The 71,559-nt window shown below is 45.9% G+C and overlaps 2 protein-coding genes across 3 annotated transcripts; one reads left to right on the top strand and one right to left on the bottom strand.

The window, feature by feature from the left end:
- Window positions 1-1,873: 1,873 nt before the first annotated feature.
- AKT1S1 (AKT1 substrate 1) lies at window positions 1,874-8,128 on the bottom strand. The gene is made up of 5 exons (XM_077259769.1): window positions 8,047-8,128; window positions 5,632-6,126; window positions 3,182-3,262; window positions 2,404-2,546; window positions 1,874-2,320 (listed from the first exon to the last, which is right to left on the bottom strand). The coding sequence occupies exons 2-5, from the start codon at window positions 6,107-6,109 to the stop codon at window positions 2,186-2,188; spliced, it is 837 nt and encodes a 278-aa protein (XP_077115884.1). The 5' UTR covers window positions 6,110-6,126; window positions 8,047-8,128; the 3' UTR covers window positions 1,874-2,185.
- A 4,399-nt stretch (window positions 8,129-12,527) lies between these two features.
- Window positions 12,528-67,925, top strand: TBC1D17 (TBC1 domain family member 17). Of its 2 annotated transcripts, none has more exons than XM_077259767.1 (17): window positions 12,528-12,707; window positions 15,855-15,953; window positions 26,753-26,827; window positions 26,935-27,055; window positions 28,226-28,430; window positions 32,011-32,122; window positions 32,921-33,082; window positions 33,265-33,396; window positions 33,595-33,698; window positions 42,803-42,897; window positions 43,759-43,875; window positions 44,519-44,619; window positions 49,230-49,329; window positions 56,705-56,802; window positions 58,713-58,826; window positions 65,643-65,729; window positions 67,152-67,925. In XM_077259767.1, the coding sequence occupies exons 1-17, from the start codon at window positions 12,687-12,689 to the stop codon at window positions 67,362-67,364; spliced, it is 1,956 nt and encodes a 651-aa protein (XP_077115882.1). In that variant the 5' UTR covers window positions 12,528-12,686; the 3' UTR covers window positions 67,365-67,925. The 2 variants fall into 2 exon arrangements, with proteins under 2 accessions (XP_077115882.1, XP_077115883.1); XM_077259768.1 differs by lacking the exon at window positions 12,528-12,707 and adding an exon at window positions 12,746-12,801.
- Window positions 67,926-71,559: the final 3,634 nt, after the last annotated feature.

Below are 71,559 nucleotides of genomic sequence, written 5' to 3'. Positions count from 1 at the left end.
TGAAGACTCGGTTAGGAACAGAGCATGCTCAGATAACACCTTATCCCAGCACTAGTTACAGGTGTGACACTGGAAAGTGAAAACTATATCTGACTTTGAGACCCTCATAGTTAAGTTACAGACCTGATCATGCAGACTTCCAGATACAGGAAATACGGATTTCCATCCTGGACGCATATGCATGGACCATAAATGGTTGATCAGTGCATGTCATTACTACTCCAGGTCCCCTACTTCTGGGGTTGCATCACTTTCTGCATTAATTTTTAGTTTTACTAAAAAGAAAACAGACTAGAATGAATGGGAAGGTGCCAGCAGTTAGATGGTGTCCTAGCAGGTCCATTGTTTGGTCATCATGCTCCTACATTGAGAACTTGGGGTGATGAGGTTCAAGCAGAAAGATTAGTCCAAAGTCTTGAAAAGTTACAGATGGACCTTAAAATATCTCCAAAAAGCCATTAACAAGCATAAGAGTCAATCACAAAACCAGAGATTGTGGAAACCTAAGTTATGGGTGCCTCAGCAGATAGGCGACACTGCAAAGCCCACCAAAAAGTGACCGGGGGGGTGGGGGAGGGTCATGGACCTGGGGGAGGGTCTTTTTCAAAACTGAAAAAGGGCTTGTTCACACGATCCTTTTTTTCCTGCGGATTTTTCAGGTCCTGATTTGTGAATCCCGCAGTGCAAAACCGCGGTGGATTTCCCTGCGGTTTTTTGTGCCGTTTCTTCTGCGGATTCCACTGCGGTTTTCCAACTGCACTTTCCTATTGGTGCAGGTGGAAAACAGTTGCGGAATCTGCAGAAAGAAGTGACATGCTTTTTTTCCGCTGGTCACATCAGAAGACTCCCAATGCAAAAGAACAAGATTGGGTTAAATTTCTCATGTTTATTAGCATATATAATTATATCTTCCCAGCCCCATGTTTTGTATTGAAAGGTCTAATGAGCGTGTGCATCGGTGACTGCAAAATGAGGGTCTGAGCCTGTCCCGTCAGCAGAGGCAGGATTAGTGGCAGGTAATGAACCTGCAGAAAACAGGAGTCTAAAGCCCCCTTTTTGTGTACATGGTAAAATTTATTGGGTAAATCACATCCATAGGTATAGTAATGGCAAATGCCTCCAATTAGACATTAGTTGTTCTGATTCACCATGTCTTTCCTCATGTGCAGGACCTTAGGAATCCATGGTTGCAACCACTAATAGTCACTGAGTGGTGGTAAGCATGGATACCCAAGCTACTGAACATGAGGAAAGACAGTCTAGTTCTTCTGATTGCCAAGTTTCCATTACACATACTACATATTGGGATAGGATCTTTGATCTGGCAATACCTTTTAAAGCTCTGTACACACAACTCCCAATGCTTTAGAACAGCATTGGGTTCCAATCAACTGCAGGGATATGGTCATTTAACACCAACCCCTTTTCCCAGCTAATAAACAAATCCTCCAACCCCAGTGTTTTGTATTGAAGAGTTCTAATGAGCATGTGCAGAAGTGAGGATCTGCAATAGCCTAGTGTGATTGATTGAGCCTGTGTTATCAGCAGAGGCTGATCAATGCCAGGTAATGAGCCTGCTGAAAACAAGTCTAAAAATAAGCCAGCCACCTTCACATGGTAGAACTTGATTAATCTCATTGAAAAGTTGCAGGAGCTGCCAGCCATGCGGGTTGGCACAGCCCACTGGACCCAGTATTATCCTTTCACAAGGCAGAAAAAAAAAAAAAAAAAAAAAAAAAAAGGGGAACACCCAATATCCCCAAAACTTAAGCGACGCAGCACCATGTTATGGAACAAAGCCTAACCAAGTCCGTTAATCCTGCACCAGTGTGCCCTGGATGAGCAGATTCTACACAAACACCAGTACAACTCGTCTTGTGCACTCTTTATTTGGAGGTATTAAAAAAAAAAAGAAAATTGGAGGCTAAAAATTTGTTTTTTGGTTTCATTGAGTGGCTGAATGCACAGTGAAATCATTGGGAGAAACGCTGGGTATAAAAAACAAAAATACGGGAAATTTAAAATTCATTTGCCCCCCACATTAGGCAGCGAACCAGTCAGTCTGCTAACGGGTGGGTGTTGGGGGAAGGGAGGGGACGCTGCAAACCATGGAGCTTCATCTGCTGATTTGTATCCTGACAGTAAAGTCCTTAGTGTTCAGACCAGGGGGTCAGATGAGGACCCCCTAATACTTTCTGTACTTGATCTGGAAGTCACCGGTGTTCAGGCGAGGACGAGGGAGGTCGCCGAACGGTTGGCTGTTGTCATGAGCCAGGGCCCTCATGCTGGCCGCAATCCGGTCCAGGTCCGGAGAAGGAGGCTGCAGAGAGAAGAGGAAGGGTTAATGGTACGCCTCACCATCATAAGGCCAGACCCTAATGGCTGAGATCGCCCCCTCCTCACCCTGGCAGCTTCTTCCTCCGCTGGTCTATTGGTCTGTCTCTTCTCCTTGAAGCCCCACACGGGCACGGTGACCGGCAGAGACTTGGCGTACTGCTGGACGTTGCGCTGCGGAGGCCCCGGAGCATCTTCCGTCAAGCTGCCATCTGGAAGGAGAGATTGTTAGCGTTCCTCAAGGATCCATCAATAGTTGAAATTATTGTTATTATTTTTTTTTTTTAATTACTCATTGCCCAAGTTACAGGCAACTTCTGCAGTTAAGAGGTCGGAGGCGCATGACCATGAAGCAGATTGGAGCTGTCAATCATCCAGGAGTGCAGTCCTTAATAAACTAAGTGCACTCCTAGAAGGATTGGACTGCCCCTTTAACAGGGTGCCTGTGTGTTCACATCTTAAGAGTCTAAAAATTATCCAGCTCACCCTTTCCAAAATGAATCCAGTCAATGGGGAGGAGGGGAAATTATATACTGCATGGTGTTTGAGGTAGGAGATGTCCAGGAAGGGTAAAAGGATCCAGAATTTAAAAAAAAAATTATTTTTTTCAATTTAATTCATAAAAAAACAAAAAATGGATTAAATGCAAATCTATATATATTTTTTAAATATATGTTGGATCCATTTACCCTTCCTGGACACAAGTCTGCATTTTACAGCCTGATCAAAGATCTTATGATCTGACCGGCTTCCATAGCATCTTGGTCGGGAAATCTTGTGGCTTGCAGCAGTCATGTGAATAAGCCTTCAAGGAGGCAATGAACAGCCGATCTACAGCTGCACTCACCATCCGTACTCTCTTCCTGATCCGATTCGAAGAAAGGTTCACAGTCTTGGCTATTTGAGTCTTCGTCCATTAGAAAAAGTCCTAAAAAAAAATAAAAAAAATTATATTCTGTAGTGTGATTACACCACAAGCAGTGCAGTGGCGCCACCTGGAGGACAAGGATAAGTATTACTGCCAGGGCAGAGGTTTCCTGTTCAAGCTGGAGGATAATCCAGACATAGCTGGGTTAAGACTGTGCAAACCTGCAGCAGGTACACAAGATACTGTCATGTACCAAAGGCCTAGATGGCGATTATAGGCCGTCATCTGCACCCCCAATTAATGCACATTGGATTCATTAATTTGCCATCTCTCCAATTAGGCAAGAATTGGGAACTTGGTGCAGATAGAGCATGGAAAGGTGATTCCCGCACAGCTGGTAAAATAAATAAAAAGTGGAAAAGTAACAATGCAAATCACTGGTGCGAGACATCCTGGAACCTTAGTGAGATCTGACCTGTAGATCAGGTTCAACACCCAAGAAAGCAAAATATTAAAAATGTTATATAGGGCGTTTACAGAGTGTTGTCTAGGCACAGTAGGACCCATCAATCACAGACTATTGGGAATCTGACATTCAGCCCCCCACTCAGCTTTATATTGCTCTGGTAGGGGTTTAGACCCCCACTGACCCAGGGTGCTGGGGGTCCTTAATACCATATGCCTGGAAAACCCCCTTTAAATTTCTGTTATGGCAGCCCTATAGTACTGAGCCCTCATTTCCTTTACTGTAACACTTTGTAAGCTCCCTACCATAAGAAACACCCCTTTAAATAGCTTTTATCACAACTTCAGAAAATGTGACCCCCTCCTAATACAAGATCAGCTGAAATACTTTTCCATTGTACACCCCATGTCCTCGGCAGCACATCGCCCTGTGTAAATCGTGATGTGATGCCGAGTACAATGGCAGGCTTTTGGGCACTGAATGATTGCTCCGCATGCATCTGAAGCCTGTGTTTAAATGGCCATTACATCACGGATATTTACTGACTGGTGTCCATTCACCCTTTAGAGTTGACAAATGTAAGTGCACCCCCATTAGTGGCTGTAAATGGTCTGTTTTTGACCAATGTTTTTTTCTCTGCACATTTAAAAATAAAAAAACCCACCATAAAGTCCAACAAGACAAACTGATTGTTTGTTTCTGTTGCTCCCAGCGATCAGCTGGTCATTTCCATAGGAAGTGACAGAACTGAGGCCGTGTGTTTAGCAGCAGTCGGTCAGTAAGCTGTACACCTCCAGATGGAGATCTGACAAGAATCTATGGTGGGCAGTGAACTCGCTGGAGCTAAACCTCCCCGTCTGTAGGGTCACTGCCTTACACATCACAAAGAGACCAAACTACAAACAGCCTTTCCGGCAAGAGCAGCAATCTGAAATCACAACTACCGACCCCAGAGTTGTCAGACTGCCATGCAAAAACAACAAACGACAACTGCCTTTGCATTTCTATATTATTTTGAAGGGCCATTATACATAGTTGTATCATCACCTAATGTGACTTTATTTTGGCACTGGCAGACCTTGAGATGTGTTTGGGGAGGTTCTGCTCCCATTCCTGGGTCAGGGTGTCCTTGTCTATGGAGATAAGGCCGAGCTGCTACTTCAGGACCCCCCACCATTGCCTGTACTTGTAGGGTTGTGTTTTTGCAGCCAGGAACTGCATGGCAAGCAACTTGAACCTAAAAAACCAAAATTTAACATGTTCCCTGGCTGTGATCACTGAAGAGGAACCTCAACGGGTGATGTGCCATATCTCCATCCACGACAGCTGGCTGGTTAGGACGGTCCCCAGCGGTTGCTCCTGATTGACAGTCCTCCCCTCCTACATGCAGACATGTCAGGGGGGCAGAGAAGTGACTGGGGTCTTGCTTCTGAAGACCAGTCATGATGCATGTTTTGGTTTTCAAGAATCAGCTGCCAGGATTTAGGCATCGCATCCTCCCATGACTTCCATGCCCCCCAGGAGGGCCGGGTGCCATCATTACACACCTTGTAGTCCAATATTGTACAATTAGGCTTTCCAGTGACCCCCTGCAGCCAAACTGGCCATCGTTCCCGTTACACCTCCTGGAAATGCCCACCCAAGTCAAATAAGTGCAACATAACCAGCGCCCCCCTATAAGACCATAGGGAACAATAGCCATTACCAGGGGGATGTTGAGTCCAGTGGTCAGATTTCCAGGAGGAATAAGGACGGACAAGGCAGAGTTCTAAGAAACGCACCAGGATTGTCATTCATTGTGAAGGATTTACAAGATCGGAGAGCTATCCTGCAGCAGGAGCCCATCAGACATGTCAATGAGCGGTTACAATTCTTTTAGGCGTGAGGTTACATTACCTGACTAGATTGCAGCCATATAAAAAAAATATATATCTCCAATGTGGCCGAGCAGCGCACCCCTCACCTGTCGTATCACTAGGAGCATTGTCAGTGGCCCTATTCAAGGGGCCCTCCTTGTAATCATCCTCATAGTCTTCATCAGGGGAGGCGAGGTTTGGGAGCTGCTCGGGCCCCTGAGTTTGTGGCCCCTGCTTAGACCTGTCATTGTCCTCCAGGGCAGAGAAGCCTTCCTTGCCGTATATAGAGGGGTAGCTCTTGGAGTACGAGTTCCTGCCCCCAGTGGACTCTTTGGTAGTCTTGTTGAGGGGCATGGGGCTGGTGTAGGCAGTGGTTTTGTGCACCACGGTAATGTCCTCGATGTATCGCTGGGTGGCCTCCAGGAGCAGCCCGCTGCCATGCACCGTGTACCCGTAGCTGGTGAAGATCTTCGGCTTGTACGCCGTCATCAGCACAATGTCGTTCCCAGTCTGGCGACGATACTTGTCTGCAGCATTGATCAGGGCTTCCCAGGCCTCCTTGTGGTTGTCAACCATGTCACTCATGATGAGATGTTGTCAGTCTGCAGAGAATGGAAAAAAAAAAAAAAAATGTTATTGCTTAAAAGGGTATGCAAGACACCCCCCCCCCCCCCCAATCGATAGGAGTGCGGACCCCACTGTAGCCTCAGCTGGAGAGTTTAGGATGAGTCACAAAAGTTGGGCAAAAACTTTACTGCAACTTTTCTGCAGTCTACGATGAGGGGGGTAAACTTCCTAAATATATGATGAGGGATGATCAGTCCAGAAATTGTGATTTTAACACCACCGGACCCTCATGGAGAAGACCACCCAAAGTCAGATACCAGCCAGTATGCTGCCACCGACTGATCCTGCAGGGTGGGATATAGGACTACCGGTTCTAGGTCATAAATCTAAGCCTAAAGGTGGGGGATGAACTTGCCGATTGTTGGGGGCCCCAGTGTTCGGACCATTGGAAGTCATGGAGCGCAGTACTCTGCCCTTCTCCAGCAGTCCCATAGGCAATGAATGGAGCAGATGTATAATATCTGCACCATCAAGACTATTCTAAGTGGTACTAAGACCCCCCAGCAATCCCCATTTTGTGTATAACGAGCCCATCTTTAGAAAAAAAACCTTTAAATGCCAGAAAGGAGTATTAGGCGGTGGGTGACCAAGACCCTTGTTCAATGACTAGTATCTCAATTTATGGAAAATCCCTTTAAGAGGCAAAGCTATACAAAAAAAAAAACCTAGTCTTTAATAAGGAAGTCATGAAAGGCCAACATCCTTGTAGTAGCAGTCACAGGACACTTCTGACCGGTTCCTAGAAGTAGTGTAACACTTACAGCAGATTGGTTTAGTAAAGTGATGTGATAGCAGTGAGTACACCGGCCTCATCAGGTCTACAGTTTGTATTGTGAAGTTTGGCGACAGCTTTACAGAGACATGTGGCACTGCCAGAGGTAGCACCATTGCGCAGCCTCACATCAGCCCACAGTAAAGCTAGTAGGGGCTTCAGAGAACCCCCCCTCAGTCACAAAATCATTGCCTTAGATACGATTGTATTACTGTTTGGGAATTTACACCCTTGGAAAACAAGAACTTTTGCAATTGGGGAAAAGTTTACCCTCTATATAGGCTATGGCTGAAGGAGTCATGTGAGAATCCATCAGTGAGTGCATTCTGTAGTCCTCAGCCTTAAGGGGGTTATAATGGGATAGGAGATATTGGGGCTTCATTATCTCATGCAGAATGAGGAATTTGTATCCCTTTCACTAAACAGTATGACAGCTTTAAAGGGAATGAATGGAGCATGAGCACTGGCTTGAATAAAAGTTTTTTTTTTGTTTTTTTTTTTTATAAAGGGGGTTGTCCATTAATTTACAGGATGGGGTCTAACTACTTAAAAAAAAACCCTCCAGAGACGGTGCAACATGTCTAATAAAAATAAATAAATGGTCCTGACCCAACACACATTTATATAAAGTATTTGCCAGAAAGTGGACAACCCCTTTCAGCAATAAACTTCTACAAGTGACCAGAGCATTTTAACCTTCTGCTACAGAGCCAGCACTGCTCACAGCTGAGGGTTTGCTGCAGTCTGGCCTCCCACATGCATAATAGAAGCTGACAGTTTCTGCAAGACCGAGGTAAACCCTCAGATCAGAGTCTAGAAGCTATTGCTCCCTGGTATCAGCCACTGCAGGCTGTCTGTAGTAGCAGTGCACCCAGGGTGGTCCTTACATGCAGGGCTGGGGGTGATAGGGGGCAGCTCCCTCCAGAAGATATTGACTTCAGGTTGGGGGCCCCATAAAAGGTCAGTTAAAACTCCTACTTGCAGGAAGAGGTAGAGAAAGCTTGAAGAACTACAAATCCCAGCATGCCTGGCATGAGAAGTGCATGCCGGGAGGAGGGGGAATGCCCAGCAGTCGGCCTCAGTGCAGGACGGAGACAACGAGCAGACAGAACACACTTGTTACCTGCAGCCTGATCCAAGCCCGAAGCCCTCAAGGGTCGCACAACCACAAGCGTCACCGCCGACCTATCCCCCACAGCCCGCCCACCGCTCTTTATAGCCCGTAACCCCGCCCCTTCGCCCTATCCACGCCCACCGTCCCGTACGTGCCAGCGACAAAAATGGCGCCGGTCCTCCTCACCTTTCTTAATTAGTCTAAATACAATCCGTATCCCCGACAAATCACTCTTTTGTCGCAGATAATTTAATTTCCGGCCGTGTGGGATAAAAATAACTGGAAGAAAACAGTATAATGAGAGAGTAATTTTGCCCTTACTTAAGATGGCGGCGGCCAGCGTGCGTCCCCTCAGTGCGGGAGGCGGCTGACACTGGCCACGCCCCCTCAGTTTGTTTATTTCATAGCGCAGATTGTTAACAGCGGGGTAGATGGTCCCACGGGACGCGCGGCGTGGAGGGCAGCTCGTGCTATAGGGGGGCGGTGTGGAATAACGCGGGCAAAACGGCCCCCGATGGTTTACTGAGCAACAAGTCACATAAAGAGAAATCCCCTTTAAGTGGTGTTCCCTTTGTCACCTCATGGAGGTGTCTATATAATGTGCTCCCCCTCAGACTTGTAATAAATATGGGTACACTCTCCGCTCTTCCCCTAAAAGCCCCCAACTAGACACCGAGGGGCTTTTGTGGAGTTTTTGGAGCGGAAACTCTCCAAATCCTCCTCACCCTAAGGCCTTGTTCACACTTGAGGGTTTTATTTTTCCGTCATGCGTTTTTCCAAGCAGAAATCTTTATCTTTTGTTGAAGTTTTTCTTTTCCTGAAGAATTTGATGCTCACCCCCCTCCTCTCTTCCCAAAAAAGGGGCTTTCCTAAAGGAAACCTGTCGCCATGAAACTGCGGGTCCACATTGGGCTTCGTTCCCACAATATTTGGGGACTTTTTTCACACGTCACATTTCTGAAGCCTCAGTCACACGTTGCTTATTTTTCCCCTTGTGGATTTGCAGCAGTTTCCGATCGATTCTTTCATCGCTTTTGCAAACGAATGAGAAAAAAACTCAACTCTGAAAAATCCCTTTTTTTTTTTTTACTTTGCAAAAACGGTGCAGAAATATCTTAATTTTTTTCACTGCATTTTTTTGTGTTTTATCACTTTTTTTTGTCTTTTTTGGTATAAAGTTTTTCATAGAATATTTTTTATTTATTTTTATAAAGTTTTTGATACTTCCTGGTATTTGGCTTTGACACAACTTTATTGATGCAGTCATGTGCTCATTACATGCATTTTTTTCCCCTGCAGATTTTCCAAGTCTATGGGGAAAAATCTGCATAGAAAAATCGGCGTCTCCGCAAGAGAAATTGACATGTTGCAGATATAAAACTTGCACCATATGTTAAAAAAAATAAAAAATTCTAATTTTTTTTTTTTTTTTTTTTTTTTTTTAAACACAGTGGGCGTGAGATTTTTTAAAAATCCCATCCACTTTGCTGGAACTGTAAGACGCTGATTTTTTTGACTAAGTGAAAAAAATCAGCATCAAAAACTAATGGTGGGAACTTAGTTTAAAAAAATGCTAAAAAAACCCCTCTTATGAACAGCAAAGAGGAATTGACCTTGAAATGAATAGGAACAGTGTTTTTGGGAGGATTTTGGTGAGGATCTGCTTAAAAAATAAACACAAAGTTTTTTTGAGTAGAAACTGGATGGAAACTCTCCAAATCCTCCTCCAAATCTCAAAAACTTTCTCAGGCTACTTTCCACAATGAGTTTTTGGTGAGTTTTTTTTATGCTACTTATTTTGGAAAAAAATCAAGTACCCTACTTAAGGAATACAGAGAATCTGCAACATCAAAAACTCATTGTGGGAACGGAGCCTCAGTTTCCACTCCAAAAACTCAAATAAGACTCAGTGTGAACACGTCCTTGGGCATCATCGAAACTGTGTGTTTTTCTTGTATGTGGTTAAAAATCACCAATTTTCATCGGTGGGTCAGTTTTGACCATCAGCGATTTTTCTGGTACGCTACATAAAAAAAAAATGAAAATTGTTTTTTTTTTATTCAAGCAGATCCATTCCAAAAACGCCCATCAAAAAAACACTTGAAAAACTCTTCATTTTTATTCCAATGTTTATCGACTTTGAAGTTAATTTTGAGTGTTTTTCACTATTTTGTCCTTGTATAAGAGCGCTCACCTGATCAGCCCGGCTGAATAACATTGGTCCGAGGGAGGGCAAGTTTTTTCACAGATGTCAAAAAAATCCAACTTTTTGCGATTTACTGCATTTTTCCAACTTTGGGAACAATTTTGTTCTTTCTTTTCCTCTTTCTTTTATTTTTCTCTATTTCTTTATTTCACTTTCCTTCTTTTTTCTTTCTTAAGTTCTTTTTTCCCTCTTTTTTTCTTACTTTTCCTTTCTTTCCATTCCTTTTGCTTCCTTCCATCCTTCCCTCTCCTTTCTTCTTTTCTTTCCCTTCCTTCCCTCCCTCCCTTCTCTTCTTTACCTTCCTTAGTTCCTTTCCATTTGTTTCTTTTCCTCTCCTTTCGTCTCTCCTTTCCCTGCCTTATTCCTTTATTCTCTCCTTTCCTACCTTCCTTCTCTCCTTTCCTTCCTTCCTTTTACTTTCCTTCCTTAGTTCCTTTTCCTTCCTTCTTTCCTTTCTTTCCCCCTCCTTTTCCTTCCTTCCTTCTCTCAATTTCTTCCTTTATTCTCTTCTTTCCTCATTCCTTTCCTTCCTTCTCTCCTCTGCTTCCTTCCTGTTCTCCTTTCCTTTTCCTTTTTACCTTCTTTTCTTAGTTACTTTCCCTCGCTTCTTTCCTCTCCTTCTCTCCTTTCCCTCTCTTTTCCTTCTTTCTCCTTACCTTCCTTCCATCTTTGATTGTTTGCCCCCTTTTCTTTCCTCTCCTTTCCCTCCCCTTTCCTTCTTTCCCTCCTTTCCTTCCTTCTCTTATTTCCTTCCTTCTCTCCTTTCTTTCATTCCATCCTTTTCTTCTTTCTCTCCTTTCATTCCTTATGTGCTTTCCTTCCTTCTTTCCTTTCTTCTCTCTTTTCCTTTCATCCTTCCTTCTATCCTTTCTTTCCTTCCTTTTCTCCTTTCTTCCATCCTTCCTTTTTTCTGTCCATTCATTCTGTCTCTCCTATACTTCCATCATTTCTTCTCTCCTTTCTTTTCTTCCTTCTCTTTTTTCCATCCTTCCTTTCCGTCTTTCTCTCCATCCTTCCTTCTTAATCTCCTTTCATTCATTCTCTCCTTTCCTTCCATCCTTCTTTCCTTCCTTCTCTTCTTTCCTTCCATCCTCACTTCCCTCCTTTCTCCCCTTCCTTTTTTCCTTCTCTCTTTTCTTTCCTTCCTTCTGTCCTTTCCTTCCATCTCTTTTCCTTCCTTCTCTTTTCTTTCCTTATATCCTTTTCTTCCATCCTTCCTTCTCTCATTTTCTTTCTTTATTCTCTTCTTTCCTCATTCCTTTCCTTCCTTCTATCCTCTGCTTCCTTCCTGTTCTCCTTTCCTTTTCACCTTGTTTCCTTAGTTACTTTCCCTCGCTTCTTTCCTCTCATTTCCCTCTCTTCTCCTTCTTTCTCCTTACCTTCCTTCTCTCTTTTCCTTTCATCCTTACTTCTATCCTTTCTTTCCTTCCTTTTCTCCTTTATTCCATCCTTCCTTTTTTCTGTCCATTCATTCTGTCTCTCCTATACTTCCATCATTTCTTCTCTCCTTTCTTTTCTTCCTTCTCTTTTCTTTTTTTCCATCCTTCCTTTCCGTCTTTCTCTCCATCCTTCCTTCTTAATCTCCTTTCATTCATTCTCTCCTTTCCTTCCATCCTTCTTTCCTTCCTTCTTTTTTCCTTCCATCCACACTTCCCTCCTTTCTCCCCTTCCTTTTTTCCTTCTCTTTTCTTTCCTTCCTTCTGTCCTTTCCTTCCATCTCTCCTTTCCTTCCTTCTCTTTCCTTATATCCTTTTCTTTCATACTTCCTTCTCTCTTTTCTTTCCTTATATCCTTTTCTTCCATCCTTCCTTCTCTCCTTTCCTCCACCCTTCCTTCTCTAATTTATTTTCTTCCATCCTTGATTTCTTTCCTTCTTTCTTTCCTTTCTTTCCTTCCCTCCATTCATTACTCTTTTCCCGTTTGCCTCGCCCAGCCTCTTTATGTGATGTGATCTGTGCTCATAAATAAGCTGAGAAAAACAAGAAAGCTAAAAACACATATAGAAAAGGTCCAAATTCTCCCATCAGCAGGCGCTCACTGACAGGTTCTCAGCCGCCTCCCTCTGCAGCCGCCTCCCTCTGCAGCCGCCTCCCTCTGCAGCCGCCTCCCTCTGCAGCCGCCTCCCTCTGCAGCCGCCTCCCTCTGCAGCCGCCTCCCTCTGCAGCCGCCTCTAGCAGCACAGGACTATGGACACGTGTACTATAAACCAATAGCAGCAATGATTCTGTGTCCCGTGTGGTCCGGACGGCTGCCTACAATCTCCCGGGATCTGTTCTCCCGCTTTGTTCCATGTGACGTGTGATGTGAGTTTTTTCCATGAAGGACTGCAGAGGAGCGTCTGGGGGCGGGGCTATCTCTATGGCAACCGCCTAGAACGTGGGCGGTGACCCAGTCAGCGAGGCGGAAGTGACGTGTGAACGCGGAAGTCGTGGAGCAGCTGATCATGGAGGCTGATGCTTACAGGGTGAGTTCTGGGACTCGGCGCCGAGTGTGTGGCCCCGGCCCGGCAGGAGTCAGGCGGCCCCGGCAGCCGCGCACCTCAGGACTCGGGTGTGGTGGTGCGTGGTCACCAGCAGAGGGCGCTGCGGGGTGGCGGGGACTGTGCTGCTGGCGGTGGTCAGGTGACCTCCTGTCTCGTGACCTCCTGGAGACTCAGTAGCTCTAGCTGCACAGTGTCGGTGCCGGGTCACATTGTGTCTGCGGTCATCAGTCACTGCCTGCCGCTCTCAGGACAGGATGACACTTGTAGTTCTTCTCAGGAGATCTGTGGGAAAAGCAGATTCTCAACTTTTTTCCTTCTTTCAGTTGCTCCTGATTTCAGATCCTCTGATTGTCGCCAAATAGGAGCGCTGCTTCCATTCACAGCCTGCGTCTCCCTCCTCCCCCTTACAGGTCTATGTGGCCTTTGTTTTTCCCTCTTGTCCCAGTCTCTGCCCCTCTTTCCCGTCCACCACCGGTCCCCCCGGTCCCTGGCCCCTCTTTCCCGTCCACCACCGCCCCCCCGGTCCCTGGCCCCTCTTTCTCGTCCCCCTGGTCTCGCCCCTCTTTCCCGTCCACCACCGGTCCCCCTGGTCCCTGGCCCCTCTTTCCCGTCCACCACCGGTCCCTGGCCCCTCTTTCCTGTCCTCCACCGGTCTCGCCCCTCTTTCCCATCCCCCCCTTCCCAGTCCCTGACCCCTCTTTCCCGTCCACCACCGGTCCCCCTGGTCTCGCCCCTCTTTCCCGTCCACCACCAGTCCCCCTGGTCCCTGGCCCCTCTTTCCCATCCACCACCGGTCCCCCTGGTCTCGCCCCTCTTTCCCGTCCACCACCGGTCCCTGGCCCCTCTTTCCTGTCCACCACCGGTCTCGCCCCTCTTTCCCATCCCCCCCTTCCCAGTCCCTGACCCCTCTTTCCCGTCCACCACCGGTCCCCCTGGTCTCGCCTCTCTTTCCCATCCCCCCCTGCCCAGTCCCTGGCCTCTCTTTCCCGTCCACGACCGGTCCCCCCCGGTCTCGCCCCTCTTTCCCATCCCCCCCTTCCCAGTCCCTGACCCCTCTTTCCCATCCCCCCCTTCCCAGTCCCTGACCCCTCTTTCCCGTCCACCACCGGTCCCCCTGGTCTTGCCCCTCTTTCCCGTCCACCACCGGTCCCTGGCCCCTCTTTCCTGTCCACCACCGGTCTCGCCCCTCTTTCCCATCCCCCCCTTCCCAGTCCCTGACCCCTCTTTCCCGTCCACCACCGGTCCCCCTGGTCTCGCCCCTCTTTCCCGTCCACCACCGGTCCCCCCGGTCCCTGGCCCCTCTTTCCCGTCCACCACCGGTCCCCCTGGTCCCTGGCCCCTCTTTCCCGTCCACCACCGGTCCCTGGCCCCTCTTTCCTGTCCACCACCGGTCTCGCCCCTCTTTCCCATCCCCCCCTTCCCAGTCCCTGACCCCTCTTTCCCGTCCACCACCGGTCCCCCTGGTCTCGCCTCTCTTTCCCATCCCCCCCTGCCCAGTCCCTGGCCTCTCTTTCCCGTCCACGACCGGTCCCCCCCGGTCTCGCCCCTCTTTCCCACCCCCCCCCTTCCCAGTCCCTGACCCCTCTTTCCCGTCCACCACCGGTCCCCCCCGGTCTCGCCCCTCTTTCCCATCCCCCCCTTCCCAGTCCCTGACCCCTCTTTCCCGTCCACCACCGGTCCCCCTGGTCTCGCCCCTCTTTCCCATCCCCCCTTCCCAGTCCTTGGCCTCTCTTTCCCGTCCACCACCGGTCCCCCCGGTCGCTGGCCCCTCTTTCCCATCCACTCCCGGTCTCTGGCCCCTCTTACCCATCCACCACCGGTCCTGGTCGCTGTCCCCTCTTCATCCCTCCCCCCAGGTCTCTGTCCCCTCTTTCTCTGATCCTCCCCAAGATTTTGTAAATGGAGGGAAGCGCGACATACATTGGGAAATGGAGAACATTACATGATAATTTAACATGAGAAACACCCTTAAAAACTCCCTGTTCCATTTTCAGAGCAGGCGCTGCCGGCTGTGTGATGTCTGCGTCATGCTCTGTGTTTTAGGTTTTTTTTTGCGTTTTCATTTCTTCTTTCTTCTTCCAAGTAAGGACTCACATTTTGTGGGATCAATAGTTCTTTTCTCTGACACCATTCACTTGGGGAGGGGGGGGCAAAAAGGCAATTCTGCCTTTTGTTTTTAAAGTTTAATTTTAACGGTGTTTATGTTGCAGTAAAGATGACCTGGAAACCCGATTCTCTACTATTATAGTGATGTAAATATATAGTTATTATTTTTTACGTGGTTCAAAATTTCAGATTTCTTTTTCAGTACTATGGAAAAAAAAAAAAAAAAAAAAAAAAAAAAATATATATATATATATATATATATATATATATATATATATATATATACTTTTTTAGCACATAAATGTAATAAAAAAATGCAAATGTAATTTTTTTTTATTAGTAATAAAAAAATTACTTTTTTGAATCTTCAGTGCTAAAAAAAAGTAGAAATGTAAAAAAAAATTCTATTTCATTTTCAATAGTAAAAAATGTAAAAAATAATTTTTTTTTACATTTTTATTTTTGTGTTCTATGTGGAAAAATGTAGAAAACGAATATATTTTTTTTCTTTTATTACACTTGTAAAAATGTAAATAAAAAAAAGAAAATATATAATTTTTTCTTTTTTTTAGTAGTAAAAATGCAGTAATTTTTTTTTAGTGCTGAATTTTTTTTACTTCAGTTTTTTTAGATAAATATATATTTTTTGTACTTTAATTTTTTAGTATATGTGTACTAAAAAATCTAAATGTAAAATAGGGGAAAAAAATATATATTACAGTACAGCTTTCCTTATTTTTCAGTACTAGAAAAAGTACTTTATTTTTTTATTTTTTTGTAATTAAATTTATTTATTTATTTTTTTAATATACGGAACTTTTTTTTGCTTTTCATTTTCATTGATGCCGTTATAGGCAGGCGCTGGCTGTAAAATACAGCATAAACCTGGCCTGTGTGGAGCCGGCTCCAGCGTGTACTTGATCTGGGTTGGCAGGGCTGCAGTGTAAAGCATAGGGAAATGATAAAACTGCATTCTTTATCCTTTAGTGTGTGTCACGGTTCTCAGAATCTTTCCTTTTCCAGATCGTGTTGGAAAAGCATGGCGTCTTCTTACATACCAGCGCTAAACGGCAGAACGACCAGGATTCTATGATCCCGGGGGTCGTCCGTCTCATCGAGCAGGTAAATAATGGAAGCCGTCAGGGTATTGGAGTTACAGGCCGCGATTCGATACCCCAGTTTAGTTTCTCTGCCCAATTAAAGGGATTGTCCACTTTTAAGGAGTTCCTTATGGAAAGAGATCACTTTCTCTGTTGATTTTTTGGGGGGTCTCCATATAATCCACCCAATCCTGTTGTCAGCACAGGGAAAGTAGCTTTTCATTTGTTCCTAAAGTTGTTGTTTTTTTTTCTTTCCTTATTTCTATATCTTACCGTTTTGTGTATACAGCTCCTATGCAGGTTCATATCAAGCAAACTGTATATTCTGATTCTGCAACCGTCCCTACCGTCTGTACAATATGGGTATTGGGAGGAGATTGGCTGCAGGATAAGATTACTTTTTAGGTTAGTTTCCGTGGAGATGCACTAGTCTGCATGGGAGCTGCATACACAAGCAACTTTGCAATCAGTTTTAATCTTGGATAAAAAAAAAAAAAAATAATATATCACTTTACTGCCTGTTACCCTATAATCCTAGCGCCATTACAAGAACCTGTCAAGACCCTGTTCACATTACGTTTTTGGCTCAAGCAGAGTACTTTATGAAGCTTGGAAGGATAGCATAGAAATAATGGCGCTCATCCAGTGGGTTTATCAAGAGCTTTTCATGATGTTGCCACTAGATGGCATTATAGTTTATGGTTCAGGATATAAGATCTAGATCTCTTCAATGAACTTTTATTTTTAATTAAATGCATTTAACATAGAATAAAGATCATATTTGTAATTGGATTTCACTACAAATGTTCCATCGTTTTCCTTCTATAGCCTTCTGTCTATTGCTGGCTGCAGAATGAGTTAACTGAGCGTTCGTCACTAAGCTGTTATTTATGACCATAGACCACATCAAAGTTGAGCTGTACTTTGATGCGGTCATAAAAAGACAGAAGCAAAAAAAAATAAAATTAAAATAAAATATATATTCTAGCTCGGTCACTCGTAGGCTTTCTTTTTACAGGTAAGTCTTGAAAACCTGGTTTATCTGTTTATTGGAAGCCCATGATAAATGCATCTGTCACCTACGTCTGGAGCTTTTCCAACAGGGGGGAAAACTGGTGTGAACAGGGGTCTAAATCTGCCGCCGTGCACCCAGACGTGACAAATCGGAGGCCGAAAGTCTGAGCAGACCTCATGCATTTCATCACAGCTGAGGGTTTGCTACAGTTGGATCCAGTGTAGACTATTCTGTGTGAGCCATAAAGTCTGGACTCTGTGTGCAACACTAGGTTTATGAGCGTCATAAAAGTTTTAAAAGAGGATTTTAGCATAATCCCTAAAATCCCAGGAGGGGTTAAAGTCTACAGACTCCTTCTCAACTAAATTTTCTTTATTGTGCCAAGGCAGCTAAAATGAAAAATAAAGTAACTTTGTAACATGTCTTGTTTAAAAAAAAAAAAAATAAACAGACTGAGAACACTGATTCCCTGCAGGTTAACCCCTTATAGGCAGCGGCCAGTAGCTGCTGCGGCATCTAGACGGTTTAAGCAGAGGGAGAGATTCTCCCTCTGTCAGCTCATCAGACCCAGAACGTTGGGCATGATACACTGCAATACGGAAGCACTGCACTGCATTATACGTGCCATCAATTCAGTGACTAGTGGGACTAAAATAATTAAAATTAAAAACAAAAATTGTATTTTTAGTACTAAAAAAAATAGAGAATATATATTTTCTTTTTTTTTTTTACGTTTTTCTATATACTTAAAAAAAAATGTAATTTTTAGTACAAATAAAAAGAAATGTAAAATAATGTTTTCTACCTTTTTTTATTTTTAGTAGCATTTTTTTTATTACATATATAATAGTTAAAAAAAGGAAAAAAAATATATTGTTTATTAGTACTTAAAAAGAAACATTAACTTCTATCCGAGAAGAAATGGACAAAAAATGGACAGCACAGGAACAGCATCCGAACGCAATCCAATTGTCATGGACTGTTGTGTAGGAAAAGAATAGAGAAAAATAAATATATATATATATATATATATATATATAATTTTATTTTATTTTTTACCTTTTTTGAATTAAAGGGAAGGTGCCACCAGTCTTTTTTGTAGTTTGTTTTTTTGTGAAATTAAGCTTAAAATAGTAAATAGAATGTATTAATGCAATGTTTGCAAACATTTCTATATGAAAATTATTATATATTTTCTTACAAATATATATATTGACCACTAGGGGGAGCATTTTCCGTTTTAGACCTCAAGCAGCTATAGTAAGACTTACCAGTTTTACTGTTAGCTGGAAAATTGGGGCAGTAGCTGCTGACATCACAATTTCCTTCCCCTTTTGGGTGGTCTAATATCCCGGGGGCAGAATGAAGAGCAGCATCACAGGGCAGCGCCATTTTGTGTGTGACTGACCTGTGATCTGCTATCACCAGCAGTTACTGCATCAGAAACACAGCTACAGAGTTTACAAAAGAGCAGAACACAGTGGGCTCAGCAGCATGGTGGACTGGAGGAAAAGTGAAGACTTGTGGTGTTTATGTATGGAGCAGCATTGTCTGAGCAGAGCTGTCTGTGACTCATCCCTCAGTAAGATAAGAAGGAGATCCAGGTCTGCAGTGAATGGCCAGGCATTGTGGAGGGAGAGGGGAGATACATTGGTATGGCTGAGAAAGACTGATGGGAGAGAGAGCTCCCTCTCTGCAGGCTGTGAATGCAGCTTACCGGAGATCTCCAGGACTGTGTGTGAGGAGGCGGAGACAGAGCAGGAGAAGCACCCAGGGAGGGCAGCGTGTGAGAGCAGAGGATGTCTGCTCAGGACGTGCAGTGCCTGGAGTACAGAGGAGCAGGGAGTAAGTGGAGCTTGGCAGATAGCACTGGGCTATAATAAAATGGAGGCCAGTCACACCTACAGCAGTGAGTTGTACAGCCCACAGAGGCGTGCCCAGCTCACTGCTAATGCTGCTGCAATGTTAAGACTGCTGCAATGTTAAGAGATGGGGTCAGCGCCGGTCTATTATCTCCTATGTCCATGGGGTGCCGTAAAATGACACTGATAGTATCGTGAACTGCTGTGAAACCAAGATGTCAGCCCCCAGTGCCTTCTTTAAACTCATATAAGGGTACTGTCACACTCTGCAACTTTCCAACGATCACGACCAGCGATACGACCTGGCCGTGATCGTTGGAAAGTCGTTGTGTGGTTGCTGGAGAGCTGTCACACAGACCGCTCTCCAGCGACCAACGATGCCGAAGGCCCCAGGTAACCAGGGTAAACATCGGGTTACTAAGCGCAGGGCCGCGCTTAGTAACCCGATGTTTACCCTGGTTACCATCGTAAAAGTAAAAAAAAACAAACAGTACATACTCACATTCCGGTGTCCGTCAGGTCCCTTGCCGTCTGCTTCCCGCTCTGACTGAGTGCCGCCGTAAAGTGAAAGCAGATCACAGCGGTGACGTTACCGCTGTGCTCTGCTCTTACTTTACGGCCGGCAGTCAGTCAGAGCGGGAAGCAGATGGCAAGGGACCTGACTGACACCGGAATGTGAGTATGTACTGTTTTGTTTTTTTTTTTTTACTTTTACGATGGTAACCAGGGTAAACCTCGGGTTACTAAGCGCGGCCCTGCGCTTAGTAACCCGATGTTTACCCTGGTTACAAGCGAACGCATCGTTGGATCGGTGTCACACACACCGATCCAACGTTGACAGCGGGAGATCCAGCGACGAAAGAAAGTTCCAAACGATCTGCTATGACGTACGATTCTCAGCAGGGTCCCTGATCGCTGCTGCGTGTCAGACACAGCGATATCGTATGGATATCGCTGGAACGTCACGGATCGTACCGTCGTAGCGACAAAAGTGCCACTGTGAGACAGTACCCTTACACACGAAATCTGTTTCACATGCATTTAAAACTTGGTTATAGCAGCATGTTATGCTACATTAAAGTGATTTATTAATGATCTACAAATGCGGTACCTTCCCTTTAATATTTCTGTGTTTAAAAAAAAATATATATATATATTTTTTTTTCTCCTTCGCCTCATTGGGGGACACAGACCGTGACCGTGGGTGTATGCTGCTGCCACCAGGAGGCTGACACTAAGTGATACAAAGAAAGTATACACCCTCCTGCTGGCTCTCAGCTAACCAGTTCTTGCTTAGTGTCCGTAGGAGGCACACGGACTGGTCTGCCATTCAGACCCCAAAAACTCTTTTTACCTTTACAAAGTACGAAGGGGGCGACTGATTCTTTCATGTTCCGATCTCCCCGAACCAACAACAGGCGAGCACGGGAGTTTCACCTCTCCGTATCCTCTCCTGCGACGTGGGAAGCCACTGCCTGAGCTGATTCTAGGGGCGACGGGCCCCTTCAAGGGCACCTATCTTCCCCCTCCCTTATCAGGTCACCTCCAGTATCCTCTTCTGCAGCCAGGCCTATTGCCGGACATTCAGCCCTGCCCACCAGGTTTTACCCTCGGCTGTACAGAGGCACTCTCCAGCGTGGCGTCCGAGCAGCCCCCACTGCACCACCACTATTAAAAGCGGATGGTACAAGGAGGCGGACGGTTCCTCTCCTCCTCCCTGCTAAAGGGACGATGGATTGAGATTTTTTCTATTCCTGCACCGTCCAAAACAGCAGCATCAGCAGAGCTGCATACTCTGCCTTGCGGCAGATTCCTAGGTAAGTGCTGGGATTTGAGCGGCTGGAGGGCTCTGCGCAGCCGGCGGTTTTTCCCCCTTTTTCCTTTTTTGCAAGCGACAGGTCTTTTACCCTTCTTTCTCGCTTGGCACCAAAAATTTTTGGCTTCGTGTAAGCCGCAACCCGGAGTCTCCGCCCGTGCTAGGCCGCGCGTTAAGGCTCCGCCCCCTATTCAGACGCTTCTCGCTCAGGACGAGAACACGCCATATTCTCGGTGGCCATGTTCATCTCCCTGTTGCTTCCGGACATGATCTGTGAACATCCGGAAGCTGCTGCTGCATCGGTCCCAGAGGTGTGTTCAGCGCTGGAGAATCTAATCCAACGGTGACGGGGGATTCAGGAACCGGGTAGGGAGACACCGCTCCACCCCTCCCCCGCTCTCCTTTCCCCACAACCCCCTCCGGCAGCAGAGGTGGATAATGGATTAAAAATCATACAGGCTATGTCCAGTATTCCCCCCAAAAGCTAGTCCTAAAGGCACACGACCTGCATAAACGCACGACCAGCATGAGCGTTATGTCCAGTATTCCCTGATCCTAGAGCTACTCTTAAAAGCTCTGGACCAGCAACCCCTAGTCTTATAGGTACTTGACCAGCATCCCTGGTCGTAAAGTTACACGACCAGCATCCCCTGGTCTTAAGGGTACATGACCAGCATTCACTGGTCTTAAAGGCACAGGACCAGCTTTCCCTGGTCTTAAATGCACATCACCAGCATGGTCTCAAAGGCTCATAACCAGCCCGAAGCCGGTCAGAATATTTAGTTCAAATGAGCACAGGAGCCTTCCGTCGCCGCCGATCCCAGTCTTTTTTCCTGGAATACCTAGTTCCTCTGAGTTCGCCACTGCCGCAATCCATGGCTTCTCTGACCAAGAGATTTTACCCCTATTTGAACCCGCTGTGGTTCGGAGTGCTCGCAGGACCAATACAAATGGATCCTCTCCTACACGGGGGCCGTCGGCTAGCAGGCCACAAATATTCTAAACGTACAGGCGTCTAGAAAACGGGAGCTTCGCTTCTTGATTTCCCTCACCAATGATTTGCTGGGAACTAAACTCCGCATCTGAATCGGAGATGACCTTGGATCTGGACTCTCAAAAGCCTCAGCACAATCTGGATTCGCCAATTTTGGCCATCAACCAATCTGTCGATTCACAAGGACTATGTTTCTGCTCTAGATCGTTTTCTCCAAACGGAGATAAACTCCCTAGTAGTGCATTTGCCCTTTTTTCCTGGACAGCGAGCGTCCGGATAAGCGATTCACTGGCAAGCACCATAGTAGCGCAGTGAAAAACACTGGTGTTTATACAGCATGGGAGTCCAGGATTCCGGCCTTATCATGAGCAATCGCAAATGGTCTTGCTCTAGAAACAGAAGCCTCTTCAAGCGACACCAGATGCAATGCCTGATTTAGGCTGGTTTCACACTTGCGTTTTGATCTGCAGCGTTTTTAAAAAAAACGCATGTGGTGAAAAAATGCATGTAAACGCGGCAAAATGCCGCGTTTTTTAGACGCATGCGTTTTTGCATGCAGAAAATTTACATGCGGTTTTTCCTGCGTTTGCGTTTTTTAAACGCATGCTGAGAAGTGTGTGACAGCTGCCAATCATCAAAATCAACTAGAAAACCCACTATAAACTGAAATAGCTAGGGTTAGGGTTAGGATCCCTAGTAACCCTAGGGATCCTAACCCTAACCCTAGGGATCCTAACTCTAACCCTAACTCTAACCCTAACCCTAGGGATCCTAACCCTAACCCTAAGGGTTAGGATCCTAACCCTAACCCTAAGGGTTAGGATCCCTCCCTAGGGTTAGGGTTAGGATCCCTAGGGTTACTAGGGATCCTAACCTTAGGGTTAGGGTTAGGATCCCTAGTAACCCTAGGGTTAGGGTTTTCTTGTTTTTTCTTGTGGTTAGGGTTAGGATCCCTAGGGTTACTAGGGATCCTAACCTTAGGGTTAGGGTTTTCTTGTTTTTTCTTGTGGTTAGGGTTTTCTTGTGTTTTTCTATAAAAACGCATGCGTTTACATAGACCGCAATACATTTTTTTGCCGCGAATAAACGCAGGCGGTTTTTTTGCGGCAAAAAAAGCCGCTAAAAATTACTACAGGTTGCATTTCTGCAACTAAACGCACGCGTCAAACGCATGAGTTGCCGGAAAACGCGTCAAAATGCATGCGTTTTTTAGCGCTAAAACGCTGCAGATCAAAACGCAAGTGTGAAACCAGCCTTAATTGTTCAAAGGACACCGATCTCCTCACACCATCATCAAATGAGCACATGGAGCGTCGCCTCCTCGTATACTCTGGGCAACGGGTCCTTCAAAGGACACCGATCTCCTCACAACATCATCAAATGAGCTCACGGAGTGTTGCCTCTACGTAGACTCTGGGCGACGGGTCCTTCAAAGGACACCGATCTCCTCACATCATCATCATCAAATGAGCACATACAGTGTCGTTTCCACGTGTAATCTGGGCGACAGGTCCTTCAAAGGACACCGATCTCCTCACACCATCATCAAATGAGCACATGGAGTGTCGCCTCCATGTATACTCTTCTACAGCTGGGCCTAATGCCAATCCGGTCCTCCCGGGGACTTGAACTCCGTGGATGTACAGATGCCCTCCTTTTGACGTCCGAGCAGTTCCCCTCTGCATCGCCACTATTTAACGGACAATGCGTGGTGGCGGACGATTCCTCTCCACCCCCCTGTTAAGGGGTTGGTGGATTGAGAGTTCTTCCTTTTATCTTTGCACGTTCAATGACTGCAGCAACTCAGGAGATGGCTTGTTTTCCTCGCCATGGCGGATGCAGCCGCGCACTTTGCTACCTGGCAGCTTAGCTTCTGTGGTATACCTACCAGTATCCCTGCCCGATGGATCATCTTTTAAAAATACCATGGACTGTCAGACAATGACTCGTTCTGTCTTGCGGTATCGAGTTCAGCGCTTTACCTTTCCTTAGCCCGCACGGGTTGCCAGACCAATGGTCTACTGGCCGGAGACCTTAGCTACCTTGCTTCACAATAACAGAAAAAATTTGGAGTAGTGTCCGCAACACATAGGAGTGTGCTATGTAAATGTGCTATTCACCCCACCACAGGGTGTTTAGTCTGTGTTACTTTTGTTACTGATGGTTCCAGTGTTGGTCTATATTTATTTGATTCAGATTAGTTCTCTCTCTTTCCGGAGACAGTACAGCTGGCCAATCAAATCCCGTGAGCGGGAGGCTTTGTGGTACACGCCTCTTTCAATGCGGCTAGTTGCGGGCGCTGTCTGCAGCGAATGCCATTTCATTCAGAAGGGCTTATGGATCAGAGAACGGAGGCATACTCTGCGTTCTAAAAAAGAAAAAAAAAAAAAACCCTCTGACATCACGCCCTTACAGAGTGGTCGCTGTGTGGGAGTGGGTGTTCCCTACCTAGGAACAAAGGATCGCAAGTGTCCTATAGATCCAACCAACAGTTGAAGGGTTGTCCAGGACAGTCTAGATCTAAGGGATCTTGGTTCCAAAAGAGGACCGAAAAGTAAGACCGATCCTGGACCTCTAACTTCTAACAAGCCTCAAAAAGGTCCTCCTTCTTGGATAGAGTTCCTCCACTCGGCCATCACTTCAATGGGAAAAGGTGCAGTTTTTTTCTGGCATCCATCGACATTCGGGATGCTTACCTTCACAAGTCACGACCTTACCTTTCGGCTTTGCTACTGCTCCCAGAGTGTTCGCCATTATCATGGTGGCGGTCATGTCCCTCTGGGTGCGTGGCCGTCCTCCCCTATCTGGTCGTTTTCCAGCCGTTCTTCTAGGATTACTCTGAGCTCGTCTATATATACCTTACGATACCCTTCCTCACTTGGGCTGGCGGATAGACTTAGACAGGTCTTCCTCATTTCCAGCCCGGCATCTATCCTTATTAAGGATGATCCTTGACACTCCCAGAGGGTTGGAATCCTCCCTTGAGATAAGCCCGTGGTCCTTCAACAGGGAGTCCCCCCTGCCCTTGGTCACTCATCCCCACATTCCGGGTCGGAATGGCCATCCGGCAATTCTGGCAAATGCCAGAACAGCCTGTCTGGTCGTGGGCTATCTCTTCTGCTACGTCTTTAAAAGAAGCGGGTTCTCAAGACAGGGCTGATTTTCAGCCCCGTTCCGTACCTGCCCTCATTCCTTCCGATTGCTGTGAGGATCCTTGGGTGAGATAATAGCAATGGAGGCAGTTCCCTTCGCTCCGCTTGTTTTTTTCTGCAGGTCAAACAGGTTTCCAGAGGGTAATCTCTGAGCATCTTTCTCGTCCGGGGGAGATCCCTTCTCCCGGTTCTATGGTTGCTAGTGACTACAGAGCGTCACCACACTGCTCAAGGCCTCTGCTTATCTTCGGAATCCAGCCTCCCGATCCCTTTTTTTCTTGGGATCCCAACGGTACCTCTGCTCTTACAACAGGCGCAATGCCCTCTGGCAGGTCTCCCCATCCAAATTCAGTTGGATATTATCACGGCTGTGCAATACCTCTATTATCTAACAGGTACCCGCGGTCAGGCACCTTGACCTACATACCTCACACTCTCTCGTGGGCCGAGATCTATCACTCGGTGATCTCGGCAGTACTCATCCCAGGAGTAGAACTCTGGGCGGCAGTTTTCTTCCTCAGCCGCCAGGGTCTCGCCTCAAGTGAGTGGGAACTTCATCCGGAAGTCTTCCAACATATCTGCCTTCACTGGTTCACTGGAGCACTACAGATGTAGATCGGATGGCGTCCAGACTGAATGCCAATGCACTCGAGTTCATGGTCCGGACTTGAGACCCAAAAGCCATCACAGTGCATACTCTGGTTCTTCTGGGATACCAGCTCCATCTCGCCTCTTCCACTAGCTCCGAGGGTCTTTGGGAAGCAGGAAGGCCCCCAGTGGTCCTGGGAGATCTGCACTGTACAAGTCAATTCAGACGAGTCTTCGGAGCTGGCCGCTCTGTTCCTTCAGATCTTTTTTCCTCATTACCATCTAGGCAAGGTTGTCCTCAAGCCGTCCCCGTCCCTTGTTACCAAGGTGGTATCGTACTTCCACTGTTACGAGGGTATCGTTCTTCCCTCTTCTCTTTCTGCTCCAGTCCACAAAACGAAATGGGTTCCCCATACCCTGGACAATGTGAGAGCCCTGAGTAGGTACGTGCTGAGGACGGCGTCCTTCGAGAGGATGGGCACCTTCATTTGGGCTTCTTGGCGCTTTTTTTTTTTTTTAGGAAGGCCCTAGCCGTTTTTCGTCGGCCATGTTAGCCTGGTGGATTCTTTACACATCCAGAAGTCCTTCCGTGTTAGACTTCAGCCTTTTTTTCACTCCACTCAATCAATCGAGGTTTCTTGGGTTCCAGACACCAGGCGTCAGCAAAGCACGTCTGTCAGCTTCGCGGGTTCGTCCAGTCCGCATGCACCCTTGAAGCACTATACTTCCCAGACTTCCGCAGACGTGAGTCTGGGCAGGCGGACTCTGCAGGCCGCGGTGGCGCACTTGTAAGTAGCGGTTACACAGGGCCTGATCTGATGTTGTTCCCACCCAGGGACTGCTTTGGGACGTCCCACGGTCTGTGTCCCCCAATGAGGCGAAGGAGAAATAGGGATTTTTGTGTACTCACTGTAAAATCCTTTTCTCCGAGCCATTCATTGGGGGACACAGCTCCCACCCTGTTATTAGCTTGTGGTTGTTTTATAACATATATAATTTGACGTGCTATACTCTCATATATGATTTGACATACTATACTCTCATATGTTATTGATCTCCTACTGCTTTTGCACCGAACTGGTTAGCTGAGAAAAAGCAGGAGGGTGTATACTACAGGGGAGGAGCTAACTTTCTGTGTATCACTTAGTGGCAGCAGCATACACCCACGGTCACGGTCTGTGTCCCCCAATGAATGGCTCGGAGAAAAGGATTTTATGGTGAGTACACAAAAATCCCTATATTTTATTTTTTTTAACACAAAAATATTAATACAAAAAAGGTAAAAAATAAAAAAAAACTTGTCCCCCAAAAATGCAAAAATAATAGGCCCAAAATACCTGCATCCTGCAGCGCTTGAAGGGTCACTAAATGCTGTGTTTTTCTTTTATTTCCAGACATCGGATGTGCTCCTCCAGTGGACTCCTGTAGAAGAAGATGGTGAAACGACGCAGATTCATTACTCTAAAAAAGTAAGAGGAATTTTTGCCGCCGATTTACCACATTTGATCTTCTATCAGTAAAGTTGAGCTCTAATTTCAGAACCAATTATATTTTTTTTTCATCCCTTTTTGTCCAGGAGTCTCCAGGCAGCGCAGCGTGCCGAGCAGAGGACGATATGTTTGATCCCGGTTATGAACCAGACTGGGCAGTTATCAGCACAGTGGGAACCAAAGTTCGTCCTCAGGAAGATTTGTCGGGTGGGTAATTGTCGCTGTCTTTTACTCCTTCATGACCTTTGATGTATAGAGGTGACATTGTTGCCCCTTCTTCTTTGCACGTTCGCTCAGTGAGATTGTATGGTGGCGTCTGTGATCAGCAATTTTCACGTCTTGTCACAGACTCTCTGGGATTTAGGTGTGGACGGTGATTGGGTCGTTCACACACATGAATATGGTTTGATATAAACCCTCTATTGTAGCTCTGCCAGTATGTTTAGGGTTGTTTTCCTGCTGGAAGGTGAACCTAAGCCCCTAAGTCTCAAGGCTTTTGCTGCCTCTATCAGGTTTTCCTGCAGGATTGCACTGTATTTAGCGCAATTCATCTTCCCATAAACTCTGATTAGCTTCCCTGCCCCTGCTGAAGAAAAGCCTCCCCACAGCATGATGCTGCCACCACCATGTGTGACAGTGAGGATAGTGTTTTCCAGGTGATGAGTGGTGTTAATTTTCCTTTACACATGAGCTTGAATCTCTGCAGCTCCTCCAGAGTGACCATGGGCCTCTTGGCTGCTTCTCTAATTAGTGGTCTCCTCACTGGGTTGTCAATTTAGGTGGACGGCCATGTCTTGGCAGGTTTGCAGTTGTGCCATTCTCTGTCCATTTTTGGATGATGGACTCAACAGTGCTCCGTCAGATGTTCAGAGCTTGGGCTTTTTTTTATAACCTAACCCTGAAGAGTCTTCATGACTTTATCCCTGACCTGCATGGTGGGCTCCTTGGTTTTCATGATGCTGTTTGATTCCTAATGTTCTCAAACAAACCTCTGAGGCTTTCACAGAACACCCGTAGTTATACTGGGAAGAAATTACACAGGTGTGGACTCCATTTACTAATTATGTGTCTTCTGGAGGCAATTGGTCACTCAGGATTTTATTTAGGGGCTTAATACAAATGCACGTCTCAATTTTCAGACTTATATTTTTAAAATAATTAGAAAACCATGTATTACTTCCTTTACACTTCCTAAATACTTCTTATTTTGTGGTGGTACATCACATAAAATCCCAATAAAATGCAATTGTGTCATGAGGGAAGTCTAATGGGCACTCCGGATAGGATTGTACCGCTTTAAATACAGCTGTCGGTTGTTGACAGTAGCTTTTAAGGGGTTAATAGCGGCGATCACTCATTCACTTTTCCTTTTAACAGCTGTGAAATCGGGGAACCGCGGCAAATGGGCCTTCTTGTTCAGTCTGTCAGAACTCAAGTCTGTGCGTAAAAGCAAGATGGGCCTGAGCTGGTCGTATCTGATATTCACTACTAAGGACGGGGTGTCCTTCCAAGCTCTTCATTTTCATCAAGGTGGAACGAAAGCTCTGCTGAAGGCCCTCCGGAAGTATGTTATACTGGCCGTGTAAGTAGCGAACTTGCTTTATCTAATCATTTATCCGTGTGGGGGTCGAAGCTTTGCCTTCTACACCTTGGAGATGTCATGGTTCCAGGCTTCCAGATTTATGGCATTGCCACAGTATGGCTGCTTCTATAGCCATTCCTCGCCTGGTTGTGGCGGCCTCCTCGCCTGGTTGTGGCGGCCTCCTCGCCTGGTTGTGGTGGCGATGATATATATCTATCATGGTTTTCAATTAAGCTCAGAATGTCACTGGGCTTCAGAGGAGGCGTAACAAGATGGCAATAGTGAGGTTCTTCAGAAGACGCCTGACTGCCCTGGTAAAACATTGGTTACCCATGAATGCTGGGGCCCCTATTGATGCCGGTGCGCACTGGTGAATGCTCCATTTAAATGCCTTTGTTAGAAATTGGCAAAAGCACCTGCGCGTCTGGGGGTCTCCCTTGCATCTATTGTCTGGGGGTCTCCCTTGCATCTATTGTCTTGGGGTCTCCGTTGCGTCTGGGGGGGTCTCCGTTGCGTCTAGCGTCTGGGGGGGGCTCCCGTGCGTCTAGCGTCTGGGGGGGGCTCCCGTGTGTCTAGCATCTGGGGGGCTCCCGTGTGTCTAGCATCTGGGGGGCTCCCGTGCGTCTAGTGTCTGGGGAGGGCTCCCATGCATCTAGCGTCTGGGGGGCTCCCGTGCGTCTGGGGGGGGCTCCCGTGCGTCTAGCGTCTGGGGGGCTCCTGTGTCTAGCGTCTGGGGGGGGGGCTTTTGTGCGTCTAGCGTCTAGGGGTGCCTGTGCGTCTAGTGTCTAGGGGCGCCTATGCTCCTGGGGGGTGCGTCTAGTGTCTGTGGGTGCCTGTGCGTCCAGCATCTGGGGGTTCCCATGCGTCTAGCATCCTTGGTCGCACACCCGTCATCTGCAGCGTATGAAGGGGAGCTCGGCTGAGATTGCTCCATGTCTGATATATAAGTTAAGGGGTTAAGCACACCACCCAGCTTCACTGTCTATGATGTACCAGATAGGGGAACAATGGACTAGTGTGATGCTGCAGGAGCAGACTACATGTGAGACTTATTTGTAGTCTGTTACCATGGAGACACACAGACTAGATGGGAGCTGTAGAGCTAAAATGGCAGGAAATATTGAATGAAAATTTATAGCAAATTTTCTCCATTTACTTTTAGATTTATTGGGACAATAGTTAATGATTGGTTTATCCTTGGTTCACCCGAGGTCACACACTCTCAACTAATCAAAGCAAAACGGCGCCTTCTTGCATTATTTTATTGCGAGTGCCCTTTGTAATCACTGTGGACGAGCTCCGCTTTCCTGCCCGGCTCTGCTTCCCCTGGGCAGGCGGCATCCATCAGTGTGTAGTGAGCAGGCAGCACAGGGCTAATGGCCGCTCCCTCTCCAGAGGAATCGCCCAGCGGCCGCACTCTTCCCGTCTATTATTGATGAGCTTCATCGTAACCAGACGCTCCAGCGTCACTTACCCCGACCTCGGCCGGATCCTGCGGGCTGCTGACGGATGCGGAGTCCGGGCCATTAGGACAACTTAGGTCCTGCTTAAATTGCTTCTCAAGTGCCTGTCCTGGAAGTCCTTATCAATTAAAGGGAAGCGGACATTATGCTTACGTATTAATGGCATATTATTCTAGGGGGTTTCTCACTCTCCCCTTCAGTGGTAAAAGTAAGAGTAAGCCGATCTGTCATCAGATTTCAGGAGACAAACTATAAACATTATTATACAGATTTCTCAGACCAGATGAGGCTGCTGTACTTACTGTGAAAATCCCACATCAGAACGGCTGCATAATACTGATATTTCAATTGAAATTCCTAAAATGCTAATTTTAATATCTGCCTGGAAGCATTATACATCTGTTCTTTCGTGGATTTTCAAAGTCAGTACACCAGCCCTGTTAGGTGAAAGGCATCTATAATGTAATGTATGCAGTTTGTATTGTGAAGTCTGGTGACAGGCTGTAAAGCACAGCTCTCCTTTTGACCCAAAATTGGTAGAAAAGCACAGTCTTGTTTCCTTCATCCCACCCCACAACAAGTTAAAACTGCTTTCAGTGCACACAGTAGTGTCATACGTGCAGGAACTGTCCTTCATGTAGTGCTGTCCACTCTGTTTGAGTGGGTGGTTCCTTTTAATCAACATTCTGTCAGCAGTATAGGTGCTGGGACGTTCTTTTCCTCACCAGCATTGAGTGGTCCAATGCATTGTCTGCCTTCAAACTGAGAGCCAATGAGGGGTCCCACCTCCCCACCAGGGTTCCAGAAGGGGGGTCCCACCTTCCCGCCGTAGTTCCAGAGGGGGAGTCCCGCCTTTCCGCCGTAGTTCGAGAGGGGGAGTCCCGCCGTAGTTCGAGAGGGGGAGTCCCGCCGTAGTTCGAGAGGGGGAGTCCCGCCGTAGTTCGAGAGGGGGAGTCCCGCCGTAGTTCGAGAGGGGGAGTCCCGCCGTAGTTCGAGAGGGGGAGTCCCGCCGTAGTTCGAGAGGGGGAGTCCCGCCGTAGTTCGAGAGGGGGAGTCCCGCCGTAGTTCGAGAGGGGGAGTCCCGCCGTAGTTCGAGAGGGGGAGTCCCGCCGTAGTTCGAGAGGGGGAGTCCCGCCGTAGTTCGAGAGGGGGAGTCCCGCCGTAGTTCGAGAGGGGGAGTCCCGCCGTAGTTCGAGAGGGGGAGTCCCGCCGTAGTTCGAGAGGGGGAGTCCCGCCGTAGTTCGAGAGGGGGAGTCCCGCCGTAGTTCGAGAGGGGGAGTCCCGCCGTAGTTCGAGAGGGGGAGTCCCGCCGTAGTTCGAGAGGGGGAGTCCCGCCGTAGTTCGAGAGGGGGAGTCCCGCCTTCCCGCCGTAGTTCGAGAGGGGCTTTCCGCTGTTGTTCGAGAGGGGGAGTCCCGCCTTCCCGCCGTAGTTCGAGAGGGGCTTTCCGCTGTTGTTCCAGAGGGGAGGTCCTGCCTCCCCGTCGGGGTCCATTTGCACAGAGGCTTCATCCCGCACCTCCATATTCTGACCCATTAGGCTGTAGAAGCTGCTCCCAGAGCTGGACCCTTTATCTTTCCTTCTTTGGGATGAGGGAAGCCTCGGAGCCATCTTCTTGTGTTCGGATTGTAGTGCTGCTTCCTTGCAGTCAGCACCCACCGAGTCCAGCAATCCCCGCTCTGACATTGAGTGTTAATAGCGATGTCTGCGTCATCACAAAGCTGATAACTGCTGATGAGGAGCCGCGGTCCTTGGGTCTGATTTGTGCTGCAAGGACAGAATAGCCGAGATGGATCTCATTAGTGTTAGAGCCGGTGATTGCCAGTGACAGCAGCAAGAACCTGCGGAGAGAACCTGCCGCGCCCAGTGCCCCCTGTTTACACATCCACTCCCTTTTACTATTTACAACCCCATAATAAAGACCAGATTAGTCAGTCAGTTTCTGATTTTTAAAGGGAAATTCTTTCTTTTTTTTTTTAATAATTATTTTGGCCCCAAAACAGCCAAGCATCTGGACCTTCGGCAGCGTTTCGCCCCAGCCATGCTTACTCATTGGGTTCAGATTACTTTATTTTGGTTCTATGTTTCTGTAATGAAAATGTTTTTTTTATGTTTTCAGGTCTCCGAAGGATTCTCGCCTCTTTTTGGTTTATCCCCAGGACTCTCATGCCCTCTCCCACTCGTTCGATGAACTCCAAATGTTTGACGATGGATCCTCTGACTTGGTGTCTGTAAGTTCACGTCACATACGAATCTCAAAAGAAGCACTATTGGATGGAAACGTTAGTGATCTGCAAATGAGTGAAAAATGGAAAGAACGTTTTCAAAACTTCTCGATTTATTCAGTGTGGAGTCTGAGCGCCACTCGCAGAAATCCCAGCACTTACAGCTTTGAGGTTATTAATGATTGTTTGTGGAATGTTCTGCTGTTTAATGCATTTGGGCAAATCATCAAGATCCGATGCTGGCAGCTCCTGTGTAATCACCGACCGATGATGTGCTCGATGGGAGACAAGTCTCGAGAGGCTGCAGCCATGGTGGCACATGTAGGCCACACAGGTTGGTCATAGTAACATGATCAATGTGTGTTGCCTGGGGTTGTCTTGTTGAAAAACTGCTCCTGGGACACTTTGGCAAAATGGCCGCACCACTGGTTCCATGACCAAATCAATGAAATGCCAAACCGCACCTGAACACAGAAGAGGGCCCTGCAGAAATGTTGCTCATCCCAAACCTGCTCCCATGGCTGCAGCATCTCCAGACTTGTCTCCCATCGAGCACATCTGGGACATCATTGGTCGATGATTACAAAGGAGCTGCCAGCAGCGGATCTTGATGATTTGTCCTAGTGCATTCAGCGGCAGATGACCATTAATGGCCTCACTGATGGAAATGGCGCTCAGATTCCAGACTGACTAAATCGAGAGGTTTTGAAGATGCTGTTTCCACTTTGTCCATCATTTGCAGATCCGTAAAGTCTTCATCATTCCTGGCACAATATATAAATTTTATTTTTACTTTTTCTCTAGAGATTTTTCCAAGATCCATATTCTGCAACTTTTGGTGGCTTCTCCAAAGTGACCAACTTCTTCCGCGGAGCCTTACGGCACCAGGATGGCCATCACCAAAGACCCCTATCCGAGATGGCAGTTGGTCTGGAGGATGAACCAGGCTTTGAAGTGATCACCTGTGTGAGTAATCATTAATTTTCCACCCATCTCGGCCCCCGAGGACTGCGGAGGTGCATCGAACGAGGTTTGGTAAATTTAAAGGGCTTTATACAGCAGCTTTCACTTGCAATTCCCTGCGTTAAATGGAGTCTTGGGTATCGTTAGGCTCAGGCTGTAATCTCACATCCAGAAATCTGTTTCAGCAAGTGGAACTGGGCGAGCGTCCAATCATCCAGCGCCAGGCAGCCGTCAGCGAGCAGGAATGGGAATCCTACATTGATTCTGAAGGTCGAGTGATGAATGTGGACGGCTTGAAAAAAAGGATATTTTCTGGGGTAAGTGCGGCTGCCCGGATCAGATCTGTACACTGCAGTATTCACTGCAGATCCCGGTCCAGAAAAAAAGCATCTGCTGCTCGCACTTCCATCTAAGCCCACTAGATGGCGCCATTTCTCGGCGCTGTGTCCACTGCAGATACCACATCTACTTAATGAAATGCGCTGCTGTTCATTTCATTTTTTTTTTTTTTTAAGGGATTGTGCCAAGGGCTCCGAAAAGATGCTTGGAAGTACGTCCTGGGCTATTATCCATGGGATAGCACAGCGGAAGACAGAAAATCTTTAGTACGGAGAAAAACGTAAGCATATGGCAGAATTAGGTGGCGTGAGACCCCTAGTGGACAGGATGGCTAGTGCAATGCTTGTGCAGTCACTGTCATACCCGCAGTTCTGTCTCTGCATACAATGGCTTTCTTTTCTAATACAACCCCTGGCAAAATAATTATGGAATCACCGGCCTTGGAGGATGTTCATTCAGTTTAATTTTGTAGAAAAAAAAGCAGATCACAGACATGGCACAAAACTAAAGTAATTTCAAATGGCAACTTTCTGGCTTTAAGAAACACGAAAAGAAATCAAGAACAAAAAATGTGGTAGTCAGTAATGGTTACTTTTTGTAACCAAGTATAGGGGAAAAATTATGGAATCAATTCTGAGGAAAAAATTATGGAATCACCCAGTAAATTTTCATACCCAAAAATAACACCTGCATCAAATTAGATCTGCTCGTTAGTCTGCATCTAAAAAGGAGTGATCACACCTTGGAGAGCTGTTGCACCAAGTGGACTGACATGAATCATGGCTCCAACACCAGAGATGTCAATTGAAACAAAGGAGAGGATTATGAAACTCTTAAAAGAGGGTAAATCATCAGGCAATGTTGCAAAAGATGTTGGTTGTTCAGTCAGCTGTGTCTAATATCTGGACCGAATACAAACATAGAAAGGTTGTTAAAGGCAAACATACTGGTAGACCAAGGAAGACATCAAAGCGTCAAGACCGGTAACTTCAAGCAATATGTCTCCAAAACAGGAAATGCACAACAAAACAAATGAGGAACGAATGGGTGGAACATCCTCCAAGGCCGGTGATTCCATAATTTTTGCCAGGGGTTGTATAAAGTAAGAATGGATGTTATACACTAGTTTATTATTTGGGTTCTTGAGCCCCATCATTAGTCATCTATGGGACAACTTGGTACTCTGCTTTCTCCTGCAGTCCTATAGACAATGAATGGTGCAGCGGTCGAGCATCCGTGCCATTCATTGGTGTAGATGCTCCATTTTTCCTATTGTTCCTTGCTTTTGGACCTTCAGTTATCCCGAAAACGGTGCTCTTCTTGACCCCTCCGCTCCTTCTCGGCTACCTCCATCAGTCCCATAGACTGGAGCAGAGGTCATGCATCCACGCCACTCAATGACTGGCAGCAATAGCCGAGCGCTGTACTGAGTGCAGACCCAATGTGCACCCCCGTTCTCAGGACCCTGGGGTCTATTTTTTGGCATTTCTATGGGTCGCATCTTCCGGACCTCAAGTTATCTCTGCATCCTGAGATAATGCAAAAATACCAAAACTTTCAGTATCTTTTACAAGGTAAAGCAATGTACGAATTGTACAATGACACACGTTCTTATATTTTACAGTATATCACAAAAGTGAGTACACCCCTTACCCCTTTTTTTTTTTTTTTTTTTTTTTTTGTTATTACGGTATATCTTTCATGGGGCAACATTGAAGATCTGACACTTTGATACAATGTAAAGTAGTCCGTGTACGGCTTGTAAATTGTGTGCCCTAAACTGCTGGCAACAAAAGTGAATACACCCCTAAGTGAGAATGGCCAAATTGTGCCCAATTATCTATTTTCTCTCCCCGGTGTCATGTGACTCATTAGTGTTACAAGGCCTCAGGTGTGAATGGGGAGCAGGGGGGTTACATTTGGTGTTATCGCTCTCACACTCTCTCATACCGGTCACTGGAAGTTCAGCATGGCTGCTCATGACAAAGACCTTTGAAGATTTGGAAAAAAGGATTATTGCTCTACATAAAAATGGCCGAGGATATAAGATCACCAACACCCTGAAACAGTTTGCTGAAGACAAGCTGACTGGAACCTCGTCCTGTGGTCTGATGAGACCAATATAAACTTATTTGGTTGAGATGGTGTCAAGTGTGTGCAGCTGCAACCAGGGGAGGAGTACAAAGATAAGTGTGTCCTGCCTATAGTCAAGCATGGTGGTAGGAGTGTCATGGTTTGGGGCTGCATGAGTGCTGTTGGCTGGGGGGAGCTACAGGTCATTGAGGGAACCGTGAATGCCAATATGTTACATAGTTACATAGTTATTAAGGTTGAAGGAAGACTTTAAGTCCATCTAGTTCAACCCATAGCCTAACCTAACATGCCCTAACATGTTGATCCAGAGGAAGGCAAAAAAAAACCATGTGGCAAAGAGTAAGCTCCATCATGGGGAAAAAAATTCCTTCCTGACTCCACATACGGCAATCAGACTAATTCCCTGGATCAACGCCCTATCAAGGAATCTAATATATATACCCTGTAACATTATACTTTTCCAGAAAGGGATCCAGTCCCCTCTTAAATTTAAGTAATGAGTCACTCATTACAACATCATATGGCAGAGAGTTCCATAGTCTCACTGCTCTTACAGTAAAGAATCCGTGTCTGTTATTATGCTTAAACCTTCTTTCCTCCAGACGTAGAGGATGCCCCCTTGTCCCTGTCTCAGGTCTATGATTAAAAAGATCATCAGAAAGGTCTTTGTACTGTCCCCTCATATATTTATACATTAAAATAAGATCACACCTTAGCCTTCGTTTTTCCAAACTAAATAGCCCCAAGTGTAATAACCTATCTTGGTATTGCAGACCCCCCAGTCCTCTAATAACCTTGGTCGCTCTTCTCTGCACCCGCTCTAGTTCAGCTATGTGTTTCTTATACACCGGAGACCAGAACTGTGCACCGTATTCTAAGTGTGGTCGCACTAGTGACTTGTACAGAGGTAAAATTATGTTCTCCTCATGAGCATCTATGCCTCTTTTAATGCATCCCATTATTTTATTTGCCTTTGTAGCAGCTGCCTGACACTGGCCGCTGAATATGAGTTTGTCATCCACCGATACACCCAGGTCTTTTTCATTGACGGTTTTTCCCAGAGTTTTAGAATTAAGCACATAGTTATACATCTTATTACTTCTACCCAAGTGCATGACCTTACATTTATCCCCATTAAAGCTCATTTGCCATTTATCAGCCCAAGCTTCTAGTTTACATAAATCATCCTGTAATATAAAATTGTCCTCCTCTGTATTGATTACCCTGCAGTGTTTAGTGTCATCTGCAAATATTGAAATTCTACTCTGAATGCCCCCTACAAGGTCATTAATAAATATGTTAAAAAGAAGAGGGCCCAATACTGACCCCTGTGGTACCCCACTGCTAATCGCGACCCAGTCCGAGTGTGCTCCATTAATAACCACCCTTTGTTTCCTATCCCTGAGCCAGCTATCAACCCTCTTACACATATTTTCCCCTATCCCCATTATTCTCATTTTATGTATCAACCTTTTGTGTGGCACCATAATAAAAGCTTTTGAAAAGTCCATATACACTACATCTACTGGGTTCCCTTGGTCCAGTCCGGAACTTACCTCTTCATAGAAGCTGATCAAATTAGTCTGACATGAACGGTCCCTAGTAAACCCGTGCTGATACTGGGTCATGAGGTTATTCCTCTTCAGATACTCAAGTATAGCATCCCTTAGAATGCCCTCCAGGATTTTACCCACAGTAGAGGTTAAGCTTACTGACCTATAATTTCCGAGTTCAGTTTTTGTCCCCTTTTTGAATATTGGCACCACATTTGCTATACGCCAGTCATGTGGTACAGACCCTGTTATTATGGACTCTTTAAAGATTAAAAATAACGGTCTATCAATGACTGTACTTAGTTCGTGCAGTACTCGGGGGTGTATCCCATCTGGGCCCGGAGATTTGTCAATTTTAGTGATTTTTAGACGCCGCCGTACTTCCTGCTGGGTTAAGCAGGTGACACTTAATGGGGAATTTTTGTTATCACTGATCATATTGTATGCCATGGGATTTTCTTGTGTAAATACTGATGAAAAAAGTTATTTAGCATATTGGCTTTTTCCTCATCCTCATCCACCATTTCACCCAGACTATTTTTAAGGGGGCCAACACTATCATTATTTAGTTACTTACTATTTATGTAGTTAAAGAACATTTTGGGATTATTTTTACTTTCTCTGGCAATCAGTCTCTCTGTCTCAATCTTTGCTGCCTTGATTTAATTTTTTGTATTTATATACTGTGACACACTGAAGCAGAGCATGATCCCCTACCTTAAGCAGAAACTGGGCCGAAGGACAGTATTCCAACTACTGTACATTGTATCACAGCGTCAGATCCTCAGTGTTGTCCCATGAAAATATATATATGTAAAAATGTTTTCCAAAATATATTTTTTACAAATAAATTTATATATATATATATATATATATATATATATATATATATGTACACACGTACACACGTACACACACACACACATATATATATATATATATATATATATATATATATATATATATATATATATATATATATATATATATATATATATATATATATATATACATACATACACACATACACTCACCGGCCACTTTATTAGGTACACCATGCTAGTAACGGGTTGGACCCCCTTTTGCCTTCAGAACTGCCTCAATTCTTCGTGGCATAGATTCAACAAGGTGCTGGAAGCATTCCTCGGAGATTTTGGTCCATATTGACATGATGGCATCACACAGTTGCCGCAGATTTGTCGGCTGCACATCCCAAAGATGCTCCATACAAGGCAGGATGGATCCATGCTTTCATGTTGTTTATGCCAAATTCTGACCCTACCATCCGAATGTCGCAGCAGAAATCGAGACTCATCAGACCAAGCAACGTTTTTCCAATCTTCTACTGTCCAATTTCGATGAGCTTGTACAAATTGTAGCCTCAGTTTCCTGTTCTTAGCTGAAAGGAGTGGTACCCAGTGTGGTCTTCTGCTGCTGTAGCCCATCTGCCTCAAAGTTCGACGCACTGTGCGTTCAGAGATGCTCTTAGGCCTACCTTGGTTGTAACGGGTGGCGATTTGAGTCACTGTTGCCTTTCTATCAGCTCGAACCAGTCTGCCCATTCTCCTCTGACCTCTGGCATCAACAAGGCATTTCCGCCCACAGAACTGCCGCTCACTGGATTTTTTTTCTTTTTCGGACCATTCTCTGTAAACCCTAGAGATGGTTGTGCGTGAAAATCCCAGTAGATCAGCAGTTTCTGAAATACTCAGACCAGCCCTTCTGGCACCAACAACCATGCCACGTTCAAAGGCACTCAAATCACCTTTCTTCCCCATACTGATGCTCGGTTTGAACTGCAGGAGATTGTCTTGACCATGTCTACATGCCTAAATGCACTGAGTTGCCGCCATGTGATTGGCTGATTAGAAATTAAGTGTTAACAAGAAGTTGGATAGGTGTACCTAATAAAGTGGCCAGTGAGTGTGTATATATATATACACACACACACACACACACACACACACACACACACACACACACACACACACACACACACACACACACACACACACACACACACACACATATATATACATACATTTTTTTTATTTGTAAAATATATTTTTGGGATTTTTGTTACATACATACATTTTGATGGGACATCACTGAGGATCTGAGATAGAGCTCTCTCTCTCTCTCTCTCTCTCTATCTATCTATCTATCTATCTATCTATCTATCTATCTATCTATCTATCTATCTATCTATCTATCTATATCTATATATATATATATATATATATATATATATATATATATATATATATATCTAATATATAAAGCTGAATGTGTGTGTGTGTGTATGTATGTATGTATGTATGTCCGGGATTGGCATCTGAACCGTAGCAGCTACAGCCACAAAATTTTGCACAGTCACACGTCTGGACCCCGAGAGCGTCATAGGCTATGTTGTGAGGTGAAATTTTAACCCCGCGCTTTCCAATTCACCAAACAATTTTGCCCCTATCTACATAATGGGGAAAAAGTGAAAGGAAAAGTGTTGGAGGCGTCGCAGCTACAGGCACAAAATTTTGCACAGTCACACGTCTGGACCCTGAGAGCGTCAAAGCTATATTGTGAGGTGAAATTTTAACCCCGCGCTTTCCAAGTCACCAAACAATTTTGCCCCTATCTACATAATGGGGAAAAAATGAAAGGAAAAGTGTTGGAGGCAAATTAACAGCTGCCAGATGTGAACAAGGGGGACTTAAAGAATGACAGCGATGGCACCAAAGAGTATATACTGTACAGTTGCTAAGGTGGGGCCCCAACATGGGATAATCACACCACCACGGGGATATGAACACACACACAAAATGCGCCACACACTACCACGTGCTCGAACACATATACCACCCTCAGCGCACATTTCACCACACATACACCAACCTCGCCACATAAAAGTAGAAACACAAAAGTCGCCGCTCAAAACTCGCCACGCGCAAAACTCTCCACATGCAAAACTCGCCACACGTGCAAAACTCGCCACACGCAAAACTTGCACACGCAGAAAAATTGCCACACGCAGAAAAATTGCCACATGCACAAAAGTTGCAACACATGCAAAAGTTGCCTCACACAAAACTTGCACATACTCAAAAGGCACCACACATAAAACTCGCCACGCGCAAAACTCGCCATGCGCAAAACTTGCTGCACACAACTTGCTACACTAACCTGTCACATGCAACTCGACACACAAAAAGTTGCTACACGCATGTCGCCACACAAAACTCATCTCACAAAAGTCCCTACATGCATGTCGCCACACGCAACTCAACACACACAACTTGACACACGAAACTCGCCCTAAAACACACACAAGTCTGGTATCCTTCAAAAATAAAAATCTGATTAATAAGCAGACAAACTACAAGAGCAACAAATGTACCATATAGGAATCCGGCAGCTGTCAGTCACATGACCAGTCTATTATGTGTATGTGTGAGCTAATATATACTGCCAGGGGGTGGGCTTACTGTTGGCTGGGGATTTATCAGGCTGCCATTTTAGCTTACAAATACTGAGGTAAAAATACTGACCAAATAACGTGTGAACGAGGGCTAATACAGGAGGAGATGGCATACAGCTATATACTATATACAGGAGATGACACACAGGTATATACTATTTACAGGGGAGATGACACAGGTATATACTATATACAGGAGGAGATGACACACAGATATATACTATATACAGGAGAGATGACACACAGGTATATACTATATAGAGGAGGAGATGACATACAGGTACATACTACATACAGGAGGAGATGACATACAGGTATATACTATATACAGGAGGAGATGACACACAGGTATATACTATATACAGGAGCAGATTACCTACAGGTATATAGTATATACAGGAGGAGATGACACAGGTATATGCTATGTATAGGAGGAGATGACATACAGGTATATACTATATACAGGAGATGACACACAGATATATACTATATATAGGTGAGATGACACACAGGTATATACTATATACAGGAGATTACATACAGGTATATCTAATATATAAAGCTGAATGTGTGTATGTATGTATGTGTGTATGTCCGGGATTGGCATCTGTACCGTCGCAGCTACAGCCACAAAATTTTGCACAGTCACACGTCTGGACCCCGAGAGCGTCATAGGCTATGTTGTGAGGTGAAATTTTAACCCCGCGCGTTCCAATTCACCAAACAATTTTGCTCCTATCTACATAATGGGGAAAAAGTGAAGGGAAAAGTGTTGGAGGAAAATTGACAGCTGCCAGATGTGAACAATGAGGACTTAAAGAATGAGAGCGATGGCGACAAAGAGTATATACCGTACAGTTGCTAAGGTGGGGCCCCGACATGGGATACTCACCACACACGGGGATATGAACACAAACACAAAATGCGCCACACACTACCACGTGCTTGAACACATATACCACCCTCAGCACACATTTCACCACACACACACACCAACCTCGCCACATAAAAGTCGAAACACAAAAGTCACCACTCAAAACTCGCTACATGCAAAACTCGCCATATGCAAAACTAGGCTCACGCAAAACTCGCCACACGTGCAAAACTCACCTCATGGAAAACTCACCTCATGCAAAACTTGCACACACAGAAAAATTGCCACATGTACAAAAGTTGCACCACATGCAAAAGTTGCCTCACACAAAACTTGCACATACTCAAAATGCACCACACATAAAACTCGCCACGCGCAAAACTCGCCATGCACAAATCTTGCTGCACACAACTTGCTACACTAACCTGTCACATGCAACTCAACACACAAAATGTTGCTACACGCATGTCGCCACACAAAACTCATCTCACAAAAGTCGCTACATGCATGTCGCCACACGCAACTCAACACACACAACTTGACACATAAAACTCGCCCTAAAACACACACAAGTCTGGTATTGTCCTTCAAAAATAAAAATCTGATTAATAAGCAAACTACAAGAGCAACAAATGTACCATATAGGAAATACGGCAGCTGTCAGTCACATGACCTGTCTATTATGTGTATGTGTGAGCTAATATATACTGCCAGGGGGGAGGGCTTCCTGTTGGCTGGGGATTTATCAGGCTGCCAATAGCAACCAATCACAGCTCAGCTTCTATTTTGCTACAGTTAATTAACCTGAGCTCTGATTGGTTAATATAGGCAACAAAGACATTCTCAGTATAACAAAGCTAATATATGTTGTGAAATGCTTCTATTTGCTTAGTTTTTGCCTTTTAATAATTACATTTCTATCTATTTGTTTTGTGGTTTTTGTGTGCAGAATAAATTTTTGTTAACACATTCTATTTTGCTAACAGCAGTCATTAACCCGGGCGAAGCCGGGTAGTACAGCTAGTATATATATATATATATATATATATATATATATATATATATATATATATATATATATATATATATATATATATATATATATATATATATATATATATACATATATATATTTTGCTACAAACCACAAAAAAACCTATCTATATATATATATATATAAATTTTGCTACAAACCACAAAAAAACCTGATTGATAAAAGGTCTAGATTTATTAAGTAACATGATGGAAAGATAGAAGGGTTAATTCCGCCTCGCCCACGCATCTTGCTAACTGTAACGGAACCAAGCGAGCGGGCAGATCGCACGGGCTCGGTGCCATCTCCGTGGGACACCGCTCAACACATGTTTCAGTGTTTGTCTCGCTGTTTTCAGGGACGAGTATTTCCGTATGAAGCTGCAGTGGAAATCTGTGAGCGACGACCAGGAGAAGAGGAATTCTCTGCTGAGAGGGTACCGAAGTTTGATCGGTCAGTACAGTACGGGGGCAGTTTAATGCCTACATGGCATGACCACAGCCGGGCCGGCCGGTGAGGCTGAGTGGCATCACTGGTGCATTGCAAATTAAACCCTTTTACCGCTTAAGCCTTAATGTTTTGTCTCTATTAATAGGGAAACATCTGAATTTTTTTTTTTATAGTTTTGGCAATTTTTATTCTCTCCTCCATGTCACTATCTCTCTATTAAAAAAACAAAATTGGTAACCTTCCAATCTTCACACTGACCACTGAGGCTTTCTTAGACTGATGCTTCCTTTCCTTTCAGGATGAGTTTACAGCAGTCTCATTATCATCAGTGACTCAGCTGATAGCACAGGACTTGCCTATCACAATAGCCGATGCCACAGCTCACCTCCTCCCCTCCCTTCACAGTGACCTTTGCACACGTTCATTAGAGGCTTCAACACAAGAGAGAGTCTGTTCATTGTGACTAATGTGCATGTATTGTTTCCTGAAACAGGAAGTTTAAATTCCCCCCAAAAAACAGTGGCCGGTGTGAGAATTTTAAGATTTCTCATTTTTAATACAAATTATGATATGAGGGGGGGGGGGGGGGGGGATGTCAGATACATTAGTCCATTTTCTGATGAGACATGTATAAAGCTCCAAACAGGGGCCTTCATCTCTCTATAGCCCACTCATTGTGGGAAAACAATAGCTGTCAGAGATCACAGATTTCACCACTGTCCTCATTCTCACGACGACCTGTCAGAAGATCTTCGGGCCCCGGATTGAATTTCTTTGCTTTCCTGCAGTAATATATAAACCAGGTCCTACGTGAATAACGTACGGCAGCAGAACTAGTAATTGTATCGTCTTGTCATTTCTCAGAAAGGGACGTCAGCCGCACAGACCGGAACAACAAGTTCTACGAGGGCAATGACAACCCGGGGCTCGGCCTCCTCAACGACGCCTTGATGACGTACTGCATGTATAACTTTGATCTGGGTATGTACCGGTGGCCTCCGTCTTGTTCTCTAGATCTGGAGTTTGACTTGGTTATAAAGCTACATGGCTCGCAGAAGATTTCTGCCCACTTAAAGGATCTGTTTACACGTTCAGAGTTAATTTTTTAAATGCTTAAAGCGTTTACTCCCATCTTCCGAAATGGGTATTGCCGGATAGAGCTTGACAAAACAAGCACTTTTTCAATTTACTGCTTATTAAAATTTGCAGCTGTTCTCAAGATATTAAGATTTTTTTTTTTCTTTTGTTTACAACTCGTCGCCTAGGAGAATGACCACCGACTGTCTCCAAGGCAAATGAGCTGTAAACAAAAGTGTTAATATCTAAAAAAGAGCTGAAAATTTTAACTTGCAATAAATTGCAAAAGTGCTTGTTTTATCAAGCTCTATCCGGCAATACCCATTTCTGAAGATGGGAGAAAATAAAATTGCTCCATATACAAAAAAAAATGCATGCACATTCAGCTAAACTGAGTGCGCATGGAGATGAGACTCTAGGTTTCACATTTCTCCCCTACTAAGGAGCATTGGGAGAGAAGTTTTTTGTTTTGTTTTTTTTCTGTCTAATGACAGAATTTGGTGACCTTTAAAGGAATGATTTCAGTTTTTTTTTTTTCGCTGCTCAGGTTACGTTCAGGGAATGAGTGACCTCCTCTCCCCCATACTTTACGTCATGCAGAACGAGGTGGACGCCTTCTGGTGCTTCACTGGATTCATGGAGATGGTGGTAAGTTCTGTTCCTGGTGAGTAATGTAAGGAGAAGCAGGTTTAACCCCTTCAAGACTATGTATGTCCGGGCTCAGGAGCTGTCAGATGCAGTCTGTGTTACACGGCCAGCAGCAGCAACTGGAGCGAAGTCGCAGTCGCTGCTGTTTAACAATTTAACAGCAGCTGTCGGGTGCAGGGGAGGTTGTGCCCATCGACTTCCTTGCAACACAATTGTGGGGTGGCAGCCAGGGACCTGTAGTCGGCACTCGAAACTGCCTTCTTAGTCTATAGGATTCAGAGGAGTGCGATCAGCTTCCCCATAAACTACGAAACGGTGCCCTATGGGGACTAAAAAAAAAAAAAGATTGCAAAAAATTTATAGATTCAAATTTGACCTCTTTCCCCCGCCCCCCGTTGTTTGGAAAAGTTTGATCTACCAAAATATTAACCTATATGAAAACACTGTAAAGGAGAAGAAAAAAATGAAACTCCAGAATGGCCATTTTTTTATTATTATTTGCAGCACTTGCTTTAAAATTGCAATAAAACGCTAACAAAACGTTGTACATGTCCCAAAATATTGACGGTTCGCGAAAAAAAGACAAGTCCTCACACGTTTAATTTTTAGATGGACAGAAAAAAGTCTATTATCTGCTGCCACCTGGAGGCTGACACTAGGAATACATCTAATTCAAAATTAGCTCCTCCCCTGCAGACTATACCTCACCTGCTAGCATCAGGCTTCCTAAGTTTTAATGAGAAGCACCTGCTAGCATCAGGCTTCCTAAGTTTTAATGAGAAGGCCAAAGAAGAATTACAACATGAATGAAAAAGAATCCAATCACATCTCGAGAGAAAAAGAAAGTAATTGGACTTCCGACTCGGCAACCAAGGGTGGGTGCTGTGTCTGCCAATTAGGATGGTGAGTACCAAAAATCTACTTTTCTTGTTTGACTCATTGGGGAACACAGAAACTATAGGATGTCCCAAAGCTGTCCCTGGGGTGGTAATGAAAACCCAAGTATTAAACTGTTGCTACAGAAGTTTTCCAATCTTGTTCAAGCTGTCGCCTGAGCAACTCCTGACTGCATTATGTTCCAGCCAAGACTTGTGTCTGCAGAAGCAAAGGTGTGGACTAGAAAAAAAAATCTGCACCAATGCGCTGCCTTACGTTATTGCAGAACTGATGCCTGGAGAAGAACGGGCCAGGAAACTCTTACAGTCCATGCAAAGTGTTCCCTAACCCTGGATGGAGGAGCACTTGTACCTGCCTTATAATCCTCACTAATGGCTGATCTCATTCACCCTAGAGGCAGACTAACCTTCCGCCAGAGCGTACCGGGACGACCATAAGACACCTGAACAGAGCTCTGAGAGACAGAGAAGCACAGCTCTGTCTATGTCAGATTGTGAGAGTCTCTCAAGAAGATAAAAGGTGATGTACCTAAAGAAAGGAGAGCAATCTCCTTATTAACGTGAAAAGGTGGAGAATCCCGCTAAGGCGAAAGGAAGGAGCTAAATGCCAGACTAAGGAGATAAATCAATAGAAAGCCAAAATAGAGGGTTGTCTCTGATCGGCGAAAGGGGGAAGACCAAATGACGACAGGACCCACTAGAGATCTCTTAGAACCTGTAGAATAATATGGTGGTCACCCATCCTGGACAGGCAGCCCTGACCCATGGCCTAAAAGTTAAAGTCTGCCGGACCAGGAAAGTCAAGGTAAGAACCTGGCTTTTGGGAGTCTGTCCTAGCTCAATATAGGCATCAAAAATGTAAAAAGGGTGATCAAGCCATACGAACACTGCCCATAGACTTTCACATATGAAACAGATGCTAATGAGCAGAAAATTGACCCTTATGTCCCTTTTTCCCCAACCTTAAACAAACTAAGTCCAGGAGGCCCACAGCCTTCTTAGCTGGGGACCCGTCAATCCTGCCGGTAAACTTAAATGGTCAAAAAATTGGGAAGAAGAGGACAGCTGGTGCCTGGATTGAAACCGCAAAATCCTAAGCAGAACCAGTCTTCAAAATATTCAGACCAAGCTGGGAAAGAGAATCCTGCCCTAATCAAGGAAGACCAAGGTTCCTCTAGAATGTGAAGAGCCCAGACATCTGCTCTGACCCATCACCTACCAGGGGAAGCTCTAGTCTAGGCAGTAGGCTACTTGGGGGACCATCAGAGGCGTAAAATCTCAAAACGCCTAGGGGATCCAGGCAACTTGTCAGATGTCGATAGTCTGAATAACCTGTATTAACACCAAAATGAGACTATGGTAATTTGTCCAGGGCTCCCATAGGTGATGAAAGGATGGAACCACTGCCAGCTCTCCAAACCAGGCATCAAGGAATGTAGGTGAAGAGGATTAGGAGGAGGTAGAGACAGAGGCAGCATGAAGGATCGAATCAAGTGCAACTAGCTGCCTCTAAAAGGGAGGCCTCAATAGTCACCAAAGGCAAATAAAAAAAGTACCGCCCTTCTCGGGAAGGATCAATCCTGGTGCATCTGATCTGTGGTATCCGATCAGCAGAAGACTCCTAAATGAGTGTCAGCCACCTGCATCCCATACTGCAAAGGAAAAAACATCTTACTAACCCCTGTCTCACCCCTGTCTCTAGACTTGGAGGAAATGTTCCTACTAAAGGCTGGAATCAAGAGGGAGCCTTCATTCTTCAGCGGAAAAGCCTGAGCAGGGCTACCTTGATTGCTTAAGGGGATGCACAGAAGTCCTGCAGCTTCACCAAACCGAAAGGTCTTCGTCAACAGGTTTGACCCACCTAAGACAAGATCACAGACCTGTTGTTCACCTGAAATACCAAGGAGTCTGAATTAGATGGACTGACTCACCTAGGATGAGGTCGAGGTGCCCACCGTCCGTGTGTGCGAGCTGACCTACCAAGCGGTATCCACTAGACGGTGACTCATCCTGGATAGTGATCCTGGTGCCAACTGGATTGCCTTCGTGGCCAGCCATAGAAAAAGGTCCTGCTTGTGGTGTTGGGCTGCTGAGAAAATTATGTCACTACAATGCCTATGTAATGGACTGTCTCAGCCTGACTGACTCATCTCTGAAGAAGCATGTGTCCTAGAAAGTGGACATGCCATATGGCTCGCTTGTGCAACATGACCTAAAAATGAGAAGACGCTGGTTAAAAGATCAGACTCCATTCTGAGTACAGTCAGGTTCATTTGTGTGGTCATGTCCTGCTGAGGGACGGATACATTGACCACACTGGGAGAGAGCGGATCTGAGAGGCCCAAGGTTGAATACTCTGAGAAAATAAAGCCCAAACCACAGGAAGAAGAAAGGCTCTCCCAAGAAAATGCTAGCATCCTTGATGGCAAGGAAAGGTGCCTCCATAACTCCTTTTCTTCTCCTGAGCCATGCCCTCTTCAGAAGCTACCACCCCGAGAAAAGGAATAGAAGGAGGAGGAAAAAAGGGCTCACGACAGGGTTACAGTTGCGTGTCCTGAAGCTACAGATCCTTTTATCTTCTGCTCCGGCTATGTGGGGTGGCGGCAAGAGCTCGTTGGCTTATGGCCCTCCACTCCAGTGCCTGCACAGACTGTATCATGGTCCTTTGATGCGAGGGGATACGGACTGAGCAATTGCAGCCTGTACTCCTTCACTACGTTGGTGAAACAGATTGCCCTCCGTTACCCTTGGACATCTATCTGAAACACAAAAAAGAGAAATGGGGTTAACGCCCAATCTAAGACCAGCCTGAGAAAGACCTTGCCTCCCGCTGACGCTATCCTTAACTTAGGAAGCCTCAGGCTGGCAGGAGAGGTATAGTTTGCTGGGGAGGAGACAATGAGACGAACGAAAAAAAATGAATTTTTTGTTTTTGATTTATTTTTCTTTCTTTTGCAAATTTACATTTTTTGTTAATTCTAGAAACAAACTTCACAATGTTACTGGCTCAAAGAGTCATGTTGTTGCCAGTTTCATTTTGTTCGTTTTTTGTTTTTTTTTCCTTTCACCATTTCACTTAAAAAAAAATAAAAATAAATAAAAATAAAATAATAATAATGTTTTGCCCCATACTACATTAATTGTTTAAAATGAATGACATTCAAAAGTACAACTCCTTCCTCCCTCCTTAAACAAAAAAACAAGCCCTCATATGGGTATGTTGCTAGGAAAAAAAAAAAGTTTTGGAGAAAAAAAATAAACGCAAAGCTGGAAAAAACAATTGCCAGGTCATGAATAGGTTAAAGTATAGCTGCACAGAGACTTGTCAGAAGTCTATAATCAGTGGGACTGAGCGTTCTGTTTTAGCGGTCTCTGCACCCAGACCAACTCTGATCAAAACTTCTGACAGGTCAAAAGTTTTCTAAAACTTTTTGCGTCCACTTGGAAACTCCAGTGGGCATAAACATAGGACTGTTCTTTGGTCCTTAATTGGAGAAGTCTTCTTCATCTGAAACCAGGTGAGGACTTCAGAGCCCATATTACCAGTCTCTTAATTACCGTGTGCCAGGTCCCATTGATGTCCGTCTAAAGGAATTCTCCTCCATGTATAAGTGCCTAGTATTTGCTGACAGCGGCTGTTACCGCTCGGTGCGGCCCGTCTTCAGAGAGCGCAGCCGCTGATCAATGCATTGATTTGTTTCTCCTGCATCTCAGCACCACAACTTTGAAGAGAGCCAGGAAAGTATGAAGAGACAGCTGTCCCAGCTCAACCTTCTGCTGCGAGTCCTGGACCCGGCGCTCTGTGATTTCCTGGGTTCGTATTCCAGTCTGTTATATGCACCTATAGCCCCGGGAGGGGATTGAAGACCATTCACAGCAGTACGGGGGTCTAGTCGGGGCAGAGTACATTTTCTGGGCTGCAGTGGAGTTTGGTTGTAACCTAAGTCCTAGGGTTCGATCCCTTGTGAACGCTGTTTTTTCATGGTCGTGCTAGACTATTTTCATAACTCCCATAGAAGTCAACTGAGATGCAATTGCACAGCTACCTCTACAGTACATCCAGAGGTAGAACTGTAAGACATCATGACAAACTCAACTTTTTATTATTTGTTTTTAACCTATCTGCATTTCCGTAGTAATAAGGTCCCTCCCTACCCCCCCTCCACACACACACACGCACACACACGCGCACGCACACACACATTTATTGAAGTGGCTGAATGGTTAATCCTTTAAGAGGCGCTGATAATAGAACAACCTGTATGTTTTAATTTTTGTTTTTTAACTTTTTATGCTGTATGTTTACATTATATAACCTGTTAAATTGAGTCTTATTTGTAGGCTTATTGATTTTATATTTTTTTTCAATGTACGCATAACAATTATTTTATACTGGCTGATTACACTTTGTATTTATTATTATTATTATTATTATTATTAATTATTTAATTATTTTTATTTCTCCTACGCCTCATTGGGGGACACAGGACCATGGGTGTTATGCTGCTGCCACTATAGGAGGACACTAAGTAGACAGAAAGATTAACTCCTCCTCTGCAGTATACACCCCTTCACTGGATACAATTTCAACCAGTTCTTGCTTAGTGTCTGTAGGAGGCACTTGGGTCTGTTTTCAGACCCCAACTTTCTTATTTTAGTTTTTAATTTTTATTTTTTCTGTAAATTTTTATTTTTTATTTAACGGAGTGAAGGGGGCGACGGATCCTTTTTTATGGGACCCGCTCTCCCCCGAACCAGCAACAGGCGAGCACGGCGAGTATACCTCCCCGTCCCTCTCCTGCGACGTATGGCGCACGGAAAGCTTGCGCCGGGGCAACGGTTCCTATACGGTCCTGATTTAACCCCCCTCTCCCGCCTGCAATAGAGCATTGTGCTCAGGAAAGGCAGCCGGAGTGGAAGATGTGCCGCAAACCCCTCTGATCATCGAGGATGCCTTACTCTCCATCCCCATCCAGGGTGCATGGATTGAGTTCACATGTGAGAACGGGGAGCACCGCGGCTGTAAGTACATTCCCCCTGCTCCCCCGTGTGCGGCAGTTGTGCGGCAGTTGTGCGGCAGTTATGCGGTCCGGGTCCCTGGGGAGAGGCGCCGCCGGCCGGTGGTCGGCGGTGCTGGGCGGAGGTTCAGAAAGCTCTGTCGCGGCCGCGGCCGCACATCGCCGGCAGGCCCCATAAATTTAGTCCCCGGCTTCTTCAGCCGGAGTAGGCCGCAGTGGATAAATCCCTCCCGCGTCCGTAGCTCCGCCCCCTACACCGGCGCTTCTCGCCTGGGACGAGAAGCGCCCTCCAAATCTCGGGGGCCATATTTCCAATATCTCTGCACGGAGCCCACGCTTCTACAGTGGTCCCTTCAAGCGCTCCACCGCCATATCTCTCCCTGGGGACACAGTCTGGACCGTGGGTAAGCTGCTTCAAGAAGGCTTAACCCCTTCCCAGCGTATACTGCCCGCTCTGTTCCAAAGGCACTATGTCTCAATCCAAGGAGACTAAAAAGGGTAACAAAAAGCACAGTGTTTTTCACTGTATGTGCCACTTGCAATACGGCTCTGCCCCGTGCCCACAGTAGCCCACTGTGTGCGGCTTGCACCTTGCCCTCTGTGCAGCCGCCTCTTGCCGCCGCTGGTACTGTCGCCGATGCCGCAGCTGTCGACCCTATAGAGCCAAGCCCCCCTGAGTGGGCGGCTTCTCTGTCACGATCTGTGGCTTCCCTAGCCAGGGCAATTGACTCCCTCAGGGGCCCCTCTCCAGGTCGGACCGCGGCGGATTCAGATGACGGTATGGATCCGTCCACCAGCAGGGGGCGTACCCGGTCACTTTCTATTCGGGGATCTAGCAAACGCGTTCACGTTTCATCCCCTGACCATGAGCTAGCGGGCCCTTCAGTGCTTGCAAGCTCTGCTTCCCGGTCCCCTTCCCCTACCTCTGATAACTCTGAATATGAGTCCGACATTTCCTATGTTCAGGACTCCCCCTCCTCCCAAGAGTCTCTCGACTCTCTCATCGAGGCGGTCAACCAGACCCTTAAGGTGACTGAGGATTCCGTATCGGTACCCGAACACGTGGTGTCTTTCAAACGGACTAAACGTGTTCAAAAGGTTTTTGTCACTCACCCTCACTTTAAGGAGATTGTACAAAAACATAGGGATCACCCTGATAAACGTTTCATGGGACAAAAGTCCATTGAGGCAAAATACCCTTTTTCTCGGGAATTAATCAAGGACTGGCTGCAGTCTCCCTCTGTGGATCCTGCTGTGTCACACCTCGCGTCCAAGACCATCCTGTCTCTTTCGGACGGTTCCTCCGTTAAGAACCCCTCCGATCGCCAGATTGAATATCTGGCTCGTTCTGCCTTCGAGGCCACAGGAGCGTCTCTCTTCCCATCCTTCGCCACCTCCTGGGTGGCGAAGGCTATGGTCGCCTGGACCGAGACTCTTTCCTCTACCATCCTAGCCAGTGACTTACATCCAGAAGCCGGCATCCTGGTTAACCAGATAGCGCCGGCCGGAGACTTCATAGTCAACGCCTCTATGGACGCAGCCAATTGCGCTGCACAGGCGGCCGCCAATGCAATCTCCATCAGGAGAGCCCTGTGGCTCAGGGATTGGCGAGCAGATTCGGCTTCCAAACGTTCTCTAACAGCCCTGCCTTTCCAGGCTGGTCGGTTATTTGGAGAAAAATTGGACCAAATGATCTCGGATGCTACCGGAGGGAAAAGTAAATTTCTCCCCCCGAAAAAACCTACCCGGTCCCTTCGGTACCAGCAGCAACCTCCATTGCGGCCTTTTCGGCCCCATGCCAACTGGTCTTCTACGTCCTCTACCTCCGCATCAGGACGAGGTTCACGCGGTGGCCGAGGCACCCAGGTCTCTTACAGACCTACTCGCAACTGGAGACCCAGGCCTAAACCTCCTGGGTCTAAGGGATCCACATCCCATGGATCCTCCGCCCAATGACTCCTTGCAACAGCCGGTGGGCACCAACACAGTAGGCGGACGCCTGCTCTTGTTCCGCCAAGCCTGGCTCTCAGTCGTCTCCGACGAGTGGGTCAGAGAACTGGTGTCCACTGGATACAAAATAGAATTTTCCTTTCCCCCCCCTACGCGCTTCTTCCAGTCTTGTCCTCAAAGGTCAAAAGCCACTGCATTTCTCCAGGCAATACGGGCACTGCAAAGGGACGGAGTCATCATTCCGGTCCCCCTAGAACAAAGATTCAAGGGTTTCTATTCGAATCTATTCGTGGTCCCAAAGAAGGACGGATCACTACGTCCGATACTAGACCTAAAGCTACTAAACAGATTCGTAAAAATCCGGCACTTCAGGATGGAGTCCCTCCGTTCTGTAGTCGCGTCTATGGAAACAGGAGAATTCCTGGCATCCATAGACATCAAGGATGCCTACCTGCACATACCAATCTTCCCTCCGCATCAGAAGTTCCTTCGCTTCGCTTTTCGCGGGGAACACTTCCAATTTGTGGCCTTGCCCTTCGGTCTCGCCACCGCTCCCAGAGTCTTCACGAAGGTCATGGCGGCTGCCATGGCCATTCTTCATTCCAGGGGAGTGGTGGTAATTCCGTACCTGGACGACCTACTGATAAAGGGTCCTTCCTACCCAGCGTGCGAAGAGTCCGTCGTTCTCACGGTGGATACTCTTACTCGCCTGGGATGGAAGATAAACTTCGAAAAGTCTTCTCCAATTCCGGCTCAACAGATCTCTTTTCTGGGGATGATACTAGACACTTCCCGCGGTCTGGTCATACTCCCTCAAGACAAGGCTTTGGCCTTGCGGCAGGGAGCTCAGAGTCTTTCCCGTCCAGTCTCCCACTCCATTCGTACCAGCATGCGAGTTCTCGGGCAGATGGTAGCTGCCATGGAAGCGGTCCCATTTGCGCAGTTTCACCTCCGTCCCCTGCAGCATGCGCTACTGTCGGCTTGGGACGGCAACCCGTCCTCCCTCGACCGCCGATTCATCCTGCCCCCACGGGTCAGGAAAACCCTCAGGTGGTGGACGCTGAAGTCCTCCCTAACCCAGGGAAGGTCCTTTCTCCCAGTACGGTGGCTGGTGGTGACCACCGATGCCAGTCTCCTAGGATGGGGAGCGGTCTTCAACCATCACACAGCCCAGGGGCGGTGGTCCATTCAAGAATCTCGCCTTGCCATCAATATCCTCGAGATTCGAGCTATCCGGCTAGCTTTGTTCCAGTTTCACTGCTTCCTGGCAGGTCACCCAGTCAGAATCCAGTCCGACAACGCCACGGCCGTGGCGTACATCAACCGTCAGGGCGGAACCCGCAGCAGGACGGCCATGCTCGAGGTGTCTCACATCCTTCATTGGGCGGAGTCAAACCAGTCGCCCATCTCGGCGATCCACATTCCAGGTGTGGAGAATTGGGCGGCGGACTTTCTCAGCCGCCAGGGCCTCGCCGCCGGAGAGTGGTCCCTTCACTCGGAGGTCTTCCAGCAGATTTGCCATCGCTGGGGGACCCCGGATGTGGATCTCATGGCTTCCAGGATGAACAACAAGGTTCCTCAGTTCTTTGCTCGGTCCCTCGACCCACGGGCCCTCGGTGTAGACGCCCTGGTCTTGCCTTGGCGCCAATTCCGCCTCCCGTACATTTTTCCTCCTCTTCCCCTGCTACCGAGGGTCATCAAAAAGATCAGGGCAGAGGGGGTGCCAGTGATTCTCGTCGCGCCAGACTGGCCGCGTCGGGCATGGTACGCCGAACTGGTTCAGCTGGTAGCCGATGTCCCCTGGCGTCTTCCAGATCGCGTGGATCTTCTTTCACAGGGCCCGATTTACCACCAGAACTCAGGGGCCCTGTCTTTGACGGCTTGGCCGTTGAGTCCTGGATCCTAGGCCAAGCGGGTTTCACTCCCGAGGTGTCCTCCACCATGATCAGAGCCAGGAAACCTGTTTCCATGCGCAGTTACCACCGTACCTGGCGTATTTTTTTCTCATGGTGTGATGCTCAGGGACGATCTCCTCTAGTATTCTCTATTCCTTCCATACTAGAGTTTCTTCAGTCTGGACTAGAGTCAGGACTTGCCCTTAGCTCCCTAAAGGGTCAGGTTTCGGCTTTGTCAGTCTTTTTCCAGAGAAAGATTGCCAATAGGTTGCCGGTGAAAACTTTTTTCCAGGGAGTTTCCCGTGTGGCGCCTCCCTACAAATCGCCCTTGGATCCGTGGGATCTTAATTTGGTTCTCGGAGCTCTTCAGGAGACTCCCTTCGAGCCGCTACAGGACGTTTCCTTGACCTTCCTTTCCTGGAAGGTAGTTTTCCTTGTAGCCATTACGTCCATCAGAAGGGTTTCGGAGTTGGCTGCACTCTCCTGCCGCCCTCCCTTTCTAATTTTTCATCTGGACAAGGCGGTATTGAGGACCTCTCCCACCTTTTTGCCCAAGGTTGTCTCTTCTTTCCACCTCAATGAGGAGATTGTTCTGCCTTCGTTCTGCCCGGCACCATCCCATCGTATCGAAAAGGCTCTCCACGCTCTTGATGTGGTGAGGGCTCTTCGTCGGTACGTCTCGAGGACGGCTCCCTTCCGCACGTCGGACGTCCTGTTCGTACTTCCAGAGGGGCCCAGGAAGGGTTCCCCCGCTTCAAAGGCCACTCTGGCTAAATGGATTCGATCAGCCATTCAAGAGTCCTATCGTGTCAAAGGGGTTCCTATCCCAGAGGGGATCAAGGCCCATTCTACTCGGTCGGTGGGCGCCTCGTGGGCCATTCGGCACCAGGCGTCAGCACAGCAGGTCTGCAAGGCTGCGACGTGGTCCAGTTTGCACACTTTTACCAAGCATTACCACATTCATTCTATCTCTTCCGCAGACGCCGCCCTTGGCAGGCGCATTCTGCAAGCGGCAGTTCCTTAAGCCGTAGGCCAGTGGTACATGGGGTATTAGCATATTGCTCCCCACCCAGGGACTGCTTTTGTACGTCCCATGGTCCTGTGTCCCCCAATGAGGCGTAGGAGAAAAAGAGATTTTTGTATACTCACCGTAAAATCTTTTTCTCCGAGACACTCATTGGGGGACACAGCACCCACCCTGTTAGCCTGTTCTTTTGGCTTGTTGTTTACTTCTTAGTTTTGACATAGTCTGTCTTTGTTCATGCTCCTACTGCTTTACTACCGAACTGGTTGAAATTGTATCCAGTGAAGGGGTGTATACTGCAGAGGAGGAGTTAATCTTTCTGTCTACTTAGTGTCCTCCTATAGTGGCAGCAGCATAACACCCATGGTCCTGTGTCCCCCAATGAGTGTCTCGGAGAAAAAGATTTTACGGTGAGTATACAAAAATCTTTTTTTTAAAATAATTTCCTACATTCTTTAATTCTGTTGGATTACTATTGAATTTCTTTATCCAGTTCAAGAACATTCCTTTTTTTCCCCATTCCTGATCAGGCACATTAGTTTTGTTTTTGTTTCTTTAATTATTTTTTGTGTAATATTTTTTTTTCTGTGGATACTCAATTTTTGCATCTTTTTTTCAGAACACATGGGGCCTAACTTTTGATATTTTCATTTTTATTATTACCTATTTTATTCATTTTTTTAATCACAAATACAAGTCTTTTAAAGGGTATTTAAATATTTTAAATCTCTCTCTCTCTCTCTAATTATGATTTCCCCTTTAACTTTAATATTCGCGCCATTTACAGGAGAAAATGTGCCTCCTGCATGCATAGCAAAGCTGACTGGATCTCCTAGGAACCCACAGCTTATGCTCTCTCCCTACACCCAGTGATCACTCGATCGCTGGGTCCAGAGAAGGAAGAGTTGTCGATGCTTTCTGTACTGTACATAAAGCACTTGTTCAGCAAGGTGGTACCAAACCTTCTCTGCTGGGAGTCTGGCTGTGTCTGACAGACACCTCCCTTCTCCCGCATCTCTATAATCTCATGCAGCCGTTTTACCTTGCAGTGACGTGTTAGAACGTCCGTACAAAGTACAACGTGGACCAGCCTGACATTTAAAGTCTTTGTGTGGTCTGGAGGTAGATAAATGGATCCGGCATCATATTACTCAGTGGGAACAATGCTGCACCATTACAGAGTAGATACACCATAATGGCAGTCATCCATCTATCTTTTGCCGCCATATTCATCACATCACCGTTCCACCAATGATGAAAGTTATGTTTATTTTCAACCTTTTTTTTTTTTTACCTTTTTAGATTCCAAAGAATCTGGAAATCTAAGTTTCTGTTTCCGATGGCTTCTCATCTGGTTCAAGCGGGAATTCTCCTTTCACGATATCCTTCTGTTATGGGAGGTGAGCACCAGTGAGACAAATACAGTACATTCTTAAATGTCTGATAGATGCAGGTCCCACCTCTGTGAGAATAGTGGGGGTCCCATGGCTCCTGGCTGATACATCCTAGTGGGGAATGAATGGAGACGTGGCCACACGTTGGGCTCTTCATTCCCTTCTTAAGAGTAAATGTGCAGTGAATGGAGAAAGCCTCATCTATAAATGCCCACCTCTCCATTTATTCACCAGGCTGGAATGGTGTCGGGGGACCCCAGTTCATGAGATATTTGTGGGTCTTTTGACACCTGTCCTGCCTGGAGAGAAGGCTGCTGCATCCAGGTAAGAATGAATGGAGAGTCGACCATGATTGTGCAAGGATGATCCTGTAACTCCCATGAATGAAGGGAGAGAACCATGCACCCACCTCGCCGTGTCTCCGTTTAGACGCAGTGGTCACGGCATCCCTGCTCCTTACAGAGGCGCAGCTTTATGAGATGCATCTATAAGACGCTATAAGGAACCTCGCTGTCCGAACCGTAAGCAGCAGGAATCAAAGCCTGACTGCACGGTTCCAGCCTGGTACGTCTTTCTGTGAACACCGCAGAATTTCAGAGAAAACGTAGTTTGAAGAGCTGACCACTGACTTTAGAAAGAGACCTAACTTGACCAGTTCGGCCCCTCGGCGCGGCTTCTCCCCGCATCAATCTAGTTGATTGACAGGTCTCTCCTGATGTACACGCATATGGGAAAAACCTGTCAATCAAGAAGAAGCTGGGTCAGAGGATACGTGTTGACGGTCAGGTCTCTCGCTATAGTTCCCGGCTGCAATGGCGCAGGCGGCTCTGATCCATGTTGCCAGTGGTTATTATTATTATTATTATTATTATTTATTGTTATAGCGCCATTTATTCCATGGCGCTTTACATGTGAGGAGGGGTATGCATAATAAAAACACGTACAATATTCTTAAACAATACAAGTCATGACTGGTACAGGAGGAGAGAGGACCCTGCCTGCGAAGGCTCACAATCCACAAGGGATGGGTGAGAATACAGTAGGTGAGGATAGAGCTGGTCATGCAGCAGTTTGGTTGATCGATGGTTACTGCAGGTTGTAGGCTGTGGTTCTGACAGCATAATAATAATCTTTATTTTTATATAGCGCTAACATATTCCGCAGCGCTTTACAGGTTGCACACATTATCATCACTGTCCCCGATGGGGCTTACAATCTAAATTCCCTATCAGTATGTCTTTGGAATGTGGGAGGAAACCCACGCAAACATGGAGAGAACATACAAACTCTTTGCAGATGTTGTCCTTGGTGGGATTTGAACCCAGGACTCCAGTGCTGCAAGGCTGCTGTGCTAACCACTGCGCCACCATGCTGCCCTAGTGACAGATTAATGGCATGTCCCCTTAATTCATGTCTTCTGTATGGAGTCTGGTGCTGCGTCACATAGCTATGGATTTGGTATTGTGGTCCCCTGTTGTGATGCTAACAAGGACCCCACAAGCACACACAATGATACCATCTCGGAAGACCCCTGTCTTGTAAGATGTTATCAGAAAGATGGTTAGTAGCCTATGTGCGTTATATTGGCTAGTGAACATTGTTATGGAATAAAGGACCCTCACTAATTACCGCAGTCTCTTTTAACCCCTGACAGTACAGTATACAGAGCAATGACACGATGTGCGGTCAGTGGTTATAAAACCTGTTGTCGGCGTCCGCAGATTATTGTTCATCTTTTCCGTCACGATGTGGGAATCGCTCTGAACAGCCTTATGCTTCCCACATATCAGATGTTCGGTGAGAAAATCTACAGACAATTAGTGATGCCAAATTTCATCCTAGTTCAGATTCTTTAGAATAATAGTAATATTCATGTACAGGAGACCCTTTTTCCACCGGTTTGTGTTTGCACCCAGGTGCTCTGGACGGGGTTACTACCGAACTTCCACCTTCTCATCGCGTGTGGCATTCTCGACTTGGAACGGGAGGCATTAATGAACTCCGACTATGGCTTCAATGAGATCCTTAAAGTAAGTGACACTGGGCTTAAAGGGGTATTCCGGTAATAAGAAGTTATCAGAGGGGGGGTTGGACCGCTGAGACCCCCCACAGATCACTGGATCAGTTAGAATGGATCATGCGGAGTGCCGCTCCATTCATTCTCTATGAAGCCACCGGAGATGACTGAGTACACTGATCCTTTGGATAGGACTATTTTATATTGAAAACTCCTGTCGGACAGCGGTGGCGACTTGAACATATTTTTTGAGCACGCCGAAGACACTCGGTTGGCACAAGAGCATGCGCAGATAACACTTTATCGGAGCACGTTCGCTCATCACTAGTACCAACCCTCCTAAATACCTTCGTGTGCGTTAATGGTCTCCCTGGTGCTGATCGATGTGAGCTTGTCTTTAGTGTAGACCACTTTGTAGATCTGCTGACATGTGAGTCAGCAGGACATAAGTAAGGTTACCTAATTGTCATGTGAATGGCTAAGAAGCGCCATATGTCAGGTTGAAAGGAGCTTCTCTCTGACTGAGTCTCCTGAAAGCATAATTGACGTATGGAAAAGACTTCAGGCTTTAACTTCCTCTATAGATTAAAGTAGGAAGGTGATCGCAGCATTGTCCAGAGCCCGGGCTCTCCACCTGTGATGCTTCTATATGATGTGGAACATGCTATGTATCCAGGGTGGGCCGACACGGTGGTGGAAGTCCCTGAGAGCATCGGTGTCTAATTCCAGGATACGAATACATAGCGATCATGCGGTGATCGGAATAAAAACTTTTTAAGATATGCAACTTTTTGTAAATTTTCTAAGCAAACTGTCTTTAGTGCCATTTATTAGCTTAAAGGGTCACTGTCACCCCCTCCAGCCGTTATAAACTAAAAGAGCCACCTTGTGCAGCAGTAATGCTGCATCCTAACAAGGTGGCTCTTTTAGTTTTTGATTCCGTTATTCCCTCAATAAAGCGTTTTAAAATTTGCCCTAAATACCTGTCCTTAGACCTGGAGGCGGTCCGAAGCTTCCTCTGTGAATCTCCCAACGGCCATCACTCTTCTCTTCTGGGGATGTGGTCGCCGTTTCCTGAGCGCTGTTTCTTCTTAAATCCGGCGCCTGCGCTGTGCGTGCCTGCCTGGGACAGGCGCAGTCTTCATTGTCCGTCATAGGTCAGATCCAGGGTGCCTGACTGCGCCTGTGCGGGCAGTGCGGCCACCCTGTTGCTGAATCCCCGCCCCGCACTGTGTTATTCATTATCCACAGTGCGGGGCTGGGGTTCCTGGGCATGCGCACTGCACTGTTCAGACGCTCCCCCGGTCCCCCGCTTTCCAGCGTTGCCGTAATATACAGGTTTCCTTGCCAGCGTTTGGAATGAAGCAGCCGCAAATAACAACGCTGGAAGGCGGGGGAGCGTCTGAGCTGGGGGAGCGTCTGAACAGCGCAGTGCGCATGCCCAGGAACCCCAGCCTTGCACCGTGCATAATGAATAACACAGTGCGGGGCGGGGATTCAGCAACAGGGTGGCTGCACTGCCCGCACAGGCGCAGTCAGGCACCCTGCATCTGACCTATGACGGACAATGAAGACTGCGCCTGCCCCAGGCAGGCACGCACAGCGCAGGCGCCGGATTTAAGAAGAGACAGCGCTCAGGGGGCGGCGACCACATCCCCAGAAGAGAAGAGTGACGGTCGTTGGGAGATTCACAGAGGAGGCTTCGGACCGCCTCCAGGTCTGCAGACAGGTATTTAGGGCAAATTTTAAAACGCTTTATTGAGGGAATAACGGAATCAAAAACTAAAAGAGCCACCTTGTTAGACTGCAGCATTACTGCTGCACAAGATGGCTCTTTTAGTTTATAACGGCTGGAGGGGGTGACAGTGGCCCTTTAATTTAGTTGCTAAAATTGCTTAGAAATAAAGCAGACCTTTACTTTCACCCTGCTGATGTCAGCCCGAAAGATAAGGAGAAAGGAATATCATTGATACAAATTGAGTATCTTATACAAACCACTTTAATTCAATGGCTGTATGAGTATAGAGAAAAAAGCTTGCTAATAAATTCTGGTTATTACAGCAGCCTCAGCACATATTTAGGAGGGGTGTAAGAGTGGCAAGTATCATGTGAGCTAGCAGGTTTGGGAGAACGTGACTGGTCTCTAGCTCTTTTATATATTAAATTCCTGTCCTTACAGCAGCCTATACATATTCACAAGGGGTGTAAGTGTGACTTACAGAAGATAAGCGAGTGGCAAGTATCATGTAAGCTAGTGGGCTTATGGAAAAACTTGACTGGTCTCTAGTAGAGGAAAAAAGGGCAGGTACCAGAACCGTATTGTATATTACGAAGTTCTTGTGATTACAGCAGCCTCTGCTCCAGGTGAAACAGTATGTACGAGTGACTGACAGACGTGAGGACGGGTGGCAAGTGTTGTATGAGATACAGAAGCTGGCTTGTAGAAACACAGAGAATGACATCAAGTTTTGAAGAAGGAAAGTTCTAAGGTCCTAGTAATGAAGAGCAGCACGCGGGAGGATTATTTTATTTTTTTTTACCGGAGGTGCTCAGTTGGCTATAATTGCAGGAAAAGAACAAAGAAATGGTTATGTGTGTGTGTATGTATGTGTATATATATATGTGTATATATATATGTGTATATATGTGTGTGTGTGTGTAATATATATATATATATATATATATATATATATATATATATATATATATATATATATATATATATATACGCATATATGCTGAAGAGCCCGGCGTTGCCTGGGCATAGTAAATATCTGTGGTTAGTTATAGCACCTCACTTCTCTTATTTTCCCATCACGCCTCTCATTTTCCCCTTCACATCTCTCATTTTCTCCCTCACACACCTCTCATTCCCCCTTCACTCCACTCATTCCCCCCTAACACTTGTCATTTCGACCTCACATCTGTCATTTTCCGATCACCCCACTATTTTCCCTCACTCCTCTCATTTTGCACTCACACCTTTTCATTTTCACCTCACACCTCTCATTTTCACCTCTCATTTTCCCCTCAGTATATACATGTTTGTCATCTCCCTTATATATAGTATACACCTGTATGTCATCTCCTGTATATAGTATATACCTGTATGTCATCTCCCCTGTATATAGCATATACTTGCATGTCATCTCCCCTGTAAATAGTATATACCTGCTGTATGTCATCTCCTCCTGTATATTGTATATACCTATGTGTCATCTCCTCCTGTATATAGTATATACCTGTGTCATCTCTTCTGTATAAAGTATATACCTGTATGTCATCTCCTCCTATATATAGTATATGCCTGTATGTCATCTCCTGTATATAGTATATACCTGTATGTCATCCCCCCGTATATAGTATATACCTGCTGTATGTCATCTCCTCCTCTATATACCTATGTGTCATCTCTCTTATATAGTATATACCTGTATGTCATCTCCTCCTGTATATAGTATATACGTGTCATCTCCTCCTGTATATAGTATACACCTGTATGTCATCTCCTGTATATAATATATGCCTGTATGTCATCTCCTCCTGTATATAGTATATACCTGTGTTTCATCTCCCCTGTATAATAGTATATACCTGTGTGTCATCTCCCCTGTATATAGTATATACCTGTGTCATCTGCTCCTGTATATAGTATATACTTGTATGTCATCTGCTCCTGTATATAGTATATACCTGTATGTCATCTCCTACTGTATATAGTATATGCCTGTGTGTCATCTCCTCCTATATATAGTATATACCTGTATGGCATCCTCCTCCTGTATATAGTATATACCTGTGTGTCATCTCCTCCTGTATATAGTATATGCCTGTGTGTCATCTCCTTCTGTATATAGTATATGCCTGTGTGTCATCTCCTTCTGTATATAGTATATGCCTGTGTGTCATCTCCTCCTATATATAGTATATACCTGTATGGCATCCTCCTCCTGTATATAGTATATACGTGTGTCATCTCCTCCTGTATATAGTATATGCCTGTGTGTCATCTCCTCCTGTTTATAGTATATACCTGTGTTTCATCTCCTCCTGTATATATCTGTATGTCATCTCCTCCTGTATTAGACCTTGTTCACACGTTATTTGGTCAGTATTTTTACCTCAGTATTTGAAAACTAAATTGGCAGCCTGATAAATCCCCAGCCAACAGTAAGCCCACCCCCTGGCAGTATATATTAGCTCACACATACACATAATAGACAGGTCATGTGACTGACAGCTGCCGTATTTCCTATATGGTGCATTTGTTGCTCTTGTAGTTTGTCTGCTTATTAATCAGATTTTTATTTTTGAAGGATAATACCAGACTTGTGTGTGTTTTAGGGCGAGTTTCATGTGCCAAGTTGTGTGTGTTGAGTTGCGTGTGGCGACATGCATGTAGCGACTTTTGTGAGATGAGTTTTGTGTGGCGACATGCGTGTAGCAACTTTTTGTGTGTCGAGTTGCATGTGACAGGTTAGTGTAGCAAGTTGTGTGCAGCGAGTTTTGCGCGTGGCGAGTTTTATGTGTGGTGCGTTTTGAGTATGTGCAACTTTTGTGTGAGGCAACTTTTGTATGGGTTGCAACTTTTGTGCATGTGGCAATTTTTCCGCGTGTGCAAGTTTTGCGTGTGGTGAGTTTTCCATGAGGTGAGTTTTGCACGTGTGGCGAGTTTTCCATGAGGCGAGTTTTGCGTGAGCCTAGTTTTGCATGTGGCGAATTTTGCGCATGGCGAGTTTTGAGCTGTGACTTATGTGTTTTGACTTTTATGTGGCGAGGTTGGTGTATATGTGGTGAAATGTGTGCTGAGGGTGGTATGTGTTCAAGCATGTGGTAGTGTGTGGCGCATTTTGTATGTGTGTTCCTATCCCCGTGTGTGGTGAGTATCCCATGGCAGGGCCCCACCTTAGTAACTGTATGGTATATACTCTTTGGCGCCATCGCTCTCATTCTTTATGTCCCCCTTGTTCATGCCTACATCAAGTGATGTAGTATATAACACAACTGACGTAGTATATAACAGCTACGTAGTATGTAAACAGCGTACGTAGTATATAGCAGAGCTACGTAGTATATAACACAGCCACGTAGTATATAACATAGCCACGTAGTGTATTGCACAGGCATGTAGTATATTGGTCAGCCACGTAGTATATAACATTGCCACGTAGTATATAACATAGCCACATAGTATATTGTAGAGCCACGTAGTATATTGCACAGGCACGTAGTATATTGCACAGTTGACGTAGTATATAATAGAACCGACACAGCCACATAGTATATTGCACGGCTACGTAGTATATTGCACAGCCACGTAGTATATTGGACAGTGACATTGTATATTGCACAGACACGTTGTATATTGCCCAGCAACATAGTATATAGCACAGAGATTAAGTATATAACCGAGCCCACGCAGTATGTAACAGCCCATGTAGTATATAGCAATGTGGGCACTATATGCGTGGTTAAAATAGACTTAAAATAAAAAAATAAACATATACTCACCTTCCGAAGGCCCCTTGAAGTCTTGGCGCCTGTGTGCGGTGCATGCGGCAGCTTCTGGTTTCAGGGTTGGTATGAGCGCAGGACCTGTGACGACGTCGCGGTCACATGACCGTGACGTCATGGCAGGTCCTTCTCGCATAGCATCCTTGGCACCGGAACCTGCCGCTTGCACTGCCGAGGACCGCGCGCAACGTCGGAAGGTGAGAATAACCTTTTTTTTTTTTAATTATTATTATTATTTAAATCCCGCGCCAATGTCACTGATTGCTTGCGCCCAGCCGGCGGGACCAATCAGCGAAGCAGGATTTAAATCCCGCGGCAATGTCGCTGATTGGTCGCGCCGGCTGGGTTAGAGCAATCAGCGAAGCGGGATTTAAATCCCACACCAATGTCGCTGATTGGTCGTGCCGGCTGGGCGCTACCAATCAGCAAAGCGGGATTTAAATCCCGCGCCAATGTGGGCTGGGCGCTACCAATCAGCGAAGCAGGATTTAAATTCCGCGGCAATGTCGCTGATTGGTCGCGCGGTGCATTGCGGTCTCGCAAAATGATGACTTGGTGGTCTCGCGAGACCGCCACGTCATCATCTCGCGAGACCGCAATGCATGGACCCGAGCGTCGCAAGGAGCGGGAAAGGCCTGGGCTGGATCCGGGGGCCAACAGAAGGTGAGTATATAATGATTTTTTATTATATTATATTTATTTTGCATAGGCAGCATCAATAGTAAAAAGTTGGTCACACAGGGTTAATAGCGTTAACGGAGTGCGTTACACCGCGGCATAACGCAGCCATTAACCCTGTGTGAGCGCTGACTGGAGGGGAGTATGGAGTGGGCACTGACTGTGGGGAGTAAGGAGCGGCCATTTTTCTGCCGGACTGTGCCCGTCGCTGATTGGTCACGGCAAAACAGCCACGACCAATCAGCGACTTGGATTTCCATGACAGACAGAGGCCGCGACCAATGAATATCCGTGACAGAGACAGAAGGACAGAAAGACTGAAGTGACCCTTAGACAATTATATGATATATATATATATATATATATGAGTCCGTAGGGAGGGTGGGGTTGTAAAGGCGACATTGGGACGTCCTCTTCGTACAAGTCTAGAGCATTGAAGACTGTAGAACTAACGGTTTGTTAACTTCTTGCCTATATTAAAATAATTGAGCGTCATAACGATCTCTCCATTATTTACCATTTTCTGGTATCAGGAGTATAATTTATCCCTCTTTATATATTTATTGCTTCCGTCCACTTTGCTTTACTGATTTTTGTTATTTTTTTTTTTTACTCTGTTGTCTTTGCTCCTGTTCAGCACATTAATGAGCTGACTATGAAGATGAGTGTGGAGGACATTCTGTGTCGGGCCGAAGCCCTGAATCAGCAGCTGGCACAATGTCCGGTGAGTACAGGGGTTATTGCTGCTCCCAGTGCTTTGTTGACCTCTCCATCGCCTCCCATTCACCAGCCGGCCTTTTATTAGACGAGTTCTGGCTCTGTAGTATAAAAGGATCACAGGTATTGTTTCCCTTAATAATCGAAGGGGGCTGTTCTTGTTTTTTTTTTGTTTTTGTTTTTTTTCTATGGGGGCAGAGGAGAAAGCAACTTCTAGATGGCTCTGCTGACGGCTTATCTGGGAGACGAGGAGGGTCGAGTGTTAAAATCCAAATTCCCTATTGTTATCTCTCTAACCTTTTCTGTCGCGGAGGAGTCTGAAGACCCCCATAATTATGAGAGGAGGGAGTAGAAACTGAGGGGTCCTAACAGACCCAGATCGCCTTCACTGTGCAGCCAGGAGGGTGAATGTGCCCTGTAACTGGGGCTAATATACCAGCCCCAGTTAAGAGAAATGTATATATAAAATATGGCATTATGCAAAGCAAAAAATAAAAACATCAGCTAGGGTTCAATTATCATGAACAGAAAAGAGGCAAAAATTATTTAAATATCTGAACAAGAAAAAAGTGTGCTCTCTTAAAAATACTTAAGCTCAGATATTGTTGCCTCTATCTGTGCCTAGAAAATGTGTAGGTAGAGACATGGAGTAAGTACTGTATATACATCATTTACAGGGGGCGACGTGGTGGGGCACTGTCTGTGCTGACATATGGTAATTTACAGGTAGAGACATGGAGGCGGCACTGTCTGAGCCTATATAATTTTCAAGTAGAAACATGGAGGTAGCACTATCTGTGCCTATATATATTTTAGAGGTAGAGCCTCTATAATGTACTGGCGGGAAACCCCACCTGTCTACATAGTGTCTAGCGGGGGCTGCACAACTTTTTTTTTTGGCAGAGGACCATAGTGACACCTTGTCCTGCTCTCGAGGGCTGCAGTAATGTAAAGGTATACCCCGATCTGAGACATTTACAGTAAATAGACCTTCCATTATAGTTACACATGGTGTCAGATGGGTTGGAGTCCGGAGGCGAGAGCCGCACATGGACGTCGCCCACCTCTTCTCACCCACAGTCTGCCTTTTTACGTTTTTGGATTTAACCCGGCTCGTGCCTGCGCCCTTGTTAGGCTGTTCTACAATCCACCAAATCTGGGGACTGAATTCTCCTTGAAGTGAATGCAGCGTTAACACAAGGACATCGTGATGGAAAATGCAGTGTGGAGAAATCTGGCCTAAACATAGATCCCCGGCACGGCCTCTGGGGGTCCGCTCATACCCCCGTGCAGGGTTTCATCACTTGTGGTTTTCCGTCGTAATTTGAGATTCTGATCTTCTCTAGAAATATTTACAGGAGCCATTGGGTTAGTTTTAGACAATGTCATTGCATCACTTATCTTTTTTTTTTTTTTTGGTCATTTGCAGGAATTGCCTCTCAATATTAAAGAGCTGCTCGGCATGGCGGAAGTGAAGAGCCCAGCAGCCAGCACTGACACAGCCAGCCCGCCACAGCCTCTGTCTCCGAGCCAGGTCCACGAGCTAGACCTCACCGACAGCGTGTCCCCCAGCCAGCCAGACAGTAGTATCGAAATACTGCCCACAGAGGACACGACCACCTCCCAGAGCCCGTCTCCGTGACCATCCTCGCCGGCTGCCACCCATCACTGACCTTTAATACATCGGCTCTGTGTGTACCAACGCGCCTCTCGTGGACACCGTCATCTGGTCATGTGCTCACTCATAACCCACATGTACTATTAACCCCCATACCCGAATACTGACAAGCACGTGATCTTACAGTATGTGTCTCCTGGTAACATGGCGCGACCGTCACGGGAATCTCCACCCCGTGCGTCAGTATATGGAGGGTGAGCTGCCTCTGTATTAGAGGGTGATGATATTGGTCATGGGCTAAGCTAGGAGACCTCATGGGTTCACGAGGGTTATCCAGTTTCTAAAAAAAAAAAAACCCTGTCCCCCAAAACAAAACAAAAAAAAAGTTTCTTTACTCAACCTCCCCAGGTCCAATATTGAATCTCAGCCGGTGCTCCTGGTGTCTGTAGCACTAACATCACTTTGACAGTCGTTGAGATCACGGATTGGCCGCAGACAATAACCGACAACGGGAGAAGCAGGGGAAAATCATCCCTGGACCAGGGGATGGTGAGTAAAAGGCTTTGTGTTTAAAAAAAAAAAAAACTGCACTAGAAAATCTGGTTAATGCCAGTCTTATAACACTACCAACTCAATGAGTATGGGCAGATTTAAAGGAGTTGTCCTTTAAGCAACACCCGTGCACAGGATAGTTAATAAATGTATGATTGCTCATGGTCTGGCTGCTGAGACCCCCACTGTTACTGAAAGCAGAGCCAATTTCCCCTGTCTGCATTACTGAGCATGTGCGACCACTGCTCTATTAACGGTCTATAAGAGCAATGGTTGCACATGCTCCATAACACTTAATTGTCAAGAGGGAGTTTGGGACCTTCAGTTTTCCGAATCAGTGGGGGTCTCAGCAGCAAATCTAAATTTATTATCTTGATGTTTATGGTACAACCCCTTTAAGTTTTTTATTAAAGGACTCCTTTTATTAGGCAGCTGTTTTTAAAGGGTGAAAACCATGCATAGTGGGGGCCCCTCCACTGAGATCAGGTCTGGTTAATAGGATAGGAGGGTCCTGAGTTGGGGGATTTTCCCCTAATACACTAGTTTGTAAACGTACTCACCGCCCCTCTTCCCTTGGCATTCTTTGTCTTTTGCTACCTCACAACCTGGAATTTCACTGTGTTTTTTGAGCCTTTGCATCAGTTCATGTAAAGAACATACCTATAGGTAAACTTTTTTTTTTTTTTTTTTTTTAGTCCGACACAAGAAACAAATAGGACAAAATAACTGAAAATTTCGGTGTGCATAACTATTCACCCCCCCCTAAAGTCATTACTATACAGAGCCTCTTTTTGAGGAAATTCCAGCTGCAAGTCACTGGATAAGTCTCTATGAGCTTTTCACATCTTGCACTGGGATTTTTACCCATTCCTCAAGGCAAAACTGCTCCAGCTCCTTCAGGTTAGATGGTTTCCTCTGTTGAACAGCGATCTTCAAGTCGATTAAGGTCTGGGCTGTGACTCGGTCACATCAAAACATCAGCACATTTCCCCTTAAACTGCTCGAGTGTTGCGTTAGCAGTATGCTTTGGGTCATTGTCTTGTTGGGAGCTGAACCTTCATTCCAGTCTCAAATCACTGACAGATTGAAACAGGTTTTGCTCAAGAATATCCCTGTATGTTGCACCATCCATCTTCCCCTCAACTCTGACCATTTTTCTTGTCCCTGCTGCAGAAAAACAACCCCACAGCATGATGCTGCCACCATCATGCTTCACTGTGAGGATGGTGTTCTTGGGGTGATGAGCTGTGTTGGTTTGGTGCCAAACATAGCGGTTACCTTGGTGGCCAAAAAGTTCTATTTTGGTCTCATCTTACCACAGCACCTTCCTCCATACATTTGAGGAGTCTCTCACATATCTTTTGGTAAACTCAGAATAAGACTGACAACTTTTGTGTGTAAGTAAAGGCTTTTTTCTGCCCACTTTTCCATAAAGGCCACCTCTATGGAGTGTACGGCTTATTGTGAGCATAAGGACAGATACTACAGTCTCTGCTTGGGAACTCTGCATTTCCTTCAGGGTTACCTTTGGCCTCTGTGCTGCTTCCCTGATTAATCCCCTCCTTGCCCAGGCTGAGAGTTTTGATGGGCGTCTCTCTCTTGGCAGGTTTCTTGTGGTACCATGTTCTTTCCATTTGATGATAATGGATTTCATGGTTCTGCGGGGATCATCAGAGATTGGGAATTTTTTTTTTTTTTTAATAACCCAACCCTGACTTGTACTTCTTAACAACTTTATCCCTGACTTGTTTGGAGATTTCTTTGGTCTTCATGGAGTTGTTTGGAGATCTGCTTGGTCTTCATGGAGTTGTTTGGATATCTCCTTGGATATCTCCTAGTGATGAGCGAGTGTGCCATGAAGACCAAGGAGATCTCCAAACAACACCATGAACACCAAGGAGATCTCCAAACAGAACCACGAAGACCAAGGAGTAGTGATGAGCAAGTGTACTCGTTGCTCGGTTTTCTCGAGCACGCTCGGGTGACCTCCGAGTATTTGTTAGTGTTTGGAGATTAAGTTTTCATCGCCTCAGCTGAATGATTTACAGCTATTAGCCAGGCTGAGTACATGTGGGGGTTACCTGGTTACTAGGGAATTCGCACATGTAATCAAGCTGGCTAAAAACTGTAAATCACTCAGCTGCCGGGATGAAAACTTAATCTCCGAACACTAACAAATACTCGGAGGTCACCCGAGCGTGCTCGAGAAAACCGAGCAACGAGTATACTCGCTCATCACTACTCCTTGGTCTTCGTGGTTCTGTTTGGAGATCTCCTTGGTCTTCATGGTGTTTGGAGATCTCCTTGGTCTTCATGGAGTTGTTTGGAGATCTCCTTGGTCTTCATGGAGTTGTTTGGAGATCTCCTTGGTCTTCATGGAGTTGTTTGGAGATCTCCTTGGTCTTCATGGAGTTGTTTGGAGATCTCCTTGGTCTTCATGGAATTGTTTGGAGATCTCCTTGGTCTTCATGGAGTTGTTTGGAGATCTCCTTGGTCTTCATGGAGTTGTTTGGAGATCTCCTTGGTCTTCATGGTGCTGTTTGGAGATCTCCTTGGTCTTCATGGTGTTGGTTGGAGATCTCCTTCGTCTTCATGGAGTTGCTTGGAGATCTCCTTGGTCTTCATGGTGTCACCAGAAAATTTTAGGGGCTTCAGAGCAAAGGGGGTGAATACATATACACATAATTTTTAGTTATTCGTTCCCATAAATTTAATTTAGGTTCCCTCACTTCACTGCACCAACTTTAGACTATTTAGCGCTGATGCATCACACACAAATCGGATTACAAAAATATTTGCACACAGGTTGTAAGGTAACAAAATAGGTAAAAAGCCCAGGGGGTGAATACTTTCTCCAGCCAATGTACGTTTAATAGACAGGTCGTAAATCTGGTGGGACAATCCCAGGATGACTTGTTCTGTTTTACTAATTTATTACTTGCAATCTCCCATCAAGCCATTTCCTAAATAAGTCTGTTCCCAGGAAAGCTGGGTGACCGGCAGGACGGCTTCTGTTAAGCATTGTTAACCCCTTCATTAACAAAGCAGTTTTTTTTTTTTGTGTTTTGGAAATGCTCGGTTATGATTGTGCGAGAGCGGTCAGTTACATATTATCCTATTTTTTGCATCCGCTCAGGAATATTGTGGACGGGCACTGAAGTGGTGTAATAGGGGAAATAAGTTGTGCGTTTTTTTCTACATCGGACTTTCCACCTGTCACTTGCACCATTTTTCTGCTGAAATTGGAGGTGGTCATTTTTAAGAACATTTTTAAGCAGTTGACCTCCGGTTTTTACATCAGTGGAGACTATTCGCTGTCTAGGGAAAAGTTCTGCGGCTGTGTAATACACTTACTAACCATTCTCAAGATCTCTGCTTGCTTTCTTATTTACACACCCGCACGCGTGGTTTTCTCAAAAGCATTAATCCAGGTAAATTCTGTTGTGGCAGCCCGGGCAGTGGCAGTGGAGGGATTTGCTGAGTGTTTTTTTTGTTTTTTTACCTGACGGGAGGATACAGTTGTTCCAACACTCAGCTGCATTAGGCTGGCCGGACACCTTCTATATTTGCTACCAGGAGGCTTTGACAGATATTTCTCCCATCGCCTCCATACGTATACACCCTGGGTGTGACCCAGTGTTCATGTCTTCCCAACGGGTAGAGAGGA

Source organism: Ranitomeya variabilis, chromosome 4 (genome assembly GCF_051348905.1).
Source record: "Ranitomeya variabilis isolate aRanVar5 chromosome 4, aRanVar5.hap1, whole genome shotgun sequence".
Lineage (NCBI taxonomy): Eukaryota > Metazoa > Chordata > Amphibia > Anura > Dendrobatidae > Ranitomeya > Ranitomeya variabilis.
The sequence above is the reverse complement of the archived record's forward strand: the minus strand, read 5'-3'. Positions and strand labels throughout refer to the sequence as shown.

Coding starts and splice junctions, on each gene's coding strand:
- AKT1S1 (XM_077259769.1), bottom strand. CDS start 6,109: ATGAGTGACATGGTTGACAACCACAAGGAGGCCTGGGAAGCCCTGATC. Junction 3,263..5,631: donor TGCTCCTAGTGATACGACAG/GTGAGGGGTGCG, acceptor ATTTTTTTTTAG/GACTTTTTCTAATGGACGAA. Junction 2,321..2,403: donor CGGAGGAAGAAGCTGCCAGG/GTGAGGAGGGGG, acceptor TTCTCTCTGCAG/CCTCCTTCTCCGGACCTGGA.
- TBC1D17 (XM_077259767.1), top strand. CDS start 12,687: ATGGAGGCTGATGCTTACAGG. Junction 12,708..15,854: donor TGGAGGCTGATGCTTACAGG/GTGAGTTCTGGG, acceptor TTCCTTTTCCAG/ATCGTGTTGGAAAAGCATGG. Junction 42,898..43,758: donor AGGGTACCGAAGTTTGATCG/GTCAGTACAGTA, acceptor GTCATTTCTCAG/AAAGGGACGTCAGCCGCACA.